Here is a 60,948-nt window from a genome sequence, read left to right on the forward strand (position 1 = left end):
ACGGTCCCCTACTGTTCCAAAGCAAAAACCTGGCAAAGACCTTCATTCAGTGAAAATAAAAAAATAATAACTGAAGAGCATGTATGTCAAAAACAAGAATCCTGAAAACTCACTTTCTACTTCTGACTATCTAATAATTGCCTAAACTATGTAGGTACACTAATGAGATGTTTGTTCATTCAACTGTTTAGTTTTAAAATCTCTGGATGCTTCACATCGTGCTAAAGTACAAAATCCACTCCAGACTTGATAACAGTCAGCAACTCTGTAACTACTACTTCATGCAAAAACTCAGTGCTCTATACAGGGAAAGGAAAAAAATAAAAATATAAATAAAATAAAATAAAATAAATATAAAATAAAATAAAATAAAATAAATAAAATAAAATAAAATAAAATAAAATAAAATAAAATAAAATAAAATAAAATAAAATAAAATAAAATAAGATAAAATAAAATAAAATAAAATAAAATAAAATAAAATAAAATAAAATAAAATAAAATAAAATAAAATAAAATAAAATAAAATAAAATAAATATGTCCAGCTACTGAATATTCTGTCAGGTAAATCAAGAACAGGACACAAACAATCTCCACAAACAAATCTACAACAGTTAGTAAACAGGTACACAATCATCCTTATTTTTCTCCATTTGAAAGTGCAACATACTGCTTTTTTAGTATTTTCAAAGCTCTGGATGCACTTACTCCAATTGACTTTTCTTGTTAAAATCTGTTCATTCAGCTCATCACAGTTACAGGCGAATACTTGGCTATTTATCATTATTCCACAGCTAGAGGTCTCTTACATGGATACTGTCCACCTACTTGGGAATATGTAGTTCTACCTGAAAACACACTCAAATATTTGTTCTCTTTAAAAGATGGAAGTCAAAAAAAAAAAAAAAAAAATAGGCTATTTCCTGTAAATATCCAAAATAACATAACAAAAATTTTTATCCATTCATCCATTCAGGGTGGTGAGGCACTGATGTAGGTTGCACAGAGAAGATGTGGATGCCCCATCCTTGGAGGTGTACAAGGAGAGGTTGGATGGGGCTTTGAGCAACCTGGTCTAGTGGAAGGTGTCACTTCCCACGGCAGGGGGGGTTGGAACAAAATTGTCTTTAGGGTTTTCCAACTCAAAGCATTCTATGATTCTGTGACTCTATGATGGGACTTGGTACATCAGGTTGATGGTTGGACTTGATGATCTTGAAGGTTTTCCAACCTAGTTGATTCTATGGTTCTATGATATAGACATTAACAATATTGTCAGGCATACATTTTGCACAGCTAAATAAACTTTGTCATTGATTACAAATGAAAGAGCATAATTTAGGAGTACAAAGTGCTGGATCACTGAAAATACTTTTAAAAAAATACTGGCTAAAATATATTTTTAATTTAACACAATTTCAAAACATCTAAACAACTTTCTTTTCAAGGAAAATTCTCTCTTTTGTGAAACTAATCAGAGAAATTTCAGCTCTTTACATGAAAACTTCCAAAGTAAATTTCAGAAACAGAAAAAAATATATATAACTGAAAGCAACCTGCAAGTTCAGTGAGAACATTTCCTAATACATTAGTTTAAATTCCTGGCTGACGAAAAATGGCCAAATTCTGTTAAAGCCAATTGAACTGTATCAAGATATACCAGCAGAAAATTTGGCACACTAAATAGAATACTAGTTTTCCTCTGGATGCAGAGATCTGGGTTTACCTCTAAGTTTTAGCCTATAAATTAGAAGGAAAACAAAACAAAACAAAACAGAACAGAGCAAAACAAAAAAGACTGCAACTTGTTTTCCTGCTGAACGGATATAATATATCTCTTTTCTCCAGCCTCTCCAATCAATTTTCATTAAGGCTTTCCTGACTGAATTTTTCTCTTCTATTTCTGTAGTTACTATTCAGTCTTTGAGAACACAGTGTGGTATATTACCAGTATAATGCCGCTAGGGATTGTGTAGGAGTCAAAATACAAAACCAACAGTTTATAACACTTTATGAACATTTCTCAGATGCACAAACTTATTTCTCTAAACTGCTATTTATACCATTGAGAACAGAAAGCATGACCTGTTATCCAAAAGCACTTGCTTCACCAGCTTGAGCTAGGGGAATTACACATATTATTGCACAATATTAGGGATTCTTTTTGTCCCACTGTAGATTAAGCACCAGAGAATGGCATAGCTGCCATTCCTGTTAAAATTTCAAGCCCTAGTAGGAATCATTACATATCTATTCAGCTATACATATACATATAGACGTATACATACAGATATGTGTTTGTGTTGCCAGACAAGGACAATGACATCAGGAGTATGCCATAAACCAGGAGTATGCCATTATGATTTTTTTTTCCTCATATTTATAAAAGAGATTTAAGAAAAATAGTTTTAAAACACTTAAATCTGAAGGTTGTGTATATGAAAGGTGGCCATTTTGATGGAGTTCAGACAGTCAGAGCTGTTGACGTGATTTTGTCACTGCACAACACCAGACAGTAGAAGGGGAGAGACATTTCAAGTCTAGGCCTATGATGTCATCATTCACCCTGTGGGAAACAATTATAATAAAAAAATATTTCTCCTAAAAGAGACAAGGAAAAAGTTAAGAAACATAAAAAGCAAAGCAGTTGAATCTCTTGAAATGGAAAATGTTAGGAAGTTTCATTGTAGTTTCTTGCGTTTTCTTTTTTTTTCTCCTTTCTAAGGACATTTTCTGTTAGAGGTTTTTAAATGACATTTATCATGTAGGATTTCACCATTCTTTTAAGAAAAAGACACTGAGATGGACTGTTTCTGATGTTGTAGTTGCTATTGAAGTCTGAGCCTGTGTCCTCTGGACAAAATAAGATAAAACCACATAAAGAAAACTCCAGTAATGTTAGAAAATAAGACTTGGGTTGATCTAAGTTGATATCTCACTGACAGAGAAAAACAGGCCCAGTGCTGGGCCTAATTGGCTTTCCAAAATGTGGGCAATGCTTTCTGGCTTTAGCATGTCAAAGCCATTGCTTTGAGTTCCTTTTTCTGCCCAAATTATTGTGTTTTCATCTGTTAACATATACTCTTTTGAAATGAAGGCAAAAACAATGCAGACAGGAAAAGGAAGACATCAGTAGGCTTTTTTGTGTAAGGTAAATAAAACAAGTCTTTCCGTATACAATTTTTTTGCAGAACTTACAAACATTACTTTGGACAAACACATACTTACTATAAACCCTTATATAGCAGCAATTGCAAGTAGCAAAGCAATATGTTTTTGCTTTCTTAACTGTTTCTAGCCAAAGCTTAAGATGGATACCTCATGCATATATCTTAAAAAAAAAAAAAAAAAAAAAAAAAAAAAGACATACACTGGCTAGCCACTAGAAAAGACTAGGATTGAGACAGTCATCTTCTGACAATTTATTTTATTAATTCTACTAATATTTCTTATTTTCCTACAGTATCATGAATCATCTCTGGTTATGACTACATAGCTCCCCACAGAGCTCTGTAAAAAGCTGCATATGCAAAACAATAACAGCTAAATTTACTTCAATGTTGGTGCCAAAAAAAATAAGAACTGTGCATTTTTACACAGTGCCATGTCAGGACTCTGCTGAGGAAAACTGACAGATTAGCACATAATAGTTGGGAGCAAAAGGAGAACTGCCTCTTTCAAATTTATTTTCTGTATGCTGAATCATTCCTGAGACCTTTAACCCCCTTCAATTTGCCTGATTGTTTTTTATTACTGTTTATTGATATTGATGCGTATGTACGTCGTGGCTTCTGGAATTGTCAGTATGCTAAACAGAACTGATGGTGATACAAAGATGAACTTGTAATTTTTATTTCACTGAAATACAGAGTTAAAGGAAAAGTAATATTTTGAGGTACTAAAGTGATGTGCTCCCTCTATGGAAGCAGGATCAAATGACTTTATACATCCTTAACCGATGATCTTTTACCTCAAAAAAAAAAAATTAAATTTATATATATATATATAATTGAGGGATACTCCATAATCTACATAACCTCTGTGCCAACCTAAGTACTGAGATTTTAAGAGCAAAATCTATCAACAAATGTTTTCCTAACTTCAACCGATTTGTTATATCTCTTTTTTTTTCCATATAGACCAAAATAACCTGACAAGTTACTGTGAAATAAAGTATCTCTATTATGTTGAAAAATCTGAATCCTCTACATTGTCCAGGAAATTCCTGATGTCAGAAATTAAAGTCATTTCTCATTTTTCTTTCACACAGATGATATGTATAGTTTTTTCAAAACATAAAAGTTCTGTCTTCTCTTGTGTTTGTTTGGTTGGTTGTTTCCCAAGGACAAAAGGATTAAAGAATACATAAGGATTCTAATTAATACATAACTTATTTATTCCTGGTGTTTACCATGAAGGTTGGCACAAACAAAACTTCCTTTACCAATCAAAAGTACATGAAAACAATAAACATGGTGACATTTTGATTTGAATTGTACCGTAAGCCAGCACCTTCCCCCCTCCATGAGGTCTGATTTGAGCAGCTGTTACAGGAAAGATAATTTCTGTTATGCTTTCTTTACAGAGGAAAGGTAAATGTTAACTCCTTTTTTTTTTTTTTTTTTTTAATTTTATCTGGTAAACTAGCTACTAAATTTCATTCCTTTAAACATTAAAAATTGCTCATATTCCCTCAGTGAAATTAGTTTTTTTAATGAACTATTTAATCATATACTTAAGTATTCTTGCAGGCACTTAACATGCAACACTTGACTAACTAACTTAGATTTCTTTGACCTGTTCTGGAAGTGCTTATGTTAGTAAGTACTCAATAATTTGGTTTCCAAATCTGGCTGTTAGGAAACATTTAAAATACTCCTTTCACTTTAAAGTAAAAATAAAACAAAAAGATGACTGTCTATGGGAAAGGAAAAGGGAAAGCAAAAGTCACTATCCATTATCTCACTATCTGAAGTTATGTGAGACAAAAAGAAAAAGAAAAAAAAATAAAAGTATTGAAAAGCATTTATCTCCTCAAAACCATGAGAGTCATCTTCACAGCACACATAAAGCAGTCTCTAACTATAGGTAGGTGTCCTGAAACTGGAGATATCTTCAGTAGTGGAAAAAAATCATTTCTGAGAGGAAGAAACCTCTAAAGTCCAACTCGTCTGTATATTGTAAATTGCAGTTTTGGATTTAGACAAGTAGTTGTGTCTATACAAGAGATTAAAAGGTGCTCACGAACATTATTAAACTCTTCAGTTCACAGGAACAACATGGTCTAAGTCAAGACAATGCCTTCCGTAGATCTCCAAAGCAGGATGACTGCTTGCAAATCATGTAACAGGAATAGTCCCTAGAACATTTTACATCCTGAACTGTGTCTGGGAATTGTGCAAGAGAATGTTAAATGTCATGTGCAAAAGATTAGTAACAGTTTATTAATACAGACAATCTTGCCCTGGTGCCTGGGAAAACTCCTGGACATTATTTGATTTATTATTATAGATGTGGTCTTTAGTTTCACCAAAGACCAACATTATGTGTTAAAGTGTTATCACGGTATTCTGGAAGCAGTGGCAGCATATGCAATATATTCAGAGTAAAAATCACTTGGGTTTTAGTCACCAACATATGCTAATAAATGTGTAGATTTACATCTCAGATTCAAAACTATATTTTGAGTATGTTCAAATCATACAATCTTCAAAATCCTGAAATGTGGGAGAATTTTTTAAAAGAAAAAGTAAAATAAAGGAAAGTGTGATATTGGATTTATTAGCACAACTTTGGGATTGAGCTTCTGAGATTTTGCTCAGACTGCACCAAACTGTTGTGTGATCTTGTGTTAGTACGTCAGACCACATTTTTCCATCTACGAAATAGAAATGCTGTTGCTTTTCTGCCTACCTGACAAAGGTATTGTGAGCGCGGTAGTCGAGGCCAGCCGCCTTGGAGCCGGAGCAGTGCAGTGCCCGACCATGAGTTACAGGGGGATCTTGGGCCCTTCCTTCGCCAGGGGAGGCCCAGGACAGCAGCGTGACCAGGCTGCACCTGCTAGCTCTCACAAGAGAGGCTGACAGGGAGTGGACATTGCCAGGGCCATGGCGACTGCACCCTCACCCTCTACCTAGAAAAGGCCACCGGGAGGGTGGCGATGTGTCGCTGCCCACCACGAGCAGGGAGGAGCCAGCAGTGGTGTGCACTGGTGTGCATCTGGTGTGGCAGGGTACGGGAGCTCCGCACCAACTCTTTGCAGTCTGCAAGATCGCACGCCTACCATGGTGTCCACTCGGTAGAGAGCTCACTCCAAAAAGACTGTGGCGAGCCAGATGGAAGGCCTGCCCAGAGATGCGGCTGTTCAGGCCTCTGGCTGCAGGGAGGGCCTGAGCCTGCCACTGCATGGGGAGGAGGGCAGCAGGGAGACCGCCTGTTCTCAGGGGGAAGGTCTGTTCACCATGGTGGCTGAGCTCAGGGAGGAGGTGGAGAGACTAAGGAGCATCAGGGTGTGAGCAGGAGATTGAATGGTGCAGTAACTCCCTCGTGTGCCAGAGGGAAGGGCGCTGGGAAGACGCCCCCAGAAGGTGGTGGTGGAGCCTCTGCCCTGTTACTGTCAGGCAGAGGGAGGGGACCAAAAACATGAGGAGGGTTGGAAGCGAGTCCCACTTTAATGTCGCGGGCAACCCCCCTCCCTACCTACCTTGCTTCCCCAGGCACCCCTCTGTAATAGGTCTGAGGCCCTGGATCTTGAAGGAGAGCTAGGCGAGGGTGTGGTGGAAGGCCTGCGTATGAGGTCACACAGGAAGAGACAGTTGACACCATGCCTCAAGACTGCCTCTGAAAGAAAAAGAAAGAAAGAAAGAAAGAAAGAAAGAAAGAAAGAAAGAAAGAAAGAAAGAAAGAAAGAAAGAAAGAAAGAAAGAAAGAAAGAAAGAAAGAAAGAAAGAAAGAAGGAAAGAAAGAAGGAAAGAAGGAAAGAAGGAAAGAAGGAAAGAAAAGAAGGAAAGAAAGAAAGAAAGAAAGAAAGAAAGAAAGAAAGAAAGAAAGAAAGAAGAAAGAAAGAAAGAAAGAAAGAAAGAAAGAAAGAAAGAAAGAAAGAAAGAAAGAAAGAAAGAAAGAAAGAAAGAAAGAAAGAAAGAAAGAAAGAAAGAAAGAAAGAAAGAAAGAAAGAAAGAAAGAAAGAAAGAAAGAAAGAAAGAAAGAAAGAAAGAAAGAAAGAAAGAAAGAAAAGGGTAATTGTGGTAGGTAATTCCCTTCTGAGAGGAACAGAGGGCCCAATATACAGAGCTGACCCTCATCGAAGGGAAATCTGTAGTCTACCTAGAGCCTGGATCAGGGATATCACTAGGACACTCCCCAACCTGGTGTGCTCGACAGACTACTACCTGCTGCTGATCTTTGAGATAGGTGGGAAGAAAGCTGCATCCCGTAGCCTGAGGGGAATGAAGAAAGACTTCAAGGCCTTGGGACAGTTGGTGCAAATGTCTGGAATACAAGCCATTTTCTCTTCCCTTCTTCCATTCTGGGGTGATGACGTGGGACAGAATAGAAGGATCCGGTCCACAAATGATTGGCTGTGTGACTGGTGTTTCTTCCGAGCTCAAGAACAGAGCATCCCAACAGGTAGGAAGTCTGAGGCCCCAGACGAAGTTGGAATAAAGGAGGAGTTTACCTTGGTTGATGAGGGCTGGGATAAGGACTGATTAAGCAAGCTGGACATCCATAAGTCCATGGGTACTGGAGGACTAAAGGGCAAGCAAGAGGACCCGAGTAACTATAGACCGGTCAGCCTCACCTCCATCCCTGGTAAGGTGATGGAACAACTTATCCTTGGCATTGTCTCTAGTCATATCAAGGATAAAAGAGTGATTAGGGGCAGTCAACATGGCTTCACCAAGGGGAAGTCATGCTTGACCAACCTGATAGCCTTTTATGAGGATATAACTGGGTGGACAGATGATGGAAAGGCAGTGGACATAGTTTATCTTGATTTCAGTAAAGCCTTTGACACCGTCTCCCACAGCATCCTCACAGCTAAACTGAGAAAGTGTGGTCAGGATGATCGGGTAGTAAGGTGGACTATAAACTGGCTGAATGGAAGAAGCCAGAGGGTTGTGGTTTATGGAATGGAGTCTAGTTGGAGTCCTGTATCTAGTGGAGTCCCTCAAGGGTTGGTACTGGGACCAGTGCTGTTTAATATATTAATCGATGACTTGGATGAGGGAATGGAGTGCACCGTCAGCAAGTTTGCTAATGATGCTAAACTGAGAGGAGTGGCTGACATGCCGGAAGGCTGTGCTGCCATCCAGCAGGTTGGAGAATTGGGCAGGGAGAAACTTAATGAAATATAATGACGGCAAATACAGAGTCCTGCGTCTGGGCAAGAACAATCCCAAACACCAGTAAAAGTTGGGGACTGCCCTGCTGGAAAGCAGTGAAGGGGAGAGGGACCTGGGGGGTCCTGGTGGACAGACAGATGACCATGAGCCAGCACTGTGCCCTTGTGGCCAAGAAGGCCAATGGCATCCTGGGGTATATCAGAAGGGGTATGGTTAGTAGGTCACGAGAGGTTCTCCTCCCCCTCTACTCTGCCCTAGTGGAACCACCTCTGGAATATTGCGTCTGGTTCTGGGTCCCTCAGTTCAAGAAGGACAGGGAACTGCTTTAGAGAGTCCAACGCAGAGCCAGAAGGATAATTAAGGGAGTGGAGCTTCTTCCTTACAAGGAAAGGCTGAGGGAGCTGGGTCTCTTTAGCTTGGAGGAGACAGAGGGGTGACCTTATTAATGTTTATAAATATGTAAATGGCGAGTGTCAGGAGGATGAAGCCAGGCTCTTCTCAGTGACATCCAATGATAGGACAAGGGGCAATGAGTGCAAGCTGGAACATGGGAGGTTCCGCTTAAATATGAGACCAAACTTTTTTATGGTGAGGGTGACAGAACATGAACAGGCTGCCCATGGGGGGTTGTGGAGTCTCCTTCTCTGCAGACTTTCAAAATCCCCCTGGACACATTCCTCTGTGACATGATTTAGGTGTTCCTTCTCTGGCTGGGGGATAGGATCTTCCAAGGTCCTTTTCCAATCCCTAACATTCTGGTGATTCTGTGAGTTAATTATTTTATTTCTATACTGTGTTTCCAGTGGAAACAATGATTTTTGATGCCAATATAAAATTTTGATTTCCCTTCTATAAAAAAGCATAAAAGTTAAAAAACAAGTGAATGAAAACTTCAGTGATAACCATGATAATTGCAGAAACAGTCCCCAGTAGGCTCAGATCCACTGAAGTCACTTGAATTACATCGAACCTGAAATGTAGCAGATTGTATTTAACAATCAGTGAAGACTCTTCCCATTAAAAGTCTTCCCTGTTGCTTGTTTCTTGAGGCTATCTTTTAGGCTGTGATTTCTATCTTTATATATACATATACATATGTATGTATATATTCAAACAAAGATCAATAACTTCTGAAAGCTGAAGCAAAGATTTTTATCTCATATTGAAGTGTAAAGGAGTTCCTTTGTCTACTTAATTGGTAATTTGTGGCAGGCAGAGACATTTAAAATGCTAACTTGATTGCATCTTTTCCACTTAGTCAAATGTATTTTGCTCCACAAAAAATAAGAGAAGGTCCCATGCAATCTGAGAGATACTGTGGGTATGTTGACTCCTGTTTCTTTAGTCACTCTGCCTAGAGAAAGTTTAATTGGTTACTATCTTAAGGGACTAGGACAATGGAATGTGGTCCTCATTGTCTGCAGATTTTATGTCCCAATAAAATACTGGACTGTTTTTTTCTGAGCAGATGATTAGCACAAGACATGGCACACAAAACCAAACAAATATAAAAATGCTTTTGCAGTTCAGAAGAAGAAAAAATAATAATAAACCACCACCCCCCCAAAAAAAAAATATTTTAATGTGCGCACTGTGAAATTATATCTTCCAAATACATTTCAAAGTCATGAAGAATCCAATTTTGCCTTTATGTTAAAAGATATTAAATCAGTTCACTAGCAAAAAACGTCAGATCCAAAATAATGTCAGATACCAAAGTCAGAACTAATAGGAGTCTGGAGCAAGGTCTAGAAAGGAACCAGGACATTTTCAGTTGAGAGACCTATCCTCAAGAGTCACTCAAGCTCCTGCTTGCTCTCCTAGTACCAATGTACAGTGGGACACCTTTGACAGGACTCATGTCTTGCAGGTATGACCTTCTGGAGACATATGAGTGTTTACTTCAATACCTTCAGGCTCAGAGAGGTTACTGAGCTAGTTAGGTTGAGGTTCTGCCAAGTCTGACCAGAGTACTCACCTGCAAGTGTTTCTAGATATCTTTCATGTCAAACAGGCTGATGCACATCCATTTCACTCAGCTCTTGAGCAAAGATGGACTGCAGTTGAGGACTGAGGTACATATGGCCTGCTTTGCCTCTGGCTTCATATGTACCTTCTAACTGATTTACATTAACATTAAATATTGTCTTTAGTATCACTGTGGTGAACTGTAGATTAAATTAAACTTACCATTTCCTCTTTATGGTTTTGGCACAGTTTCAGATTATTCCAACTTGGCAGTTCCTTTGCTACTTTCTAATTTCATTTTTAAGTTATTTTTTTCTTTTTTTCCTAAACTATTTTATTTTCCTCAAAGCTTCTACATTAACACATCATGTAACGCCAGCAGACACCAGTAGGAGACACATTTAAAACAGCAGGAGTCAATTCATGTTCTTCAAGATAAATTAATAATTAACAAGTGATTGAATGATAGCTATGCCAATAGCAGTGTAAAGATATCATGCTGTCACATTGGATTGCTTTACCAATCACATGTACAATGCAAAGTGTATGAACATAACATACATTTAGACTGTGAAATTTAACCTATGTGGAGCTACGCCACATATTGCTGTTTTGCATGAGTTCACAATTAAAGGGTCTGTCATTACAACATCATACAAAGCATGGCAAGTTAAACATGGTCCCACAATGCCAAAGAATTACATTTATTTATGAATACAACATCATTGTACCCTGCATTGTGTACTTCCAATGAATTCCACCACATTTAGCACAGGAAGGCTGAGAGCATGTGCTGTCCAGCAGTCCAGATATCTGAGCAGAGAAACCAGTCCCAATACACTTTGGCAGAGAGTTCTTTTAGCTTGCTGAGATGTACTACAGGGAACTGGTAATCAGCTGGAAGAGCACTAAGTCTCCTTCATGGCTTTCCAGTCCTGAGTAGCTCTGTAATTCTGTTATTTAAAAGACCACGGTGTTCACTCTAAAACAAAGCAGCCTTCTTGCACTGCCTTGGATTTCTTCAGCAACATCCAGGACATACATGAGTAGTCATACCCATGAGGAGGCAAATGCATATGCAAGCCGTGTCCCAGATGCTTGCCTGCACAAACCTCTGCCATACATGCATCTGAAAGCACATAGAGCTTGAGGACTCCACTTCTTTTCATTCAGAAAAGAGGTTTCCAGGGCATTTCACTCCTACCTTCTATTCCTGAGTAACACTGAAGAGTAAAATGATTAAGTAATTTCTGTCAAATTTATGTTCACTTCATGTAAGAGGGATATTAAATCCTGTAAGAGAAAGTCAGCAGAAAGGTTACATATTGTAGCTGTACATAAAATAATTTAAATCTGAAACTTGCACTAAGAATTTAAGTTTAATCTCAAGCACACATATTTAATACTGCTTCATAAATTATTTAGTCATTTAGGAAAGTGTTACATAGCTGATATGAAAGAAAGAATGCAATGTTTATGTTGTGGATTTTATATTCTTGTCCAACTAGTATCTCTCATAAACTGAATACTTTGACCACTAAGTTATGCAGCACACAAAGACTTAGCAATACTTTACCTGTTGACACACAAATGCACATCTCCTACGCACACATACATAAGGTGTTGCTCAAAACACTCTAGCAATGCAACAGGCTTCAAACAATTTTGCCTTACCTTCACAGTAATTAGGATTTTGTTTTCTTTTTGCTTTTATATTTTTTTTTCCAGAACTACTTTCTGATTTCACAGATCATAAATCTTGTAATGATGCCATAAAAAGGGAACATTGGGGGTAATATTTTTTTTTTATTTTAAAGTCTGTTCATAGGAGGGGGCAGTGGTACATTGCCTAATAGATTAAGTTTACAAGCAAGGATGTCAGAGACCTGGGTTCTTCTGTACAGGGGTCTTCAAAAACATGTTTTCATGATTTCGTGATCCACTAATTTTGGGGAAAAACCTGGACAAGATGGTTCGATGGGCAGAGGACAATGGGATGAGGTTTGTCCAGAGGGTGGCCAGAGAAAGGCAACAAAGGCGATGAAGGATCTGGAACACAAGTCCTGTGAGGAGCAGGTGAGAGAACTGGGGTTGTTTAGTCTGGAGAAGAGAAGGCTCAGGGGAGACCTCATTGCTCTCTTCAACTACCTGAAAGGAAGGTGTGTGGAGCAGGGGGTTGGCCTCTTCTCAGAGGTAACTAGCAATAGGACTAGAGGAAATGGCCTCAAGTTGCGCCACAGGAGGTTTAGGTTGGAAATTAGGAGAAATTTCTTCTCAGAAAGAGTAGTCAGGCATTGGAACTGGTTGCCCAGGGAGGTGGTGGCATCACCATCCCTGGGGATGTTTAAGGAAAGGTTGGACCTGGTGCTTACAGTTTAGTGGATGACTTTTGTAGTAGGGTGATGGTTGGACCAGATGATCTTGGAGGTCTTTTCCAACCTTAATGATTCTATGATTCAATGAATCTTGCACAAATACTTCAGCTGTGCAAAACATCTTTAAGCATCACTGAGTCAGAAAGATTGTCTGTCTTAACCTACCCTATGGACTATGTCTGTGAAGGCAGCATGGAGGGGAAGGGCCACAGTGGTTGAAAAAATCTGCTGGAGTCTGCTCCAAGGAAGGTTTTTAGTGGTTTACATTGAATAACATGGACAAAATTCAGAAATGTGTCTTGGGGCATATTCTATAACTACTGTCTGTCCCTGAGGGCAGATGGCAAGACATTCATAGAATGGCTTGGGTTGGAAGGGACCTTAAAGACCACCTAGTTCCAACCCCCTTGCCATGGGCAGGGACACCTACCACTAGACTAGGTTGCCCAAAGCCCTATCCAATATGGCCTTAAACACTTCCAGGGATGAGGTAGCCACAACTTCTCTGAGCAACCTATGCCAATGCCTCACCACCCTCACAATAAATAATTTATTCCTAATAGCTAATGTAAATCTAACATTTTTAGCTTAAAGCTATTACTCCTTGTCCTATCACTACACTCCCTGACAAAGAGTCCCACCCCAGCTTTCCTCTAGGACTCTTTTAGGTATCGGAAAGGTGTCTCCAGAGCCTTCTCTTCTCCAGGCTGAACAACCCCAACTCCTTCAGCCTGTCTTCATAGGAGAAGTGCTTCAGCCCCTTGATTATCTTCATGGCCCTCCTCTGGACTCATGTAAAGTTCGTATACATTCACATCCAGCCGGTACTTCAGTGATGTAAAACAATGCTGCATCAGTTAAACTTGTGGAATTAATGTGAAAGTCCTTAACAGTAAATCTAAAGAAATTTTACCTTACATGACCTTAAATACTGACAACCATTACTGAGTATGCTAATATGCTGGAAAGTAAGCTGTTACATATCTTGGGAACAAGATAGGAGACAACAATGATGGCCCCCAGCTCTACATCTCATCCACCTCTCTTCCACAAAGGGAGTTTTAACACCAAAATGTGAGACCCTTAGGAACTTAGAGGTTTGTGTATTTAGTGTTTAATTTAAGATTCAACCAATTGCTTACTTTTTTTTTTTTTTCTATTTCTTTCTGTCTTCTTGGATAGACCTGTTAATCCACTCTGACCATATTTAATGTTCCACAATAACACTGCTGAAGCTTATTTCAGTAATTCATGACCCATTTCTGATCGCACATCTAGTCTAAGCATTCATTTCTGCCTCTCTGCTAACCTGATGTATCTATAGGGTCATGCAGTGAACCAAAATGGGTATTTAATGCAGTTAAAAAGGAACGCAACAAAAAGAAATACCATTTCCTGCAGGATCAGTTCCTCATCCTATTGCACACCCACACAAATAGTTGTGCAGGTGAATATAAGAAGTGGCTAAAGGTATGAACAATGAACAAGATCAGAGGATGGACTTTTGGGTATTGCTTAACCTAGTGCTGCTGACTGAAAGCACGCATATCAGATGGTGCCATGTATATAAAAGGGGCATTGTGAAGCTAAGTTAGTTGATACTTGAATGAATATATGGATGGCATGGAAATATAATATCCAAAGTCCTTAATGCAAGATACTGTGACACTTGCTGCTAGATTCATTAACACTTTGTGTCAAATTCCCAGCAGAATTTCCTAATAACTCCCTTGGGTTTGACAATACACTTTTAACCTTTTCCTACCCAAAATTGAAAGGTGAATTAAACTCTGTACATATTTTGTGTTTAATACACTTTTCAATCATGCAAGCCTATCCTGGGAATAATAACTTGAGTAAAGCTGAAAGTAGTCAATAAGGTAAATGTAATATTATAGATTATATAAAATAATTTTGCAATCAACTGTCTCAAACTGAACATTATTATTCTTTTGAAAGCAAGATGCTCTTAGTGTAGGAGAATATCCATATCCTGTGCTGAAAACTGATAAATGTAGATTCAGTACATTAAAACTAAGCCTCTACTGGAATATAATTTTCAGGAGGTATGTCTTTTACCTCTAAATGTAACTTTTAATACCTAGTCTTCAGAAAGTTGTTAGGAAGGTTTAAATAGCATAATTCCAAGGTTTTCCATATCTCTACCCTTACCTAAACTAGAATTGTATTTGAAACAGCTAGATTTCCCATCACTACTGTCGTTTTATTATTAATATTTTAGCTATTAAATAATATAATTAATAAAGAAGATAAAGATCAGATTTTTTTGTTTAAAATTATGATCTGCTGTCTGTTTTCCTGGATATTTATTTCCTTTTCAAACAAACAAAAAATGATCCTTGAAAACACAAATTGAAAAACTGTTAGATTCTAGAGGCCTAAATCCTGACCTGCAAAATCCCAGAAGTTCATAACTTTTGGAAGCATTGCTGTTTAGGCAAAATGAATAAGTAAAATGAAAACACAGAAACAAAGGACCAATGTTCATCTCCAAGGACGAGATTCAAGATGTCTAAATGTAACCACTTAGAAGATGATATCAAATGTATGCTTCTTCCTTTGCAGTGTCTTAGCAGTCAATAGCAATATAGACATTTCCAAAATATATTTTTTCCACTTGTTTTATATTTCCATATTTAGGATGGAATGAATGACATTCTAAAGAATATGTCTGTCCTTTCACTCTATTGTGTTAATGATGGGAAGACAAAAGATTATTTTTTTTACAGAAAAAATGGGTCTACTTTTGTGGTAGTTTTACTCTGGTGGGCAGCTGAGCTCCACCACAACTGCTCTCTCACTCCCCCTCTTTAGAAGAAGAGGAGAAGAAGAAAGTATGCTGGAAAGAAAAGAAAAAAAAAAAAAAAAAAAACAGCTCAAGCGTTCAAGCGTTGAGATAAGGACAGGGAGATCACTCAACGGTTATCGTGATGGGCAAAAGAGACTCAGTGTAGGGAAATTAAAGAAATGTATTGCCTATTATTAACAAGCTAGAGAAACAAAGAAAAGAAACTAAAACCACCTTCCCCTCATCCACCCTCTTCCACCTCCTCCCCCTGAGTTGCAAAGGCGAACAGGGAAGTGGGGTTGCGGCCAGTCCCTAACGCTTCATCTCTGCTCCTTCACGGTCCCTCTCTGCCCCTGCTCCACGTGGGGTCCCTCCCACGGGATGCCGTCCTTCCTGAACTGAGCCTGAGGGGGCTGCCCACAGGCAGCAGCTCTTCAACAACTGCTCCCACATGGCTCCGTAACACGGGGTCCATCCCCCAGGAGCAAACTGCTCCAGCACGGGTCCCCCACGGGCGGCAGCTCCCCCCAGACCCCCTGCTCCTGCGTGGGCTCCTCTCCACGGGCTGCAGCTCCGGCCCGGGGCCTGCTCCTGCGGGGGCTCTCCATGGGCCGCAGCCTCCTCCAGGCCACATCCACCTGCTCCACCGGGGGCTCCTCCACGGGCTGCAGCGTGGAGATCTGCTCCGTGTGGGACCCATGGGCTGCAGGGGGACAGCCTGCTCCACCAGGGGCCTCTCCACAGGCTGCAGTGGAACTTTGGCTTCTGTGCCTAGAGCACCTCCTCCCCTTCCTTCTTCACTGACTGGTGAAGAAGGCTGTTTCTCACTCCTCACTCTCCCAGATGCTGTTGTGCAGCAGTTTTATTTACTTATTTTGTTTGTTTGTTTGTTTGTTCAATCATTAGTGATCACTATAGCTAGCTAGAGCAATTACCATGGGGAAGGGAAATAAGTATGTGAAAGAAAATGCCCTTCAGCCGACACCTAAACTATTTGGGCAATCCAAAGCATTGTTATTTCTGGTCTCTACTTGAGATTACCTTGAGGGCAGTCAGCATCAACAACAAATAGGAGTGCAAAAGATCAGATGCTGCACTTCATTCTCTATAACAGAGTATTTATCCTGGTCAAAATATTTCCTTTTGTCTCTGCCTGGTTGGTGGTCCCATCATAGACCTTTGATGCCAGCAGGACCATGGCTTCCTGAGAAAAAGTATTTAACAGAAATTCTGGATTGAGATTTTTCTCCCCACTCATCATCTCCACACTTTATACTCCTTTTTGCTGAAGCGTGCCATCACCTTCATTTGTGCCAGCATAACTGTTTGTGCAGTGACATTATGAACTGGGTCAGGGCATCACTCTCATTTGAAAAATACTGTACAATAAATGAATATATTATTTGGTCTGGATTCTTTCCCTGACAGTTCATATCCCAGAAGCACAAATAGCAATGGTGTCATAGCATCAGTCAAACACTTGTGGGCAATGGGAACACCTGAAGATGGTTCAGTTGCCAAAACCTCCATCTTGTGAAGCCATAGTTTCAGGTTTGAATGCACACAAGGCCTGCCAAATGGTCTGTATCACCTGAGACTAGGAAAAATGCTGTATATCCAGTATACCTCAACATTTTTGGCCTGAACTTTTTTTTTCCATATTTTGTCCAGAATTTACTCATGTCCAACAACCATATTGTTACTTTACATGGTTTTCTGCAGTTCACACAAAATAAGTCCAAAATTTTCATGAAATACCACCTAAGAAAAGGTGGCTGCTTGTAAGAAACCACTGAGGACAGATTATCTGAAGGGTCACTCCTCTGCTGTGTCCATGGCAAAAGGCATGGCCAGTTTCTTCCTGTATGCTAGAGCATGTCTCCAGCATGGTGTCCGTCTTCCTTGACATCCAGAAGCAAGTTCAGCAGCAAAGTAAGTAGAAATTTTCAGTCATTGGATACGAGCAATGAAAAAACTGCTTCAGGCAGATTTCTTCTTTTCCTGACCTCTGTTACCATTTTGCTGCGCATATGCTGTGCATAACCAAATATTTTTGTTACTGCTTCCATTATGAGATAATGTGCCTCATTAAACGAACAAAAATTGCCCTCTTGCAAGAATTTGTCCAGGGATACCTGAATATTGGAAGTTAGAGAGTGTGAGTATTACAAAGCTTAGAGAAATGCCAGGTTCAGCCTTGCTATTATCCTCTTGAGGTGTAGGTATGAGTGAAACAGATTGCTACTTACTGTGCTTGGAAACAATTGTTGGTGATGAAAATTACATGTGAAAAATAAGACAGATGAGAAAAAGAAATTTAGCTATTGAGATCCTACAATAACAATTTCTGCAATGCAATGCCCTTAACAGGATAATTGGGACATATACTAACATAATACCTTTGATATTGCAAGTACTGAGAAGAAATAGTGTTCCTCAAGCTATGAAGATTCATCATTGGAAGAACAGCATGGTGTTTTGGGACTTGTGTCTTTTCCAACGATGCTTTATATAGTGTAGTCACAAATGTTCTCCAGCTCACTTCACCCTGAAACAGTAAGCAGAAAACACACTTTTGAGAATAAACAGAATCACAGAATCACAGTTTACCCAGACACCTTCAGCTAACTGATTGCTGTTAACAGGTTCTTCAAATTCAGACTTCCTGTCTTAAATCTTGATGAAAAGCTTGATGAATCTCATAAGTAGTCTAAGGAGTTTTTGTTGTTGTTGTTGTTGTTGCTTTCCAGTTATGTTACCTACAAGGTGTGGTGCATCCCATTCCATTTGCACTTGCTAGATTTATTTTTTTAATTTCCCGCCATTTGTGACATTTTGCTTTTTTGTAACTCTACTGACAGATTTTATTTACTACACTGAAACCATTCCGGCTACTTTGAACTTTGCTTGTTTACTAGGCTTCTGTATGTTTCTTACTCATTTACTTATTTCTCTGAAGCTTAGCAACATCCATGGGTGATTCGTTGTTCACAGCTGAGCCACAGCCACAGAGAGTTCACAGTGGATGGACTGACACTCTACAATTTATGTTTTCTGGTGGAAGCCCTTCTTATTCCAATTGTAGAATCAACATATATTGATGTTTGGCCATTTCCCATCCACTTTTTTATCATTCTAAATATATTTTATTTATATATACCTTTGAGACATAGCTGATGAAATCCAACTTGTGCATTGATTTAATCCTAGCGGTCATTTTATAACTACTGTATTTAACTGATTATTCTTATTACTGTTGCTACACCTTTAATCTAGCAGTAGGGGTGGTGCACATTTCTTTCCTGCTCCATATTCTGTACAATTCTTACTTTTCAGGTTGCTGCTATATGCCATGTCTTCGGGTCTCACTGTCGCTCTGTATCAGCAGTAGGTATCAGTATGCTACTTATACCCCCTACTTTTTTTCCCTAAAGATGGCTGTATGTCCACTTGAGTGCAGTAAGTAGGGAGGAAAAAGTCCATCTTGCAGGTTTTATCAGAAGCCAAGTAGAGAACTACCTCAGCATACCAAAAGGAATTCTTGCCTTACACCTCCCACTGAGATCTGAAATCAGTCAATGGTGCCAGAACTGAGGGAAGCAACTGTTCTCCTCCCTGAGAGACTGGATGGCGTAGCCTCCCCTCCCCTGAGCTCAGTAGCAACTACCTCTTGTACTAAAGAGCTGTTTGTCTGAATCCTGAACTTAGCAAGAACTGTTAGCCTCTGTCTCAAAATAAAGCTGGGAGTCTGCCGAGTGAGAGCCACAACACCACATCACTTATCTGTGGGGTAGAGGAACTGGGAAGCAGTGGGCAGGCACAATGAGAGAGCCTGAAGCAGCCTGAAGGGTATTCTCCAAAACAAAATTGGAGGCAGAGATTGCATGGCCACAGTACCACCAAAATCAGGGAGCAGGTGAAGGAGAGAGTAGATAGTAGAGAATATTTCTAAGAATTAATCTAATAGAATAACAACAAATTTGGAAAGTAGAGTATGAATATCTGGATTACACTGGCTTCCTATAAGAGAAAAGCTTTCTAAAGAGTTTGCCAACCACAGTATTCTGAAAGAGCATTGCTGAGTTAAGAGTTCACAGACCACTAATATTTTTTACACATTTCATTAGACTCCCCCTTAATGTCTGTCATTTTTTCACACCATCATTTCATTTACTCCACCTGTTCAAAACCAGATAATCTCAACAATGGGAAAAAAGAAACATAACACCTAAAAGGGACCTTCAGTTCCTCTGAAGAACAATTGAACTGATGTGTGTGATTTGCATTATAGTTTCAACTTTTTTTTTTTCCTAAAAACTATATGCTATTCTACAGTTTTAGAAAGATTAGAAGAATGAAAAGATATGATTCCAATGTTGCAACATGTCAAAATGGTATTTTCAGATCTGCGTAAGAGATTTGCATGCTAAGAGCGTAATCACCAGCAATCCCTTTTAGCACAAGCTGGCCTTCATATTTCCTACATACCTCTTATGCCCCAGCTCAAATATTTAAAATGTTACTTTCTTTTGAATTTGAAGCGTTTGGATAAAGCATATCTATAAATAAGATTTGTTTACCGAGTCATTCAGCAGTCTTAGTTGAGCTGTACACTTAAACATTCTGTTCTTCTGTTTTAGTTTTCATTAAAAATAACCAGGTTATTGCATGATAGAGAAAATCAAGAGGGAAGGGGGGAAAAAAAAGCAAGGAAGATTAAACAAAATTACACTGGTTTAGCATTTTATTATGGAACATGCTGTTAAATAGGCCCCAAAGCTTTAGTATTCTCTAAGATTTATTATCTCCCTGTGTGGTTTTAAAACATTTAATGATCCCAGAACAATATGTTTTACATGATCTTTCTCTCCCAACTAAAAATCTTCAAGAAAAGATATTGGCAAGGCAAAATACTGAGAGGTATTTCCCATAAAATTCTGTAACACATGTTGAAAAATGTAATATAGTAAGTGCCTAAAGGATGACAACTTCCAGAATGGCTACAGAAGTAGTTCACTGAGATTACTGATTACCACATAGCAATCTTTGTTTTACGACTTATGTTCCTCATGCCACCACTGATCACAGCTGTCCATCTCTTCTAGCACTTGTCTTTTGTCATAGATCTAGAACATTACCTTCATTTTTATTTATTTATGTATTTATTTGAACTAGAAGCTATCACAATAAATTTTTATTCTTACTTAGGATCATACCTTGGGAATTGCAATACAACATGATACTTACAGATTAGATTCACAGATCAGGTAAAGTAGAGAAGTTGATCCCATGTTAATAAAGTGATATGATTTATATAATGATTTAAAGCTTAGTTGTGCTAAGGATGTACTGTGCATTTTAGGCAAAACCTTTTTTCCTCAGTGTTCCACTTCCCCATATGTAAAATAAAGACTTATTGGCACATGCTAACATTACCTGCAATCTCAAATGGCTTCCATCTAAAAAATGAGATGCACCTGGAATTATTTAGCTGCCAAAATGAAATATGTCTCAACTGGCCAGGACCCTAGTCTACAATGATGCCTTTATTTAAATAGATAACTGGTAAATACAGCTGCAGGGTTGTGAGTGGCTGCAATTAGCTATATACTTTAGCATTTCTGTAAGAATGACCTTTTTTCCTCTTTTCTTGGTCTAAATATCTGCAAGATGATCCTGAAGCTTACTGGCTGCCTTAGTATTAATGAGGAATTTTGAAAAACTTATCTGTAATGAGAAACATTTCCCTGTTAAGCTCATAGTAGTCTGCACAGACTAGGTTGATTTTCTATATCTGATAGAAGGAAGAGGGAGGAACTGCCTCATCCCATAACAAACCATCACAAGTTGTTTTCTATGATAAGTCAAATAAAATGTTCAGTCTTGTTCTCACTGTCAATATTACTCCTTTTCCCTGTTCTTCTCTGCCTTCTCTGCTTTCCCTAGAGCTGCTTTATGTCCCTTCTCTTTCTTCTTTCACCTTAATATGAAAACTTTCAGCAGGCATCATCAGCAGATGCAAAGAACTGAAGCACATTTCAAAGACCAGGAGCAGCACTTGAATTATTGCTGACCCTTTATCTATTCCTACCTCTCCTGGAAAAATGTTTTTGACTGTGGAAAAAAAAAAAAAAAAAAAAAGGATTTTTCTCAATTGCCAGTTAGTTGGCTACTCTGAGCCAGTAGATAGAGGAGACATAGGACTACCACAGAACACCTTGGTTTCAGAGAATGCACAGAAACAGCACAGCGAGATGGGTAGTTGGATTTAAATTTGAGTTTTTCTAATCCCCAAGGTCTGTGTTAGTATGTCTGATTCTATCCTCTTGCTACATAGAGTTTAATGCATATCAATCGATTCCTCTTCTTTTATCTGCATTGGGTCTGATTCAAAATTGAAAGAAATTTAAGAAAATGCTGAATTTGATCGTATAGAATAAAATAGATTCTTGTGTGAATAGCATAGAGAAATGTATACAGAACTGCTACAGCTAACTGCTTTAACTTCTACTTAGCTATCTGACAAGGTGATGAGAGGTGTCCCTCAGGGTTCTGCCTTGTGACTGGTGGTCTTGTTGCTGTGCAAGTTCGCAGGTGACACTAAGCTGAGTCATGCAGTTCATGCATCAGAAAGAAGGGGTGCCATCTAAAGGATCGTGGACAGTCTAGAAAAGTGGGCCCACATGAACCCAAAGAGGTTCAGCAAGTCTAAGTGCAAAGTGCTGCACCTGGGTTGGGGCAATCCCAGACGTAAGTACAGACTGCATGAAGAACTCAACTGAGAGCAGCCCTGCAGAAGACTTGAGGGTTTTGGTAGACAAAAAGCTTAACATAAGCCAGAAGTGCATGCTTGCAGCCCAGAAGACCAACATCATCCTGGGCTGCATCAACAGAGGGGTGGCCAGCAGGTCAAGGGAAGGGATTGCCCTCCTCTGCTCTACCTTTGTGAGGCCCCATCTGGAGTGCTGCATCGAGGTCTGAGGCCTCCAGTACATGAAGGGCGTGGATCTGTTAGAGTGGGCCCAGAGGAAGGCCACGAGGATGATCAGAGGACTGGAGCACCTCTCCCATGAAGAAAGGCTGAGAGAGATGGGGATGTTCAGCCTGGAGATGAGAAGGCCCTGGGGAGACCTCATTGCGGCCTTTCAATACTTAAAGGGGGCTTATAATTAAGATGGAGAGTGACTTCTTTACATGGGCAGACAGTGATAGGACAAAGGCCAGTGGTTTAAAACTAAAAGAGGGGAGATTCAGATTAGATCTTAGGAGGAAATTCTTTATTGAGAAGGTGGTAAGACACTGGAACATTTTGCCCAGTGAACTCGTGGATTCCCCATACCTGGATGTGTTCAAACTCATGTTGGATGGGGCCCTAGGCAACCTTATGGGTGGCATGGGTGACATCCCTGCTCATGGCAGAGGGGTAGGAACTCAGTGATCTTTAAGGTCCCTTCCAACCCAAACCATTTTATGACTTTATGTAAGTAAATCCTGAGGATACAATAAGACTGAACAAGTCCTCTGCAGCCTTCAGTACCACTTTGGAACATCTATATAAGCTGTGACAGAGAGCTACTTCGTCCTTTTTGCTGTTTTAGGTGCTTTATGCCTCATTTTTCTCTCTATTTTTCTCTTCTTCAACCTAACATCCTTACTCATTTCCTTTATTAAAAATGTGAAAACAATGTTCTTAAATATGTCTATCATTTGACTAATAAGCCTGATGATAAGTATGAGTGGTTGAACACACTAGTTTTTAGTTATGCTGGTGACTTTGCCTTTTCTCAGAGAAAAATAAGACAACTGATTCCTTTAATGTCAATTTTAATTTCACATGTATTATGTTGTTTTATAGATATCTTAAAAGCCAGTAAATTGCTCTTACAACAGAATTATATTACAAAGAAAATTACGACATTGAAGAAGATATATTCACCAAAATAAGTAACGTTATCAATTCTTTATGAATAGCTTACAAAATATTAAGAAAGTATATTTACAGAACTTTTGTGTAACAACTTCCGTATACAAAATCTAAATATATTTTCGTTATTACAGTTTCTTAAAAATACTTTCTTAGTTCTTGGCCTGAAATAAGAGAGAAAATAGAAGCAATTAAAATTTTTCAGTCTTCTAGAAGGGCAAAAATGTTATCATGGTGTGGGAGTCAAACTTATATTCGTGTATTAGATTTAGTCAATATATAATGACTAGCGTCTCTAAGATAGCAGCTATAGTTTATGGAATAGTTGCTTATACCCTTCAACAAGCCATTTAACTTACTTCTGTGAAACTTTCTTCTTAAAAAAAAAGTATGTAAAATCAATAAAAATGATATTAAGATTGTAAAATAGTCTACTCTAAAACACTCAAAGAGTTCCATCTCTTTTGCTTACATATAAATAAGGAAAATTAAAGATAAGGATATAATTTGATCATAATGAATCCTCTGGATGAGGAAAAAAGACTAGATTTCAAAATGTTATAGAGAACAAATCTAAATTTTAATGAAAAATATCTTTATACAAGCTCACATTGTTAAACTCACTATAAAACATCAGATAACTAGACAAAAATTTCTCTAGAGTCATAATTAAAAGAAATCATGTTTGTTTTTTTCTCTTTAAATTTTTTCTATGGTATAAAACTATGGACTAAATTGCAGAATCACAGAATGTTTAGGGCTTGGAAAGGACCTTGAAAGATCATGTAGTTCAATCTCCCTGCTAGAGCAGAAAATTTATTAGATTGCCAAGATTTATTTGTGCATTTATTTCTGTAGAGATTCTTTACAGAATAGTTAACTTATCACTCAAAAAAATAAATCAGCAAACAAATCAAGTGACACATTAAAAGTTTTTACTGGTTAGTTAAAAAAATAATCTATAGTTTGATTATCAGGTAACAAATAAAGAGGTCAGAACTTTACATAATATCAAGGACAACTTAGATCTTAACTGAGAGTTGCTGTAAGCCATTTGTATCTATAGACTAATTTGACAAAATGGAAAATCACTACAGGTGTGATATTTTCCACCTAGTGTTTCCTCATCCTACAGGAGCAACAGCGCTGCAGATCAGCTGGTCTGGTTTATGCTGATTGCTTCATGCACTAGAAAATGTTCACAATGTCTTAATTCCATAAACTTTTAAGATCCTGCATATTAATTACAGGAAGAAAAAAAAAATCAAGACAGAGTGACAAAAAGTAATAAAATCCAAAGGAAAGGATTTAGTTCATGTCACTTCGTTCATGCCAGCTCAGCATTAAAACGAATAGCTAAGACTAGAATATAACAGATCCTTACAAGGTTCTTTGGCAGAGTATAAAAGCAGTCCCACATCTTTTTATTGCCATACAAAAGCCCAGCTCCTTGTGCAGCTGCTTTGCTGCAGGGAGCATAGGAACTTGACTCTCTTTGCCTGAATGGTTTCCCATTAGAGCATCCCCTGGATGGAGCAGGGCAGTCAGCAGCCTTTGCCATCCTTCCCTGCATAGATTTCCAGTGACTTCACCACAGAATAACACAGATTTCCTAATACCTAATTTGGCCTGACAAACCTAAGAAGTTCTGTAGCCATGTTTCTGTTTCAGTGTGGATATAAAAATCCATTTATGTTCCTGGAATATCCAGGAATATCTTCGCTTCTGAGAAGAAAATGTCTGAAGAAAAATTATCTCCTGTTTTCTGGTATTTTGAGGGGTGCTAGTCACGTGCATCTGAGGTGAAATAGTCCAATCCTTCCATCTAACCTCAGAAGAAGTAATAATAATAATAATAAATAATAATAAATAATAAAAATACAATAATCATTCTGTCCACTTGTTAATGAAAATATGGGAATATTTTCCTCAATTAATGGAGAATTAACATATATATATTTTTTTTTTATTATTTTTTTTTCCACTACTCTGTAGGCAGCAGCTGACTGTCAGGAGTCATTACTCATTTTGTCTGTGCCTTAGCCCTAGAAAACTCAATTTCTGAGACTGTCTTTTGGGAACAGGAGGAATGCTGCCCCATTAGGAAAAAGCAGTAGCTGGATCTCCATCTCTTCTAGCCTCTCAGTGAAAGCAAGACTCCAGAATCTTTCACACCCAGCATTCTGGGAACCAGCCCCCATCCTGAAATTTCGGCTCTCCATTTGTGAACAGGCTCCAAGCAGGCTCTCTCCTCCCTCCTCTCTGGCTTTGGAAAATTATGTTTTGTCTATAGTGCTGAGAAGCTTGAGCCAGGCCTTGTTTTATTTCATATACAATCCAAGGACATTTTTCCTTGGAAATCATAAATGGTGTTTGGTTCACCCTGAATATTTTAGATTCTGAAAATAGTTTTCTGTCAGACATGGCACACATTTGAAGATTATTTTCTCATTTAGTCTAAATCAGATCCATGCAATAAATGGTACACAGTGTAGCTACAAAACCAAGCTGCATTTTCCAGGTAATAATACCAGGGAAAAACAAAACAAAATAAAACAAAACAAACAAGAAAAACCTTACACCAGCTCTAAGTGCAACTTTGGACTAGGTACTATTATTGCTAAAAATAGTACCCTGCTTTGTTTTATGTTGCTTTTATGCTTGAGTCCTGACCTTGACATTAAACATAGCTTGTTGGGATTCTGAGGAATTTTTTTATTAATCCAGTCACACTGAAGTTTTCAATTTATAACTTCTACTACTAGCTTTTATTCTTTACAAAGGTTATTTTTATTGTTGGCTCTTTATAGCAAGTGCTATTATTTCATATGATTGGTATTAGGATTTTAGAATGTCTTAAATTATAGTTTTCTGGACCCATAAGTAATGATGATGGAAAATTAGTACAAAATGCCACAGTCTTTAACAACACTCTTCCTTTCAGGTCTCTATTTCTCTTGACACTAAGATATTTAACAGATTCTGAGTATTTCCTGCAGCTTGGGGAAAATTCAGCTGTTTGAATGTGTAAATTTAAAATTTGGTGAGAAAAGGGAGAGAGTAACTTAGAAAAATGTACTGCAGGTCATTCTAAGTAACAGCAATAAATGACATGCAACATTAGAAATTAGAACAATTTCATAACATCAATGGCCTTTTTATGAGTAAATTGCTCCTCTGTGAATTTGTGTACTGACCAGGAAAAAGATATGACAAAAATGATCTTTTTATGTCCTTTTAAAATGATAAAAATAAGATAATCTCCAGGTGGTCTTTTTTTCATAAATCACTTTTAAGCTTAGTGGCTACCCTCTGTTGTGTTCTGACATCTTGACAATAAAGAAGTGCTTATAATGCTCCTGCAGGGTTTGTTCTAAAGCCTTTCCCTACTGTTAAGCAGTAAATCAGTGACTGACAGGATTCCTAACCTGCCACCTCCTGCTAGGGCGACATTAAATTTACACTATATACTGTAATCTCCTTCCAGCTACCTAAATAAGGACAGGAGAAAAGTCACTTTTAGGTATCCCAGTTCCAAAGTCTTGGATAGTTTCTTTACAAAAGTATATTAGAGGAGTGTTAGAAGACACCTCATCTCAAATTGTTGTTACACTCTCTTAAAATTACTCTGCCTTAAAGATAGAAAGTGGTTTAAGATTATAAATATATAAATCATCATACACAGTATTACTCAGTTTTGTATTTCCGTACAGGAATAGACCTGTACATCTCCATGTCTACACGTCTGTTCACCCACAAGTGTAGAAAACGATAAGGCCTGCATAGTCTCAGGACCAACATGGCTCACAGCACCTGCCTGCTGGGGGGGGATTACCTCTAACTTCACAGCAATGATTGTATTCTGAGCATGGCTGGTTCCCCTCGCCCCAGCCAGCTGGCTTCTGATACAACTAAGGTATAAATGAAATACTTTGATGAGATACTGACCCTCTTGTTATGCTGTTATGCATTTAATCAGCCTCTGGAAATCCCTGGCAGCCACACTATTCACTGGAGTGCCCTGTCCACAGCTGGAACCAAGACAAAGGTTCGGTAATTGCAGTAATGGCACTGTCATGCCACAAGAAGGGGTGCAGGGTAGAGTCCCAGTAGGATTTTCTGATGGCTGATCATCTATTTCATAGTATCACAGGATCACAGAGTGGTTGAGGTGGGAAGGGACCTTTGGAGATTGTCTAGTCCAAACTCCCATCTGCATTTTCTGTACTCCCCTCCATCAGGTATTTATACGTATTACTTAGATCCCTCTGAGCTTTCTCTTCTCCGGGCTGAACAGTCTCAGCTGTCTCATTATCTCATCACATATGTCTTTTCATAGCCGTATCTGTGGTCCTTTGGAGGACGTGTTCCAATATGTCTGTGTCTCTCTTGTACTGGCAAGTCCAGATCTGGACTCAGCACTCTAAATGTGTCTCACCAGCACTGATATTAGTGGGGAAAGATCACTTCTCCTGACCTACTGGCAATGTTCTTTTTCTTGCAGCTCAGGGTGCTGTTGCTTTGCAACTTTGCAAAAATCCCATGTAGTGCTGTATGGGGTTATTCTTCCCCAAAGCCAGGCCTTTGCTGAACTTCATGAGGTTCTTGTCAGAACTTCTCATAAAATAGCATTGAGTTTATGGGTCTCTGGAAAACTGTGGGTCTGGGCAAAGTAATGGTCAGAGTTTTTGAGGGAAAAATGAAAGAAAATTATAAAAAGGGAAACAGGCTCTCTTCTGTGCCTTTCTGTGTTATGTTACAGAACCTTCTTTGCACTACACTGGAGTAATGACAGCAACTACACAAATGATCAGCTTTTGTCCAGCCAGCATAGACAATTTTTAGCATGTTTTAAGAACAGCGGTACTTCTTATTGCTTTTACTTAAACATACTGCCTATAGATTCCTACACCTCAACAGACTCCAACTGGCTGTACCACAGCTCCACTCTGATAAATTTGTCCTCAGCCAAGTATCAAAGTTCAAAAGCCTAGAACCTCATTAGCAACCCATATAATAGTTTTATATTATTAAAAAAAAAAAAAGAGAGAGAAGAAGAATGAGATGAATATTTGTTGTTTTACCAGCTCTGCAAATCCAGAAACTAAGTTAAGAAAAAAAAAATCCACTAATTTGATTGTACAACTAAACACTAATAAAAAGAGAGTATTTCCTGTGTGAGCTATCTCCAGTTTATAAGTAGCTCTTTCAAGTGACAGGCAACATAGACATTAAGGCTTGGCTTTAAATCTGATGATCTTAATGTATTTCAACAGAATCCAACAGCAGTAAAGTTAAACTGAGAAAGGGGCTTTGACATTTTTTTTTTCATACTATGTTCAGAAGATTGATTTACAAGGACTATTTTACAAGGAGGAAGAGCCTTACACTTCTCAGTCCTTTCCAGGCTAGAGATTTCCTGGGATGAAGATGAAAGATCCATTGAGTTGTCAAGCAATTTTGTCTAAAGTCTGTCTAATCCTTTTGTTTCCCACCAGAAAAAGCGCAAATATGATTCCACATACAAGACCATTTTAAGAACAATACTCAATAGCTGTATTTGTTTAATTACACTGGGTATGAATCCAAATCGAATTTCAAACCCTTAAAAGTTACTTATTCTTTTCTTTCTGGTAATATTTCAACTTCTGATAGACATCTTCAATAAATTAGCACTGACCTATCCTTTGTATTCAGTATAAAAAACAATGTGTGCATGAATGCACACATGCATGAAATTATTGCATGCAGTCTCACTTGGGACCTCAGCCAACTTCTAAATAAGATTTGTCTTATACCTATAAACATATACATGCACACATACCAATATAGAGTATATATATATATTGTACATAAATATACTTATTGCATATATTTATAGAGATAAAGACAAAGAGAGAGCAAAAGAAGGAGAAAGGCAGACAACTGGTTGAGCAAGAAAACAGAGGAAAGTCCCAAGTTTCCCAGCCTTCTAAGCCTTTACTGGGTAACTTTGGTTTAGATGAGCAATATGTTGAACTATTCATTTTCCCACCAGGACAACAGCAGGTTTCTGATGGATGTTTAAATCCTATTCTTCTTCAACAGTGGTAACATCTGTGACATAAGATCTCTGGAGGAAGTGCCTTTTGGAATTTTCTCCTTATACTCCTGTCTGTCTGTTTTTGCAATCTGATACTATATCGCATTTTATCTTGAGCTGCTGTTCCCTCATGATTTTCTTTTTTTTTTTCCTTTATCTTCCAGCTTCCTTTCCTCCTCCTTTGTCCTTTTGTAGTCTCCTTTCTCCTTTCCCCCATAAACATACAAACCACTTTTTTTCCTTTTTTTTTTTTCCTTTTTTTTTTCTTTCCCCCACTGTGTTCTATATTCAAGAGCTTCAAAGGGAGCCAAGCATAGCTATCAATTATGTTCATTTCCCCATTTAAAAACAGAGGTCAGAGTCAAAACCTGAGTGGAGGTCTCCCCTGAGACAGAACTATGAACCTGGATCACAAGACTAATGAGAATGTATGAATGTGGCCAGGAAAAAAGTCAAATCACTGAGTGAAAAACAGGGATTTACAAGTTTAGAAAGTAGAGCATAGCATAATCTCTCTATCATTTCATGTGATTTTTTACTTTTTTATTCTACTAAGATGATTTTTTCCACCCTGAAAGTGGGCAGTCAAATCAAAGCAAGATGAAATATTTTCTGTTACTCTATGCAAGTTACTTATTTATTGACTTTGGATTTTTTTTCAAGCTTTACTTTATTATTATTATTATTATAATCATCATCATCATCATTATCAAAGAACTAAACTTCAGGGTATCATAACCTTGAATATACATATTTCTTCTTGTGGAGTTAAATCCTGATAGTAATTTAAAATATTTTCTAGTGGGGCTTGTCCTCTAAAATTCAAATCTTAAGCAAGTGTGTTGCAACCCTAATGAAAATCTGTATCTGTCACTCTGTAAAAATTGCCTAAAATGGCACTTCAAAAACTAATACTTGAGCTTTCAGAAAATATGCAAATAGAGATCCTAAATGTAAAATTCCATAACTTTTAATGAAATCAGTTGTTCAGCACTTACATTTATGGAAATAAATTCATTTTTTTAAAAGTGCACTGGCTCTCTAGGCTACTGTGTGATGTTCCTTCTGCTCCAATCAATGACTGTAAATTCATGTCTCAGCCCTATGAGGTGGATCTGAACTTAATGAAATTAAGTGACAGCTTTTTGCATCTTATGTTATATAAACTTGACAAGAAAGTTTGTTTGCTTATGTATATGTCTGCAGATTATAAGGGAAAGGGAAAGAGAAAATACTGGGTTTAGTTAAATATCCTCTACTGAAGATAAAGGCAATAACAGCGTAGGTATACTCTATTCATTAGTACCTATAAAGAATTGATTTTTTTCATGATACAGATTTTTTTAAAAAATAATAATATCATTTCAATATTTCCTTAATCTGTTGTTACAATTCTGTACCACTCATCTGTGTTTTTATTTTTAATTCAGCTTTAACTATACTCAGTTAATTCAATGCAAAGGTTATGTACTTCTGAACTGTAATAATACTGCTATTTTTCTTTATAAAAATTAAAAGCTTACATAAACAAAACAATCATACAACAGTTTAAGTATATGAAGTCAAAACACTAGAGCTGATAGGGGAAAATCATTTTTTTCTTAGGTCGTTTTGTCTCCTTGTAACTTAAAATATGACACATAATCCAGTCTTGCCACTGCTGAGTTATCTGGTAGGAATGCTCCTGAATTACTGTAAATAGCTTGCCATTCCCAGTAGAGACAGTTGCAAAATTCACTCTAAAATGCAGGTTCGTCCTTCTTAACCAACAAAAATGGGGTAATATGTAGGGCTATTCTTACTGAATAATAAAGCACTATTTAATCCCACTGAATCAGCATAAAAATTATATTCATAGTGAATTTTCAAAGTGCCAGAGAAAAGGTAGATTTTGTTCATTTGAGTTTTGTAGATACTCAAAGAAACAAGTGTTTTATTTAAAAAAAAAAAAAAAAAGGTAATTTACAGTTTTATTACTATTTAAATCATAGAATCATAGAATATCCCGAGTTGGAAGGGACCCATAAGGATCATCTAGTCCAACTCCTGGCACCGCACAGGTCTGCCCAAAAGTTTAGACCATGTGACTAAGTGCACAGTCCAAACACTTCTTGGACTCCGACGGGCTTGGTGCTGTGACTATATCCCTGGGGAGCCTGTTTCAGTGCATGACAACCCTCTCAGTGAAGAACCTCTTCCTGATGTCCAGCCTGAACCTTCCCTGCCTCAGCTTGACACCATTCCCATAGGTCCTATCACTGGTCACTAAAGAGAACAGATCGGCACCTTCTCCTCCACTCCCCCTCATGAGGAAGCTGTCAGACCACGATGAGGTCTCCCCTCAGCCTCTTTTCCAGGCTGAACAGACCCAGTGACCTCAGCCACTCCTCGTACATCTTGCCCTCTAGGCCCTTCACCATCTTTGTAGCCCTCCTCTGGACACTCTCCAATAGTTTCACGTCCTTTTTGTACCGTGGTGCTCAGAACTGCACACAGTACTCGAGGTGAGGCTGCACCAGCGCAAAGTGGGACAATCACTTGACCGACTAGCAGCGCCATGCTTGATGAACCCTAGGATACGGCTGGCCCTCCTAGCTGCCAGGGCACACTGCTGGCTCATATTCAGCTTGCTGTCAACCACAACCCCCAGATCCCTCTCTACGGGGCTACTCTCCAGCATCTTGTCCCCCAATCAGTACGTATAGCCAGGGTTGCCCTTTCCCAGGTGCAGGACCCGGCAGTTGCTCTTGTTAAACTTCATGCAGCTGGTGATTGCCCAGCTCTCCAATCTGTCCAGATCTCTCTGCAAGGCCTTTCCACCTTCAACAGAGTCAACAACTCCTCCCAGTTTAGTATCATCAGCAAATTTGCTCAAAACACCTTCTAGTCCTACATCCAAATCGTTTATAAAAACATCAGAGAGAACTGGCCCTAAAATGGAGCCATGGGGAACCCCACTCGTGACCAGCCACCAGACTGATGCAGCCCATTTACCATAACCCTTTGAACCCTACCCGTCAGCCAGTTATTCACCCATCGTATGATGTTTTTGTCCAGCTGTATACTGGACATTTTGTCCAGTAGGATCCTATGGGAAACTCTGTCAAAAGCTTTACTGATATCCAAAAAGATTACATCAGTTGGTTTCCCTTGATCAACTAGATGGGTGATCTTATCATAAAAGGAAATCAAATTTGTTAAACAGGACCTACCCCTTGTGAACCCATGTTGGCTGGGACCAATGACTGCATTGTCCCCCAGGTGCGCTTCAATAACTTCAAGGATAATCTTCTCCATAATAGATATGGTAGATATCATGAGATATCAGATAAATATCCCTAATATTTAGAACACCTTATCATAGTTAAGATTTCCTTGTGCAAGGTGCTGTGCAAATACAAATTGAAAGCAGTCCTTGCATAAATATATATATATATATTTATGGCAGAGGGAGGCAAGCTGAGGAAATAAAGAAAAGAAGTAGAATTGTTGCTGAACATCTAGGTCAGGGGGTTCAGTGTACCAGAAGCCTAGCACTTTTGAAGCTTCTTGTAAGCATTACAGGGAAGAAGTTTTTTGTGAGGTTTTGTGGAACGATAATTTCTACAGCATTGTAGATGTTTATGGGAATATTCCTTAAACATGCAGGACAGGCCAGGAGAAATTATAAATAAGTTTTTTCAAAAATATTTAAAGTGGACAATATGGAGTTGTAGCAAGGTTTAACTGGATGTAGGTTTCAGTCTGAACAGTAAATAAGAGATGAAAGGCTATGAGCAAGAAAAGTTGCATAAACTTGATTTCAGATGAAAGGTATAGCTATTGAAGGGATGTATAAATATTGATGATATAGTCAAAGTTAAAGTGCAGGAAAATGACCCTGCATTACTATTTTGAAGTGGACTCTAAGTGAGAATAGCCTGCCTTCGGTAGGATCAAAAGGAAAGAAATTACAATGTTAGAGAGAAGGGGAAGAGGAAACAAGACTGCTTTCAACTAATTTGAGAAATCTGCACCATGGATATTTCCACATGAGCTAGTCCTCCTGGATACAGGATTTGGAGGGGAAGGGGGGGGGGGGGGGGGGGGGGGGGGGGGGGAGGAAAAAAAAAATGTGAGTGATTTGGATTCTTGCTTTGGACAGATGGACAGAAAGAGATTGCTCTACAGTAAAGAGGCAGATTGGTGAACTGAGGTTGGACTTGTATGGTTAAGATTACAAGTAACGTTTAGAAGAGGAAGACAGAAGGACCAAGAGCAGAAATACATGAAACATAAATCCACAGAGAAACGATGAATGGATAAAGAGAAGTCTTTACAGGACACAGCAACAGAGACTTAGAGCAGGACAGGGTCACCACAGCAAAAGAGGTCATTGTTTCAAGAGTAAATAAAAGCATGGAGATGTTGAAGACAGATGACTGCTGATGGAAGCCAGAGCAGAGAATGATACTGGAACATAGGTTCTGGTATTTGCCATCAGAAATTGCAAAGGTAATACAGCTTTTATAGAGTGCAGTGCACAGCAGCTATACATTAACAGGTTTTTAATGAGAAATTAAATTGTCTTAGAACTAAAAAGACCAAACAAAATAGAAGAAGAAAGACAGTGAAGGAAGTGCAAGGGTGATTCGAACTTTTTTTTTTTTTCCAAGCATAGGAAGAAATAGAATATGTTTGAAATGTGAGACAAAAACAAACAACAACAACAAAAAACGATGTCAAAGTGGTCACAAGGATCCCAAAGTGAGATATCAGATGGGATGAGACTTTTGAGAACATATTGTGAAGCTAGACGAGAACAGAATGAAACAGAAAAGTTTCCTCATCCTCAACAGTAGAGAAGGAAAAAAGAAAAAAAGAAGGAAAAAAAAAGATCAAAGAATGTGAATGATACATATTTTATCTCATTTCTCTCAAAAGAAATTGGCAAGGTCCTCTGAGGAGAGAAAAATGGAGGCAGAAGGAGGTTGTGAAGGATGAGGTGAAGAAAATAGAAGCTGGTTTTAGATATGGAAATCAATTAACTTGGAGAAGTAGAATTGTTTTAGAAAGAAAAATGTTAGTACTGACTGAAGAATGAAACAAATTTGTAAGGAAGTAAGCCTCCACCAAGTATTTGCACCACCAGCTTTCATTCTGAGAATATCATTGGAGGAAGTGGATGCTGACAGTTTTGCAAGGCCAGGACTTTGTTAAGGCATTTAGGCAGGATGCTGGGTCTTTCAGAAATTTCAGTCCATTTGGCTGCATACTTTCCACCAAAAGCTTCCAAAGGATTTTGAATATTGAAAGGAAGTTTTTATTAGAATACAAACTAGAAGAGATCAATTTTTAAATGAAAACTCAGATCTGAAAGGAAAACCAAGTTAAAATAACATATATATATATATACTTTTTTTTTTTTCAAAGAAGTGTCTCACTTTGCTTTGTCTCAGTAAATATTTTTCATGGTCCCCCAGTAGTTTCCTGACTCACACCACCTGTATGTTGCACTGTCTGAATTATAAAGAAAACTACTTCAACGACCTCTGGGGCTTGGTTGCATTTTTTTTTTCTTTTATTATCTTAGAAGTCAGTTGATCCTTTCTCATGTTGCATTTTCTGTTTCCTAAGATTCTAGTACCCCTTTTTTTTTTTCTTTTTACTTTTTCTTTTTCTTTCCTTTCCTTGCTCTCCCTTTTTCTCACTCTGGAAACTCTCTCAACTGAACATAGTCCTCCACAGTTCTCCCTCCCCAGTGGATTCAGACTGAGTTTCATCTGACCCAGAGGGTAGTAGCCAAGGCAAGGAAAACCAAGTCACAAGCTTTTTGGAAAAATTAGTATTTTGGATTTTCTATGTAGATTCTGCAAACAAACAAATCAGATAGCTAGCTATGCCATGCATTACACTGAAGAGTGGTAAAGAAATGCTAAGAGCTGGTAGGGAAGAAAGTGACATATGGAACCATTTTTGCTGAGACAAGATAGCCCGGGAGGAGAAGAATTCATCAAATCTCACAAAAGACAAGAAGAAATCACTCCTTATGAGCTGAAAATCGCTAAAAAAAATCAATATACAGAGCACAGCAATAGATCTTGGCAGTGGAAAACAGGTGATGGTCATACAAGAGTATATCGGCAACAAAGAAATTACAGATGTCCTGGATGAACACCAGTCTGATGTCCTCCTCTGTACATGAATTGCAAAACAAAACTAGCAAGTAGAGTACAGGTCAGAGAACTGTACTGTAGAATTGTAACTGTTATTATTAATGAGGAGAGCAAAGGACATAGCATTAGGAATTATGTGTAAAAAGACACACACCAAGAAAGAGCCAGCAGTGTGCCCTGGCAGCCAGGAGGGCCAACCGTACCCTGGGGTGCATCAAGCACGGCATCGCTAGTAGGTCAAGGGAAGTGATTGTCCTGCTCTACTCTGCGCTGGTGCGGTCTCACCTCGAGTACTGTGTGCAGTTCTGGGCACCACAGTACAAAAAGGATGTAAAACTGTTGGACAGCGTCCAGAGGAGGGCAATGAAGATGGTGAAGGGACTAGAAAGGAAGACATACGAGGAGCGGCTGAGGTCACTGGGTGTGTTCAGCCTGGAGAAGAGGAGGCTGAAGGGAGACCTCATCAGTCTACAGCTTCCTCACGAGGGGGAGTGGAGGGGCAGGTGCTGACCTATTCTCCGTAATCACCAGTGATAGGACCTATGGGAATGGTGTCACGCTGAGGCAGGGGAAGTTTAGGCTGGACATCAGGAAGAGGTTCTCCACCGAGAGGGTGGTCGCACACGGGAACAGGCTCCCCAGGGAAGTAGTCACTGCACCAAGCCTGTCTGAATTTAAGCATTTGGACTGTGCACTTAGTCACATGGTCTAAAATTTTGGGTAGACCTGTGTGGTGCCAGGAGTTGGACTCGATGACCCTTATGGGTCCCTTCCAACTCGGGATACTCTATGATTCTATGATTCTATGAAAGAGAGGAGAGGGAGAGGGAGAGAGAGAACTCATGAAGTCAAGTCCAGAAGTGAGTAATAAAGCTTAAAAAAAAAAAAAAAAAAAAAAAAAAAGGAGCAAAAGGAGAGGATGAAAGAATTGAAAGCAACTTGCTCAGAGAAATTGCGGATGCCCCATGCCTGCAAGTTTTCAAGGTTATGCAGGATGGGGCTTTGAGCAATCTAATCTAGTGGAAGATATATACCTGTGCCTACGGTGAGGGAGTTAGAACCAGACAATCTTTAAAGGTCTCTTTCAACCCAAACCATTCTATGATCTATGATTCTGTGATCATGAGTGCATCCAGTTTGGAGCCTCTCAGTCCATGAACAATTCGGGGGCCTAGCAGAGACTGCAAAGATTTTCACAGATCGCCGCTAAGGGTAGGTTGAGGGAGCTATGCTTCAACAGTTGGTGAAAAGACAGACTAGTGGCAATCTAATAGCAGACTACAACAGCTTGAAAGGCTGCTGCAAAGATGACAGCACTTCATAATAGTGGCAGAACACACAACAAGGCCACAAACCATGTTTGGGGATGTTCAGTCTGGACAGAAGTAAAACTTCTTCTGCAAGGCAGTGCAGCACTCAGACAAATTGCCCAGTGAGGCATAAGGGTGAACTTTCTGTCCTTGGAATTTTCCAGGACTTGGCAAAACACCATTGACCTGACCCAGTGCTGGCTTACTCCTGATTCAAGTGGGAAGTCTGGACAACCTCCAGAGACTCCTTCCAACCAAGATTTCTATGATTAAATGTTTCCACAATTGGAGAGAAGAGAGTCCCCCCGTACATTAGTTTTTCTCAGCAGAGAATGCGAGAGATGGATGGCAGAGGCATTGTCAGGACTCTGTGAGAGTTGGTTTTAGAACATGCAGTACGAAGACGGCTGCAATCTTTCTTAGAAGGATTGTACCAGAAATAACAAAAAAAAGGTCAATAGGAGAAAGGTGTAAAACAGGTCATATTGTAATAGAACAGGAAGAGGTGTGGGCAGGTACAGAAAGCATGGGATGCATGATTTGTGATAGATGTCACAGAGTATTGGTGGCAGAAGAAAGAGAGAAGTCCAATTGATTCTATTTCTTGGCCCTTTGTTTCTTATATATTCATTGCTTGTTTCTTTCTGAAGTTCAGGGTCTATCCTTTTGCCTTATATTTTTGCTGCTCAAGTTACATGATGAACATGATCCTCCATTTCTTCACTGAGGCTTTTTGACATTAATATAATAAGCATAACTGGAATTTAGTATAATAATGACAGTCAGTAATTTTATTTTCTAAGTAATTAATAAGATTTTGCTTCTTAGTTTTAAATATTTAAGGCAACTATAGATAATGCATAACTTTTTTTTTTTCCTTCAAGGAAGAAATTCCTTGACAGGCAAATACAAAACAGTATAAGAAACTTACAAAAGGATGAAAGAATGGAAAGATGAAATCATACAGATCATATAACTACTGCACAGTAGTATATTCTAGCATAGTAGCATATTATTTTTCTGTATGTTCTTACAAAGTCAGCATTTTTAGGGAACTAGTTTTTCTCAGTCCTCATAAGGGGATAAGAATAAAATTAAGTACATGTGACTACTGATTTGAGGAAAGGCTGCAGAATCAACTGATGTATAGACAAACAATCCAAAAGTGAGATAGACTGCTTTGGTGTTTAGGATTTCAGTCTGCCTGGAAGCATGATGCACTACTGCACAGATATCAGATTCCAAGTTTCTGTTTTGCACCAGTCCCACTATACTGGGTTTAGGTGGCAAGGTTTTGGTAGTGGGGGGCTGCAGAGGTAGCTTCTGTGAGAATCTGTCCCATGGTAGATAAGAGCCAGCTCCAGCCAGCTACTAAAGGGGCCTGATTCTGGCCAACAGATGAGCCGTGGATGACACTGGTTGTGCTTCTGTGTAAGCAGATATAAGAAAGAGAAAAAAAACTGCTAAACAGCAACAGGTGGAAGAAAGAAGAGTGAGAAACAACCCTGCAGACACCAAGGTCAATGAAGAACGAGGGCAGGAGGCGTTCCATGAATCCCTGCAGCCTGTGGAGAGGCCCCTGGTGGAGCAGGCTGTCCCCCTGCAGCCCATGGGTCCCACATGGAGCAGATCTCCACGCTGCAGCCTGTGGAGGAGCCCCCGGTGGAGCAGGTGGATGTGGCCTGGAGGAGGCTGCGGCCCATGGAGAGCCCCCGCAGGAGCAGGCCCCGGGCCGGAGCTGCAGCCCGTGGAGAGGAGCCCACGCAGGAGTAGGGGGTCTGGGGGGAGCTGCCAGCCATGGGGGACCCGTGCTGGAGCAGTTTGCTCCTGGGGGATGGACCCCGTGGTACGGAGCCATGTGGGAGCAGTTCTTGAAGAGCTGCTGCCTGTGGGCAACCCCCTCAGGCTCAGTTCGGGAAGGACGGCATCCCGTGGGAGGGACCCCACGTGGAGCAGGGGCAGAGAGTGACTGTGAAGGAGAGGTGGAGATGAAGCGTTAGGGACTGATGGCAGCCCCCATTCCCCATCCCTGCGCAGCTCGTGGGGAGGACGTAGAAGGGGGTGAATAGGGGGGAGGTGGTTTTAGTTTATTTTTAGCTTATCACTTCCCTAGCTTATTAGTAATAGGTAATAAAGTCGTTAATCTCCCTATGCTGAGTCTATTTTGCCCGTGATGATAATTGTTGAGTGATATCCCTGTCCTTATCTCAGCCCTTGAGACCTGTTTTCTCCTCATTTCCCTTTGAAAATGGGAGTTTGAGAGAGGTTGTGGGGGAGCTCAGCTGCCCACCTGAGTAAAACCACCACACCCACTATGTGATGATTCTGCAAAACCTTACTTACAAATCTTTTTCTTTACTTCATAGGCAGCTTGTTAACATCAGTGTAACTTTTGGTTATGATAATTTACATGAATAAAGTTTGCAAGATCAATTCCAAATCACAAGGGACAGCCTCTCAAAACAACCTCCACCTCTGCTGAATACAGTAAGATTTAGGTTAGATTTAGATGTTAGAAACAATAGGACTCTGTCTACACTAGCAAACAGAGCCTAGGGCATTCTTTGACACTGAAGCTAAATGGCACATTGCTACTATTAAGCTCTCTTGCCATCAAAAACAAGCTAACAACATTCAGCTGCCTATTGGGAATGATCCCCACTCTGTGCTAATTTCCCAAGCATGCATGACAATTATTTTCTCACATGCTAGTTGGAGCAGAGTGAGATTGTGGTGGAGAGTGTACCAGCAATTTAACACAATCATTTTTTCACTGTGTTTTCCTGTGCTCTGACATGAATCTACTGGCATAAATAAAAGGACACAAGCAGAATTTAGGTTATCTAACTTCAAACATGTATCACAAATGTTTTTCTGGTTTTCCCCCATTCTTCTTAAGCATCCCTGTAACTACAACTTCAGAACCTACATTTGCCCTATCCACATTTAGCATTAAAGTTGCTAAGTCGCTAAAATTCCACACTGTAGGTATGTAGAATACTGCCTCGCTCTTCTGGCTCCATCCCACTGGAATCCGGAAATTAGAGATTTGTCTTTGAAAGTCACCTTCACAAATATTAGCAAGTTAGAGGTTTCTAAGAATGTATGTTCCTCTAAAAGATCACTGGAAGAGGTGGTTGTCACACACTCAGTTTTCATTTAAGGCTTAGAGAATCAACAATTCAGTTCTTGCTTCAGCTGGATGGAATTCAGATCTACTGGGTTCACCTACCCCAAACTTTCACTAGCTGCTAGAACACAATTTCTGGAAGAGAAAGGCACTTTCCATGCCACCCATTGAACTTGTACCACCATGCAGTAAGAAATACAAGATTTAATAAGCTAGAGTCATACCACAAGAGGAAACCCACAGGTTAATTAATACTGGAAGTGCTGAGATCTCTCTCCACTCCAGTTGTTTAGGTGGTGTATCTAATGGAAAACGCATTTCATTATAAATGCTCAGCTAACCTAAATTTTGTAAGAAGGAATGGATGAAAAGCCCATTTCTTAAATAAGCATCACTGTAGTTACATTTTGAGAGAAACCAGGAGGGCTGATTTGATCAGCTCTGTTCTTGTCATCCTTCCCTGCAGAATAGCAATTTTACAAGTGTGGCAAAGACCAGTCTTATTTTCTTTCCCCCTTGGGAGAGATGTGAAAAGACAGCTGAAGCAGAACTTGCTAAACAATAGTAATTTGAAAAATCTTACAACAGCCAATCATTTTTTTCCCTTGGTTGACAGTGTTTTATTGGGGGCTTTTATTATTTTAATAATTTTTTAAAAATGAATTTAGAGAGGGTTTGAAATGGGGTAATTATATTCAATTCAATATGCAAATGTATCTCTTGCAGAGAACATAGTATGTCTAATCTTACAAGATAGGAGAATTACACTGAACTCCGATTTTAATATAAAATGGTGTTATACTTTTATCCATTTCTGATTATTAATGGGGTAAATTCAGTTTTCAGTTGTACTGTTATCAAACCAAGAAACACATTATAGCTAAAGCTTCCACTCATAAATAATTTTAATTCATTTATACACATGCCTTTTCCACACAATCAGTTCCTGTAAAACTTTCTGTACTATAACCGTTTAATAGAATTCCACATCAGAAATGCATTTCTGTTAAATTCTAAAAAGCTGTATGTCTAGCCAAACGTACACATATTATTCAAAAATTCTATGTAATATGTTAAAGTAATCCAAATAAAGGATTTAATTTATAAAAAAATGTGCATGATTTTCAAAATAATGTCATTGAACACTAGTATGTTGGTCTTTGGTATCTTTTAAATGGCATTTAATTTAAAAAAAATCATTGTAGAACTATGCTTTTTCAGAATTTATCAGTGAGCTAAAAGTGTGATTTGATTTATACATTTATTTTCACAAAGGCAAAGCTATTGTGCATGCTTGATTTATTTTCTTTGAAATATATACATAAAGTAGATATTAATAATAATGTTCAGTGAGTTTCATTCTCCTGCATACAACAGATGGATATCAGTCATTAACTCTGAGAAGTTTCAAAATAATACAGAAATCAAGATACTATTAAAAAGAGCATATATAAGCATAGAGTGAGAATATGGTCCAATTCCGTCAGAACAATTTCATTTACTTTTACAAATAATTAAAATATTGGATTTTTTTCAATCATTGAGAACTGTCACGTAAAAATGTTCAGATTTTCAGAGGTAGGTATGTGCTAATATCAGAAGTATTTATATACATCCATAGTCATAGTACAGGTATTGTTGCTGAGTATATATGTCAGATGTGTTAAGAGACAAAGACAAGAGGGGAAAAAGTGCCAATTACACAGAAAGTAACATTTGGCAAAAATATACAGGTGTAAAGTAAACTAAGTAAGGTACAAAGTAAACTGGAAGTGAGAGAAGACCCCTGACTGCTGGAACCCATCTGGACACAGCCTCTTGAGGTCAATGTCAAAAATCAGTTGACTTCTAGATAGTGGAAATTTACTGAGTTCATTTATAGATGAAATTATATAACATGGGGTCTCCCCGTAACAGGAAAAAAGGTCCTTGGTTAGTGTGTTTATGTGTGTAAGTTAGGCATGGCCAGCAACAGTCTTCAGCACTCATGTCAGCTGATATTAAATTCCCTGTGTCTACAGTGTTATACTCTCCCATCCTCCAAAATACTGTAGCTGTTTCCAAACTGCCCAGTGGGAGTAGTTAGTGGGCTCTCTGAACTCCCATACTGTACACAGAAGTTGTTGGAAAGAGTGATACCTGCCAGGGACAAAAAGGGTGCTGGGAACAATTCTTGCTATCCAACGGAAGTAGAGAGATGCAGATGACTTCCTGGCTCAAACAAATAAATTGGAGTTTCAGTAGCAAATATGCAGATGTAGCTATTGATTCAAGTGGTCTCCTCCATCCTTCTTTTCCTAGGAAAATCTGAGACCACACTGTTGGAGAATCGACTCCCGGTCTGCGATGGGTTTGGAGACTGAAAATCTGCTCCCACAGGCAGCCAGATCCAGTTCACCTAATAGGGAATCCTACGAAGTCACAATGATCTCCCCATGAGGCCTCCCTTACTTAGGAATGGATGACATCATTTCCAGTTACACAGAGAGTGCTATGAAGAATTATTCCTTAAATATTGCATTGGGAAAATCTTGTTGTCCTGACTTGTCAACTAGTTTATGAAATTGTGACTGATGAAGCTGGGAATGCTGTAACATGAAATCTGTTAGGTAGGACACGGGTCCACTGAGACCATTATGCTGCCTCCAGATATCCAGATTATATGTATCATGTTTACTGTGTCTCACATGCTCCTGTATTTCCCTTGGTCTGCACATGCTCTTCTCCTCTCCTCTACAATACCCATTCTGTGGGGAAAAAAAGAAAAAAAAAAAAAAGAAGGAAAGTTTGCAGTAGAAATGGAACTGTGATCTTGCTGCCAAGTATGGTGGATTCTCTTTTCCCCCAGGCCCTCATAGAATTTAATCAAACCTTTCCAGAACTGCACTTTTATGACTATTCAATTTGAATACACAAGAGCACATGACAGCCAAAATTCTTCATACATACATATCACAAAAGTGTCTAAACCAATGTATTTTTACCTAACACAAAATATTATGTACACTAATTTCTACGTGAATTTTTACAATTCTTCTTTATGCGTAGTTCTGGGCTGCTCAGTTTAGTCTAAGTTGTCAGGTATATAATTGTCAGGTATATATAATTTGTCCTTCTCCAGATGTTGGGTCTTCTATTCACACCATTATGAGTCATTAAAGCTAAGCTGTTATGCAATTTTATGGATGTGTTTTATCTTGGCTCAAGTTGCAGTCCAACTGTGTCTCCAGATATTACAGTATGGCCCTATCATCTTCACTTGTGATAAAAACTTGCCATTGTGCTCTGTGACTTTCACTTCACTGTGTTCTCCTACGCCAATCCTTCCCCAAGAAAATTTCTCTTCTGCCAACAAATTTTTTCAAAATGGCCATCTTTCCTAGTGCAAATATTGTTAAGGCAGTTGGAGAATGTCTGTGATTAACTGCTCCTCATCAGCCTTGATCTGCAAAATTGGAGCCACAGTATTGACAGCTGCAGCACCTTCCATATGCACAGATGACTTTGTGATATGAATACCACCCCCCCCCCAAAAAAATCTTATGAACGTTATGTAGATTCCCCAAACTTGCAAACACAATTCTTTTCTCATACTATATCATTTTTCTTCATTTAGACAAATATATCCTTGAGGAGATATAAAATAAAATATGAATGAGAATACTTTAGAAAAGAGTTGCAGGAGTTCTCTTTATGGGTAACTTGCTCTATTTCTGTTCTAAAGATTGTCTTCTTGTTTTTACAGATTAAATGATATAGTTGATAATGAAATAGAAGAATAAGTGGAAAGCAAATATGTTCAGACCACAGTCTCAACTTTTTAAACAGTAAATGCAATCCTTTACCAAGTGAGTTTTGTGCAATGATTTTAATATGGGTGAATTACTCTTTAATTGCACAAGCCTGGTGATGTGCAAGCAGCAAGCCACAAAAGTTTCACTGAATACTCTATGCAATTTTCTAGACATTCTTCAAGGGAAGATTTCTGGGATTTGGTGAAATCATGTAAAAGAAGCATTTAATTGCAAAAAGTGAGCTGAGTACTATTGACTGTATGCTCCTTTATCAATATATTCAGAAACACAGAAAGAGAGCAAGCTGGAGATGGTCAGCCCTGAGTTGAGCGGCTCCGAGTATTTTCACATGGTGATAAAGCCTGGAACACAGCTGGGTAACAATGATCCCAACTTTTCTTCACATTCCTTGTCAGCTTTTCACACTAAAGTGCCCAGAATGAATAGTGTTTCCTGAGTGACAAAGTAATTGGGTATCAAAAGAACAAACTGAATTGTTACTAATAACTGAAAGGATAGCTTTTGAGCCTTCTAATGGTTTACAATAAAGAAGAAAGACACCTCAAACTCAGCATAACTCCTCAGCATAACTCTCAGTCAGACAGAAAAGTTAAGAATAGGCACATATCATTCATTTGTACGCTTGCGTTCTTATTCATTAATGCCTATTTAGAGCAGAGTATTTTTGCCTAGACACTTTCCTCTGCCTTCACTGATGATAAAATCTGGAAGATGTCAGAGGAAAGAACCTTTAGAAAAACAACAAAAATGAAACTTACAATGGCTTCCAAAGAGGAAATTACCTTCCGTGCATATGTGGCTGCATTTATGTGAGTATGAGAAAGACAGAAGTCTAAAAGAGGTTAGCAATGATCAGTAAGAGGCACTCACGGCTTATGGGCAGATAGGAAAGCAAGAGGATGTGTACACAACAGAGTCCCAGAGCCTCGGGGAAAGAGTGATCCTTTGCCATCAGTCGATCTAACAATTGACTTTGTGTATGGATAAACAGTGTAATGATCACAGAATTGGGTGCAGTCAGAATTTAATATCTGCAACAATGAAAACAGCAAAATGATCCACTTTTCTCTTGTGGGATTGTGTAACGTTGTACCTATTGAACCTCCAGTCATCAGTGGAGTTCAGAAATTACAAGGCAAGGTTATTTAAGGAATTTCCTGTCATCCAGTTGAACTACGATATTTTCCTTTCCCTTCCCTTCCCTTCCCTTCCCTTCCCTTCCCTTCCCTTCCCTTCCCTTCCCTTCCCTTCCCTTCCCTTCCCTTCCCTTCCCTTCCCTTCCCTTCCCTTCCCTTCCCTTCCCTTCCCTTCCCTTCCCTTCCCTTCCCTTCCCTTCCCTTCCCTTCCCTTCCCTTCCCTTCCCTTCCCTTCCCTTCCCTTCCCTTCCCTTCCCTTCCCTTCCCTTCCCTGCCCTGCCCTGCCCTGCCCTGCCCTGCCCTGCCCTGCCCTGCCCTGCCCTGCCCTGCCCTGCCCTGCCCTGCCCTCCTCTCTCCTCCTCTCCCGTACAATTGCACTTATCAGCAATACACCATACACAGTCCTTATCAAGTTTAAGAATCATGAAACAGAGAAATAGTACATCTAACTGTGTGTGCATGTGTGCATGTTTGCTTGCTTGTAAAGTGTCTGATGGGGTCAAATTTTAGTGTAAAATAAAGTTATAAGAAAATTGCTCTATTTTGTTTGGCTTTTAAATCTCCGTTACTGATTATTATACAAGATTGAAAAAATGTTTTCTCTAAATGAAGGTCAAAAAAGTTCCAGAAATCTCCAGAAATATTAAAATGTACATTGTCTTTTCTGAAATGTTTCCAAATTACTGAGATTCAATTCCTTCTCTAGAAAACTTGTAATTGTTTACAAATATAAATGAATAAATAAAATAAATAAAAAGGAAATGGTGAATCAGGTACAACCAATTTTCAGAGCTATTTTCAAGATGGTTATATACTATAGGTTCAACTCATTGTTGCCTTGTACCGAATCAGTTATTTTCAACAGAGCAGAGAAAATGTAAAGTGTCCTTAAAAGTCTGACATTTTCATGTGATAGGCTTTTACGTCCCCTTTCTACTGTCTTCACATAAGAACTCCAGTATTCCACCTTTCTCCAGATTTCTTTTTTCTGTTATTTATTGCCCAATTTTGTGCCTTTTAACCTAAACTGTCCTTCCAGAAAACATAATTTCCTTTTGAAAGGCTTTATGAGACCTTTTCAGGAAGCAGAGAGATTTTTGTTCAATTTTAGGCAATTGATGCAAAGTTTTGAGATATGGAATATGGAAGAAGAGAAACTGATGCCATATTTTGAAAATGCTCTATTGCCTATATTTCAACTTTTTTTTTTCTTTAAAACTGATTGTTCAAGCAGCTTTGAATGAGGTTTCCTAAATCATATTGAGCAGACCTAATACAAAGGACTAGACATGAAATGCTGGGATTTGTTCATTAGCAAACTTGTAATAGTGAGATGCTTTGCTGGGATTTAACAGATTTTTTTAACATCTTTTGTAGAGATCATGTCTAAACACTCACGAAATATGACTACTATGCTTTTCAGGATATTAAGGTGATTTTTCTATAGAGATTTCAGATTAAGTTTAGTAGAATCTCATATGTAGACTTTGATTGCTTGCCTGTTGGTCACCACGTCAAATCATCCCAACCTACTTTTTTTTGTGTGTCATGTCCATGCTTTTTGGACTTATGCTCAACCTACACAACCTTTGAGTGCAAGTTATCCCTTAGCTCTGGAAGTGGAGATAGAACAATACAATTGTATACATTGAAAAAATCTAATTTCCTTCTTGCAATATGATATGACCAAAGTCAGGCAAACAAACTGGTCACTGGATCATTTCTAGAAGTTCTCCAATCTCGCATATGCTGCTGGAGTAAAAAAATTCTACAGTTTAAATTGCTTGTGTGCTGAGCAGGGTCTTAATTCCATGAATACGAGTGTCTGACTGGAAGTGTGGACAAAGTGTGGAGTACTCTACAGGAAGTACTGAAGTGAGGGGGAATTACAAAGGACTTTGTAAGTTTTACTAAGTTTTCAGGAATATGGATTCTGTGAAAAGGTGTACTGCATGCACGTTTCTGAAGTACTTAATCTAACTTCAGTGCTGTGAAGGAAAAAAAAAAAGGCAAAAGAAGTCATTTTTAAAACTTGTTTTTTCTTGGAGTCAAAACAGATCTTTCCGTTATTTCCTTGTTTTTGATCAGTACTTATTACAAAAGTAGCCTAAAACCTTTTATATAATAAAAATGCCAGTAAAGTAACCGGCAGAGTGCATAAGTGTGTATGCGTATGATTGTATTTGTGTCTATGTGAGCAAAATATCAGCAGTCCACCTTTTGATTTTGGAAAAAGGAATTTTGAAGAAAATTTGATGCCTAATGATTTTTGTGCGTGTGTGCTTTATAAATATATATATATATAATGTTCCTGATACGTGTATTATAGAATGATTTTGAACTCTGATATCATAGGTAGTCAAATTCAGATTCTAAGTCTAATAAAAACTTTTGCCTTTTTCTATCCAAATCTCATCATTATTTTTAACTTTATTCTCGTTTTGATGGTCTGTAACTTATGATTGATGGAATATCTCAGTGACTGGAAAATATAGTAATTGTTTCCGGTGTTCTGTGCTGATGATGGTCCCTCACACTTACAGATTGTCTCATTTGTCCCAGCAGTCTATAATCTCTCCTAATCTCTCCTTCTTTTATCCTAGGCTGTGATCCCACCTCCAAGCTACTCAACCTAACTGTTCCCACTGACGGCTTATTGTTGACCACTTCTCATTAAGTACCTCAGCCTTTTGAGCATCTTGTCTTGACCACCACCAGGATATGGAGTGGCTTGGATTGCACAAAGTCATGGAACAGTAGTGAATTGTATGTGGCAAGCCTGAAAACGTTCCTTCTCTGGTTTAGGAAAAGACTGAAACATTTCCAAAACATGCCTGTGACAAACTAGATAACTAACACGTTCATCTATTTGAAAGCCTTAATCATATTCTCAAGAATATGAGGATTCGTATTTTAAATAGCAATGAATGCATTAATATTTGCCTGAGTGTGCGTGCATCCTGAAGCAACTAATCAGGGAAGTGAACTCCACTGATTCTGTTTAGCTGGTTGGAATATCAGCTTTGAAGCTCAGTTGCTGCTATTTATTGTTCAGACACTGGTCATGGAATGTAGGCAAATGACAGAATTTAAACCACTTTGGCTTGGAAATGAAGGATTCAAAGCGTGGTAAAAAAAGCAGAGGAAGTTATGAGAAGAGGGTGGGGGGAAAAAAAAAGAGAGAAGCATATAATAAAAAGAGCAGTGGGCAGTGGAGGAGCAGATTTTTTCAGTGACAGATGTGACAAGAAAATATTCAGATAATTAAATAAAATCCTGTCTGTGATTTCTGTGCCAACTTTCTGCTGATGTCAGTGGGTGTTGTGGTCTCTGCAATACAGACAGTATATAGTCCTAAATTTACACCTCTTGCTACAACTAATCATATTTTGATATTGCCAGATCCAATAAATGTGAAACTCATGAGGCAGTTAGGTAATTGAACACATTAAACTGACTTTTAAGTTAGGAAATTTAAAATCAAATTTCCTTTCTCCTTACTTGTTGCTTTCAGAGCCTGTGGAGTCAACCTGAGTTTTGATCTCCTTTTGTTCTCTGCAGCCATGAGGACCTGTGGTGGTTTTACTCAAGCGGGCAGCTGAGCTCCATCACAACTGCTCTCTCACACCCCTTCCTCAAAGGGAAAGGGAGAGAAAACATAATGGAAAGGTTTCAAGGGTTGAGATAGGGACAGGGACATCACTCAACAGTTATCATCACAGGCAAAACACACTCAGCGTAGGAAGATTAGTGTAACTTATTACCCATTAATAACAAGCTAGAGCAGTGAGAAACAAAAAAAGTGAGAAAAGAAAAACTAAACATACCCTCAACTGATCCATCCTCTTGTGGGGTCTCTCCCACGGGATGCCATCCTGCCCGAACTGAGCCTGCGGGGGCTGCCCACAGGCAGCAGCTCTTCAAGAACTGCTCCCACACGGCTCCGTACCACGGGGTCCATCCCCCAGGAGCAAACTGCTCCAGCACGGGTCCCCCACAGGCGGCAGCTCCCCCCAGACCCCCTGCTCCTGCGTGGGCTCCTCTCCATGGGCTGCAGCTCCGGCCCGGGGCCTGCTCCTGCGGGGGCTCTCCATGGGCCGCAGCCTCCTCCAGGCCACATCCACCTGCTCCACCGGGGGCTCCTCCACGGGCTGCAGCGTGGAGATCTGCTCCGTGTGGGACCCATGGGCTGCAGGGGGACAGCCTGCTCCACCAGGGGCCTCTCCACAGGCCGCAGGGGAACTGCTGCACTGACCTCGAGGTCTGCAGGGCTGGTTCTCACTCCTCTCTCCCAGATGTTGTCATGTTGTCACACAGCAGTTTTTGTTTGTTTTTGTTTTCCATTTCTTAAATCTTCTCTCACAGAGGTGCAAGGAACATTGCTTATTGGGTCAGTTCTGGCCAGGGTGAGTCCCTTTGGATTCAGCTGAAACTGGCCTTTACCTACTAGGGGGCTGCTTCCAGACTCTTCTCACAGAGACCGCCCCTGCAGCACAACCCCCCCCCCCCCCCCCCCCGGAGAGAGTTGGGAGACCAATATAAATGCACAATTATCAGGAACAAACTAACCTGCAGGTGTATTTGTGTGTGTTTATGTTCATGTATACATTAAGCCTGAAAGAAAACAGAAAAGAGCTTGAAGACAGAAGAGGGCAAAGGTACAGTAATAATTAAGCCCTTGGTGAAAGGCAGTATTAGATTTGGGGGTATAAAGTGCTGATTAGGAATACAAGAGTCAAGAAAACAAACAATGAATCTCTTTTGCCAAGACCAAAACATTTTTGGTCCACCTTAGGGTGCAGATTGTACTATAGCTAGCTTTCCAAGTAACAAGGCATCTGAAACATATCAGATACTGTTCTTAGGATATTTGCACAAGTCCTTTAACTTCCTTGTATAGGTTGAAACACTGACAATCTGTACCTGTGCCTTTAGAATTTCATTCTCAAGCAAGAAGAAATGGAGAATGTTCTGGATGGATCCCCTCAGTATGGATGTTGGAAACATTAAAATATTTACTACCTCAGTCAAGATAATTTTTAAAACAATATCCTGCAGACATTTAGAAGACAAAAAGCCAAGACTTGTTGATTTTTCTCAAATTTTATCATTGGCTGCTAGGTCATTACAGTTTAACAGAAAGATTTTAGCTAGCAAATACATCTGAGCATTTTCAAGAATTGACTTTGACTGTCAAGGATTCCAGATATTTTTTTTTCCATTTAAATAGAAGCAAAACAATATAAAATTTGTCTACAACATATGTTTAGAAAAAGGTTATAATATCAGATACACTATAACCTCATTCAATGATTTCATTTTTTTAAAAATTGTAGTGGACTTTAATAACAGGGAAGTATTCACTTACAAACTTGGGCACTGATACAACTTACATTTAATTTACAACTCTTTCAAGCACTTCCGTTTTTATAGGTATTAAAAATCAGTAATAAGTCAAAGAGTAGCACTTTTGAAGGTATTACCTGAAACCATAGCAGAACAGTTTTGGATATGTTATGAAAATTTTGAACATTAATAACTAAGTAAAATAGAATTAACCAGAGAAATTGTGTCTTAAGGGACTGAAAAAGTCTTTTATAAACTACACAGGGTACAGTCACTTACCCTGGAACACAAAATTTTAGTCAAAGAGAAACATAAAATTGTTATATATTTAGATCACTTTCTGTCCTCATTGTACATACTCATAATTGGTCCAAGGTAAAACCCATTGCAGTTAGTATTATTCTTTCTGTTGATTTGAATGGGCTTTAAAGCACAGTCTCCCTGAATATCCTAACACATCCAAAGTATAACTCCATCTGCATTTTATTTGCTGATATGATATGAAATGTATCCTTGGCTTTTTGCTTAAGTTTCTAGATTCTTGATAGTTTTGCATAATAAATTTAAGCCTCTTGGCAATAAAGTTATTTTTCTTAGTTATTTTTTCATGGTCTGCCTAGATATATTCATTGCCCTTTAGGGTTCATGGTTTGCACGTTTTATATTCACCTGCATTTTAAAAGGACATTAATATTATCTATTTGCTCCAAGTGAATGCAGTAGTTTATGTTTGGTTTTCAAAAAGGTATCTATTTTTAATTTCAAGACATCAGAGAATATAGAGGCTGCAATTTCCCTTGTACTGTAAGTTCATAAAATCACTACACAAATACTCTTCAACCTTTAAAAATAAGTAACTAAATAAATGGATAAATAAATGGATAAATAAATAAATAAATTTATAAATAAATAAAAGAATAGGGGATTTTCCTGGTTTTGGCTAGAATAGAGTTAATTTTCCTCCTAGTAGCTGGTAGGGTACTATGTTTGGGATTTGGGATGAGAATAATGTTGATACCATGCTGATGTTTTAGTTGTTGCAGAGCAATGCTTGCACTAAGCCAAGGACTTTCCAGCTTCTCACATTGTCCTGCCAGCGGGCAGGCTGGGGGTGCAGCAGGAGCTGTGAGGGCACAGACCCGGGACAGCTGATCCAAACTGGCCAAATGGGTATTCCATACCATCTGACGTCATACTAAACAATATATAGGGGTGGCTAGCCGGGGGGGGCGGCTTCTCAGGGATAGGCTGGTCATCGGTCAGCAGATGGTGAGCAATTGCATTGTGCATCACTTGTTTTGTACACGTTATTATTAGTACTATTATCATTATTATTATTATTTTTATCCTTTCTTTTCTGACCTAATAAACTGTCTTTATCTCAACCCACAGGCTTTCATTTCTTTCTGATTCTCTTCCCCATCCCAGAGAGGGAGTAGGGAGGGTGAGTGAACGGCTGTGTGGTGGTTATCTGCCAGCTGGGTTAAACCACAACAGGGATCATGAATTGAATCAATAATCCAAAAATCAGCCTAAGAAGGAAGGGGCAGGAGTGTCTCAAAATTTTATAGTTCATATAATTCTATGTAGTGCATCTCCAGGTTTCATTCATTATCTCTCCCAGTGCTTACAGCAATGTACCTATACAAAGACTTGGAATAGAAAAATGAATACAGTTCAGAAATAAGATCTCTTTAAAAAAAAAAAAAAGAGAGAGAGAAGTTTATTGAAACTAAAAGCTAAGCTTTGACCTCTAAAATATGCTTTAATGCAAATGATAAAGTTTAGTAAATTAAAAATTTATTAATAAAATATATACATTACAAAAGAAGAAGTAAAACCAAGGATACTACATTTCTACAGATACATTTATGTAGCTTTAAAACTCAGATACCAAAAATTAGAAAGTTGTAGAATTCTGGTTGCCATCTGCCACTCCAAGAGTCGAAATAAAATCAAACATTGATTCTTTTTTTTCCTTAAAACCTGAATTCTTGCCCCTCTCATGCCATCCTCCAACACCACTTTTATCCATTGTGCTTCTTACTTTTATCTGTAAACAATGTTTCTGACATCTCTACCCTGTCAAATTCAGTTGACATTGCAATTGATATTACAACAGGCAATTGACAGTTAGACTTTTCAGTAAAAAGTTGCTGGAAAGAGACAGAAATACTTGCACTACAGAACATGTTCCTAAAGCCTCCTTTCATTGGGAAAATAAAATAAAGTGAAAGATTAAAAATATATCTGAGCTCTCAAATGTTCAGTTTAAGACGTTCTCATGTCCCACCTACATTATTCTGGTGACATAAATAGTTAAACAGCATGAAATTCAGGCAATCATGAAATTGGATTGCAATTATTTGTATTTATTTAAAGGATGAGTATAGAATACATCAGCCTTTGTATATATCAACTTTAATGAACCTTTTCAGTGAAGGATATTTGTACATACCACATCATTTTTCATGCAATTCCTTGCACTGATTAAGAAGATGTTAGTCTTCCCTCTGTAGTCTGGTGTCTCAGTCATCCGATGAGGCTTAGCATGGGTTTGCATTTTTTCCATGGATGGATTCACATGAGTTAGTAGAGATTAGGCGTTTTCTTTTGTATGTCTTCTCCAGAACAGAGAAAATGGAAGGTCGTTATGTGCATGTATCTAACTGTTGTTTCTCTAAAGAGAACTTTTACATCACCTAAATGCTACATCTGTGACTCCTTTGAATTCCCAATTGCTGTGCAGATCTTAAGGAGATGATCTCACTCCAAAAGCAAAGTACTTTGCCATTTATTTGGAAGAACGGTCCTTCTCACAAATAGCACCGGCAGTTGAAGCTGTAAAACTTTTTAGCATGTAATTTATAGTGGAAGCATTTTCACTTTTTTTTTTCCTGTTACTAATTTTCCTTCTATCCATGGAAAACTTTCAAAGTAAAAAAAAAAAAAAAAGGATAAATGAAACCAAAAGTTGATCTCCTCCCTTCACCATTATTTATCAAATACTCCTTTTTCCAATTTCAAAACAAAACCTCTCATTAAAATATAAAGAATAGAAATTCAGGAGGAATTTCCTCAATATAATTTTAAAGTGAAAAGAAGTAGGGAAGACAAATTTTCTTTTGGTGCTATGTAGTAAAATTTTACTGCTCTTGTAAATCATGAGTTAAAATGACTCCATCCTCTCCTTATTTCTCATGTGTTTAAAATCAGTAGATCTCACCAATACCAATATTACTGACCAGTTTTAAGGAATCATGAAAATAACCAGGCAAGTGAGCTGATCTGTGCAAAGTCACTTAAGAGATTAAATTAGAATATCAAAGCCAGAACTTTGGTTGTGACTGTATTACTTAATAAAATGTCAAAGGTCTATTACCTGTCCCTAAGTGTGAATGTCACGGAACAGAGTATGTCTTCATAGCTAAGCTGTCTTATGAGTAAGTCTATATGACCTCTTGGAAAATATCCATAGATCATGCCATTCACAGGCAGTGTTCAAACATTATAAGTTGACTTGTAGCAGAAACTGAGCTGAGGAGCATGGCATGATATTAAACAGAATGAGTAATCACAAGGCAGTGCCTGTTAATTCATTGGTATAGTCATATCCTTTGGGTCCAAGTTCAAAGCATTATGGGTTGGGGTCCTTTACCTCAGAAATAATCCTATAATATAATATAAATAAATAGTTCATAGAGCAGAGCTCTTGTGGAGTAGTCCTCTTTGCTCTGTACCTAGAATTTACAGGCATAAAAAAGTATTATCTGGAGTTTGATATTTCCCAAGTTTGAAAAAGGTTCTGTGATCCTGGCTTTTATGTTGTAAATAAGGCAGTAGAAAGGCATAGCTGGAAATTCATAGAATCATAGAATCATAGAATATCCCAAGTTGGAAGGGACCCATAAGGATCATCAAGTCCAACCCCTGGCACCCCACAGGTCTGCCCAAAGTTTAGACCATGTGACTAAGTGCACAGTCCAATCACTTCTTAAATTCAGACAGGCTTGGTGCAGTGACTACTTCCCTGGGGAGCCTGTTCCAGTGTGCGACCACCCTCTCGGTGAAGAACCTCTTCCTGATGTCCAGCCTGAACTTCCCCTGCCTCAGCTTAACACCATTCCCGCGGGTCCTATTGCTGATGTTTACAGTGAATAGGTCATCTGCCTCTCCACTCCCTCTCGCGAGGAAGTTGTAGACCGCGATGAGGTCCCCCCTCAGCCTCCTCTTCTCCAGGCTGAACAGGCCCAGTGCCCTCAGCCGCTCCTCATATGTCTTCCCCTTCACCATCTTCATCGTCCTCCTCTAGACACTCTCCAACAGTTTAATGTCCTTCTTGTACTGTGGTGCCCAGAACTGCACAAATTATATTTTTACTGTAAGTTTTTCACTGAAACTTTCTTATTTGATGCACACATTTTCACAATCAAAAACGGTAACAAGGGTGTGTTTTTTTCTATCTGTTTTTCAGTGAAAGTGTTTTTGTTGAATTATTCCTGTTAAAAATAATAATAATAAAAACCAACAAGAGCAGCTTTATATGAGCTTTGGTTTTGAACATGCAGTAAATAATTTCAAACTTGATTTTTATTTCAGTTTAGTGTTAGTTCAAATATAGAATAAATTTAGAAGAAAGAAAACTCAAATATCAGATTGTGAAGCCTATCTTCCAGCATCTTTTAAGACTAACTCTTCAGGGAGATTTCTCTCTGAAAGAAGAATTACTGAACAGATTGTTCCTCCTTACGTTACCCACCAATATTTACACTAAGGCGATCTTGTAATAGCATTTCTTTGATGCCCATTACCCTATGACTATGACCACAGATTCAGTGACATTTGAACTTGAGGTTTGTCAATGGGCCTGTAAAGCCAGTGTGATCTCCACAGTGTTTGTCCAATTAATATTATTTTACGAGTCTTCTGTGTTGGCATGTGCTTTCATTTTGTCTTGGTGTGATGTTGAGTTTGTATTTTATCTCAGACTAACATTATACATGGCAGTGGGCAAAGAAAACAAAAGAGATACAGAGATCACACAAAGCATGGGAAAATGGAGGAGCAGCAATGTTGTCTCAGGTTGCCAGCTGTAGTTTAACTGACTGTGTTATCAGTCTCAGCTGTCCATGACACAGGTCTATGAAATAAATACTTTTTTATGGTGTTATTGAATTTGATTTAACAGAGGCAAAATTCAACAAACAAAATTTTTTTAAAAAAAAAAAGACCACCACTGAAAATTATAATTTTGCAAGGTTCAGTAGGAGATATCTACATGGGAGATGATAACCTGAATAAGATTTTTATTATTATTATTGGGTCAAAATAAAGAAAATTACCAGATTCAGAAATACTATCACAACATGCATGACAGTATTGAATTTGTTAGTAATTGCATAACACTAGAACTATTCTGGCAAGCAGTCCCAGACAAGACACAACAGAACTTTTCTTGAAAACAAGTCGTAGTCACTTCCTGAATAAAATGTATTACTCTGGCAAAATGATTTTGGGCTATTTTGTTTGTCTTATTTTATGAAGGTCTAGACTATGTAGTTTTGTGAAGCGTACAGAGTTTTCCACATTTTTCAATTAAGACAGTTCAGCTTGCAAAAGTTATGAGCACGGATCATGTTTAAGAGATGGTAGTCCAAAAGGTCTTTGTGTTGTACAGTGACAGTGTTGATGTCAATAAGAACAGGAAACTGTTAAAAAGAGGATCACAGTTTTAGAAATTAAATTCATTGGATTAAATCCATGCAATCTTGAACAATGGATGAGACACAAGAAACCTAAAATCTGAACTGCAAATCACTGGGATGAAAAAGGAATGTCTTTTCTTAACATCATTATTATCTGAGGTCTTTTCCTCCCCACAGCACCTCTCCCTAACTCCACCTCTGCTTCTCACCCCCCCAAAAAAATAAAAAATAAAAGATAAACAAGCTGACAATGTGTAGGATGTGTAGAGAATATAGTGCTTAACGAAGACAGTAGCCCATAGAAATGAGTAATAAAGAGAAATTTAGGGGCAGTCAAGAGCCAAAAGATAAATGAGTTTAAAATATCTGAAGGGCATCCAGCTTACGGAAAGATTGAGCAAGAATTTTGAAAATCAGCAGGGAGAACAAGGGGAAAGAGGAAGCATGGGTTGGAAGACAGTGTTAGAGGCATATCAGACAGTGACCTCCATGCATGAAAAAGACAGGAACTGGTTTTGGAAGTAGTCCAGATCAACTTGGCAAAAAGAAATTTGAGACAACAGCTATAATCAGTGTACTAAATGAGTTTAGAACTGAAATTCATGGCATTCCTAAGGTGCAGGGATAAACCTAAAAGGAAAAAGCTTAGAGGAAAGCTATTTGAATTTTAAAGGTCAAGAAACGGCAAGAAGGTCCAAATGAGCAGGTAGTACTAAACTCTGCAAGAGCAGAACTGAAGAGGGTAGATCTAGATTTAAAGAGAGTATTAGGGATATAACAGGTTATAAAGACGGATTTAGATTAAAGTGGATAGATTTCTATTAGAAATTAAAAATATATACATATTTACTCTGAGGCTGTTGAAGCACTAGAACTGGGCATCAAAGAAATGCTATTAGAAGATCACGTTAGCATAAATATTGGTGGATAATGTGAGGAGGAACAATCTGTTCAGTAAGTGACACATTCTTCTTTATATACTTCACAGAGTAATAATTCATGTAAAGTTGCCCAGAGAGGTTGTTGATCCCTGGAAGTGTTCAAGGTCAGGTTGGATGGGGCTGTGAGCAACCTGGACTAGCGGAAGGTGTCCCTGCCCATGGCAGGGGGGTTGGAACTTGATGATCTTTAAGGTCCCTTCCAACCCAAACCATTCTATGATTCTATGACAAGAGGTCTCAAGAAAAATCAAATACACTGTTTCTGAATTAGCAGGAGCACAAAAAAATATGAACTGATTTAAATGAATTATTACTCTGGAAAGATAAAGATTCGTGAAGTAAAAAAGTCCCTTTTTAACAATACTGGGACAAACGAAGAGCTGGCACAGTGCAGCAACATAAGGAGGACTTAGCTGTATTTAGGACAAAGCAGAGAACAACTCTTTTGTTACTGTAAGAGGATCTTCTCTGAGACTAGACTAACTGCTAATTTAAAGCACCTGACTGGTGATTGCCTATTATTAAATACTTGTTCTCTTCTGTGCATGTAGGTAAAACTGTCCTTTTACCAATTGAATATCATCAGTTCTCTAGAAACTACCCATTAAGGCCACTGGTTAAAATACTATACTCCATTTAATGGAAAGAGAAGTCCTTTTACTGTGAATTTGTCTAATTTATTTATATTTCTGTATGTTAATTTACTAACTATATGGAATAACTATATGGAATTAGTCAAAAGCTTTTTCTGCTGCATTGCATGGAGGGAAATATAGAAACACAGAGGGAAGCACTGCGGCCCTGAGAACAGCAGGAGTAGGAACAGAGTTTGCATAGCAGCCTACAAGGCCCCAAGAGTGTCTCCTTGTGAACACAGCATGGCTGGTATTAAGCAGGTTGAGAGGATGTCAGCTTGAAGAAGGAGTGAGCCTAGGGACAGTCACTTAAGTTAAATGCTGGAGAAGCCATTAGCAGCAAAGCTCTTGAGTTTGTGCTGCCAGGAGTAAAGGAAAGATGAGAACTAATCTTTGCATAGATATCTTACAATCAGAAATTGATTTCCCATTGATCCTTTATGCTTTGTAGGCACTGCTCCCTAGGCTTAGCCATAAATATCCTCTCAATTTCCCTCTGTTCACCTCCATTCTTCTTTTGACCTCCATCCCACCACAAAATGTCTTTTTCAAAGTAGTTGAAGATCAAACTGGCTGAGGAGTATTTAGAAGAGAAAAACTACAGTTGTTGCAGTGGGCTGGAGGCTTTGTTTAGTGTCCCCCCTAACCTGCCCCACCCCCCATTCCAACCCCCAGAAAACTAAAATATGTGTGTCACTTCATGTTTCAAAAATAACTTTGCAACAAACATTTAAAAGTATGTAAAAGAAGAAGAGGTTAACATATCCGGCTGAGATCATTATTCTGAAATACATTTTGTAATCAGTTAACAAAAAAAAAGATAAAACTCTGTTCATCTGTATGCACCATTATGGAAAGAAATTGAATCCTTTTACTGTACTATACACTGTTATGGGTCAGTTTCCAACTTCAAACACACACCTCCACATTTCTTGAAAATTTCCAAAACAACCACAAAGCCATATGTTTAGAGATTCACAGAAATACTCAACTGCAATTAAAATGTGATCCTTATTACCTCAACTACATCAAACAAACTGTGTTCATTGTGGTTAAATGCCGTATGGAAATAAATCTGAACAGCAGTAAGACTATATAAGTAGAGTATTTCCATATATTGGCATATGACAAATCTCACATTGAGGGTATACTTATAATATATTTATCCTATGTCCTTATCTTCTGATTACAAAATAATGCATTTTAAGTAATTCTCTAATGTAGCGAGACTGAAAACTCAGTAATCGTTCATGCAAGTTACTTGTATGAGGGTGAGGTTTACAAACTGCCTTCTCTCTGTTAACTTCTCTCTGATCTGTTAGCAAGAGCTATATGTGCAAAGTATAACCAGCTTAAAACACTTTTAACATTGGCTTAAATATATTTCCGATAAATATAATTTCCTCCAGCAAATAGTCTGAAGGCTACATTGCATTCTGAGTATGTGCAAAATGTCATATTCTCCAGAGAAAATAAATAGGAATACAAGAACTGCTAAGCTAGTCAGATGAAAAGGGTATATAACTCAAAAAGCTGTCTCAAGTAATGTCCAGTAATCAGTGTTCTGGGAAAAGAGTATGAAAATTAGCCAACCTGAGAGAGGCCATTTCCTGGTACAGCATTTTAGCTTTTATCTAGCCACAATTGTAGTCTCTTTTCTTTGTTCAATTACAAAACTAGATGTCTAAATTAAAAACAATAACAAGAAATTACTTTTTATTTTATTTTTTTAAAGGAGAATGTTTTCTGAACATGGAAAGAACTAATTAGAGAAGTTTTACATTTGGTGCCTCTTGATAAAGGTGAAAATTTTCATCTTTTGAAATTCTATTTCATTTTCAAATCATTCTGACACAAACAGACATACTGACAATGAAATGGAAGAGCATTATTCACTGTGCTCTGCTTCCTGTCATTCATCTGGGAAAATGTATGCAGCCTAGCTAGGGCCTTCAACTTTGAGAAAATCTTGAATTGGAATAGAACAGGAAAATAGGGAGAAGTGATATTTCTAACATAAATATAAAGTCTTCCCAAGCAAATGGAAGCATTACAAGATTCCCAATAATTTCTGTTTTGTTTCTTCCAATTTAAATATTTTAACTACAGTAACTTAATATCATGGCAGTGAACAAAAGAACATATATCTCAAATTGTCTGGTTGTATTTCTAGCCTATTATAGAAAAGATGTTGATAGCTTGCATAAAAAATATTATTCTCAAGAGACTGGTCTTACAAAATAATATTTTCTGATAGCGTATCTTCACTGCCCTTTATAACCTTTTGATCCAAGTGAGCCATAGGCAATCAAGAGTACATATCTGTAGAGATGAAGCATTCAGTCTATTCAAAAAAAATAGATGTCATACCAATTTCAAATCAAATGGAAAGACACCATGAGTTTAGGCAGCCAGCTGAGTGAGATGGGAAACATATTCCTCAGCCCAAGACAAGAAGAAGAGACTTTAACAGTTATGGACTTCGGTGTTTTAGAAGCTTAAGTTCTTTTTGGTATGTTCAATAATTCTTAGAGCCAAAGTCTACTTCAGACATCTGGCTACAGCTCATTTGCTTTTGTAGCTTGGAGATCATCTTTTCCATGTTCTGTCATACTCTTTAGTATGTACTCCTGTTAAAATAAATAAATAAATAAATAAATAAATAAAAATAGACAAATAGATCTCTGATGAAAGCATCAGTCTTTAAAATGATGTCAGTGCTTCATGAGAACTCCAGCTCTCAAGGGTCAAATCAAGAGATAAGAAAAGACATGCTGGTTCAGAAAAAAAAAGTCCAGTAATAGAAACAGCCCATGCTGAAGTACGCCTCTGGTGTATTTAACCATTCGTATTCCTACCTAATGCGTTGCAAGGTACACTAACAGATTTTCACAATAAAATAAAAAAAAAAAAAAGAAAAAGAAAAAAGGCCTCCATTGGGTCAGGGCTGCTGAAAGATTTCCACAATGCTCAGAAACTGTTCTTAAATATATCAAGTGATATTAGCAGTTTTACACAGATTTCATAATTACCAGACACCAGGGAAATAATTGTCAAGTTCAAATGTAAAGTTCTATCGATATTGTCAGCATTTACTTACTAATCGATCTTTATTCAATTACAGCTCGTCTTTTAGTGAAGGCACTAAATTTCTACTTAGTAATGTCACGTTCTGGCAGACTTACATGCAGAGGATCCTTGTTCCAATAGAGTTGTTTTCTTGGTCTTTCAGCAGTCAATAAATTCAGAAGGTTCAGATTTTGCACCAATTTTT

The 60,948-nt window shown here is 38.4% G+C and overlaps 1 long non-coding RNA gene across 3 annotated transcripts; it reads right to left on the reverse strand.

Moving 5' to 3' along the window:
• Positions 1 to 8,947: 8,947 nt before the first annotated feature.
• Positions 8,948 to 49,546, reverse strand: LOC106035342 (uncharacterized). 3 transcript variants are annotated; one of them, XR_010830454.1, is made up of 4 exons: positions 49,303 to 49,546; positions 42,236 to 42,843; positions 17,895 to 18,043; positions 8,948 to 11,604 (listed from the first exon to the last, which is right to left on the reverse strand). It is a non-coding gene; the product is annotated as an uncharacterized lncRNA (long non-coding RNA). The 3 variants fall into 3 exon arrangements; XR_001206712.3 differs by lacking the exon at positions 49,303 to 49,546 and adding an exon at positions 48,875 to 49,010; XR_001206713.3 differs by lacking the exon at positions 49,303 to 49,546 and adding an exon at positions 48,549 to 48,842.
• Positions 49,547 to 60,948: the final 11,402 nt, after the last annotated feature.

This window comes from Anser cygnoides, chromosome 3, assembly GCF_040182565.1.
Source record: "Anser cygnoides isolate HZ-2024a breed goose chromosome 3, Taihu_goose_T2T_genome, whole genome shotgun sequence".
Classification (NCBI taxonomy): domain Eukaryota; kingdom Metazoa; phylum Chordata; class Aves; order Anseriformes; family Anatidae; genus Anser; species Anser cygnoides.